The 72,089-nt window shown below is 40.4% G+C and overlaps 1 protein-coding gene across 2 annotated transcripts; it reads right to left on the bottom strand.

Moving 5' to 3' along the window:
• Window positions 1-24,329: 24,329 nt before the first annotated feature.
• FAS (Fas cell surface death receptor) lies at window positions 24,330-63,400 on the bottom strand. Of its 2 annotated transcripts, none has more exons than XM_055560231.1 (9): window positions 63,159-63,400; window positions 49,000-49,156; window positions 38,921-39,058; window positions 37,527-37,635; window positions 34,628-34,683; window positions 34,392-34,466; window positions 32,598-32,659; window positions 31,393-31,417; window positions 24,330-25,171 (listed from the first exon to the last, which is right to left on the bottom strand). In XM_055560231.1, exons 1-9 carry the CDS (start codon window positions 63,186-63,188, stop codon window positions 25,020-25,022), a joined length of 804 nt encoding a protein of 267 aa, XP_055416206.1. In that variant the 5' UTR covers window positions 63,189-63,400; the 3' UTR covers window positions 24,330-25,019. The 2 variants fall into 2 exon arrangements, with proteins under 2 accessions (XP_055416206.1, XP_055416205.1); XM_055560230.1 differs by lacking the exon at window positions 24,330-25,171 and adding an exon at window positions 28,755-30,678.
• Window positions 63,401-72,089: the final 8,689 nt, after the last annotated feature.

The following is a 72,089-nucleotide window of genomic DNA, read 5'->3' as shown; positions in this document are numbered from 1 at the left end:
TGTCTATTGTGGTTTCCTTTGTAGGTTACTGCTTTTTTTCCCTGTCTGCCTTCAAAATTCTTTCTTTGTCATCAACTTTTGATAATTTTACTATAATGTGTTTTGGAGACAGTTTTTTTGTGTTGAGGTAATTGGACGTTCTCTTAGCTTCATAGACTTGTATATGTTTCTTCCCCAAATTTGGAAAGTTCTCAGTTACTGTTTCTTTAAATAAACTCTCTGCTTCCTTCTCCCTCTCTTTTCATTCTGGGATACCCATTATCCTTATGTTTCCCTTCCTTATAGAGTCAGATAGTCCTCATAGAATTTCTTCATATTTTAGCTTCTAATTTTTTTAGATTTTTTGAATGTGGATCATTTTTTAAAAGTCTTTACTGGGATTTCTTTGGAAGGAATGATGCTAAAGCTGAAACTCCAGTACTTTGGCCACCTCATGCGAAGAGTTGACTCATTGGAAAAGACTCTGATGCTGGGAGGGATTGGGGGCAGGAGGAGAAGGGGACGACAGAGGATGAGATGGCTGGATGGCATCACTGACTCGATGGACGTGAGTCTCAGTGAACTCCGGGAGATGGTGATGGACAGGGAGGCCTGGCGTTCTGCGATTCATGGGGTCGCAAAGAGTCGGACACGACTGAGCGACTGATCTGATCTGATTGACTTTGTTACAATATTGATTCTGTTGTTTATGTTCTGATTTTTTGGCCATGAGGCATGTGGGATCTTAACTCCCTGACCAGGAATCAAACCTACACCCCCTGCATTAGAAAGCAAAGTCTTAACCATTGGACTGTCAGGAAAGCCCCATTGGTTTAGATCTTAGCTGTTTCTTCTCTTCTACTTGTATCATTTCTAAATTTTTATCTTCCAGCTCACTAATTCTTTCTTCCATATGGTCTGCTCTATTTCCAATACTTTCCAATGTTTCTTTGTCTCATTTATTAAATACTTTAGCTCCATAATTTCTATTTGGTTCTTTTTTAGAGTTTCAATCTCTTTGGCAAAGTATTCCATCTGTTTATTAATTTTATTTCTGAGTTCATTGAACTGCCTCTAAATTTTCTTGTAGCTCATTAGTTTCTTCATAGTGGCCATTTTGAATTCTCTATCAGTTATATCACAATATTCCATAACTTTAAGTATGGCTTCTGGAAAATTATTATTTTCTTTTTGTGGTACTGTGTTCCGTGATTTTACATGGTACTTGATGAATTGTTCCTCTGCTGGTGCATATGAAGTAGCAAACACCTTTCATCTTTAGGTAGAGCTCTTATTTCACTTGATTCTAAAGATTCAAGTTTAGTAATTAGAGACCTTTCTTTTGTTTTTCAGTAGCTGGCACTAGAGCACATGTTTCTGGTTTCTCTTACCTGAGCTACCTCTGAGATACAGGCATACCTCTGAGATATAGCAGATTCAGTGCTAGACCACCACGACAAAACAGATATTGCACTAAAGCAAGTCACATGAACTTTTTGGCTTCCCAGTGCATACAGAAGTTATGTTTATACTATACTTTAGTCAGTTAAGCTTGTAATAGCATTACGTCTAAAAACCATTTTCACATACCTTATTTTTTAAAATACTTTATTTCTAAAAAATGCTAAACCATCATTTGACAATGCAGGGTTACCACAAACCTTCAATTTACAAAAACAAAAAACAAAACAAAAAACACCCACACACAAAAAAGCAAAGCACAATAAACAAGGTATATCATTATTTCAGAATCAGCACTTTCCACCCTCCAGGACTGTTGTAAATTTTACTCAAAAAATGGTAAGGAATTCCAACCAATTAATGGAATGAAGAATTTGGTGCCAGCAACACATTTTCAGTATTGAGAATAAAGTATAAATAGAAGAGAGTCTTCTTAACACTACTAGTCTTACACTTTAGCTATTTATCCAACTTGAGAAAGTTTAATTGAGAATGTGTGATGTTACCTTGAATCCATTTGTAATAGTTAATTTATAAAGCAAAAATTTAGAAATCTAATTTTCTTTGTCTATATATCTTTTGTCAATCTTGTTTATTTACCAATTGAGTACATGTTATATAAAACAAGAACTATTATTTCCAGGAGAGGCTTTGATTAATGTTTGATGACCTCATTTCAAACATATCAAATTATTTACAAGCTTAAATTAAATTGTAGTTATATAAATATTTAACTGCATTTATAATTTTTATATTCAATTTTCTTGTTAAATACATCAAAATTTGCAACAAGTTTCAGTTTCTGGGTTGACAACTGATAACTTTAATGCAATTGTGTACCAGTATAAAGAACTGGAAGCTACATAATTCTAAGCTGAATCTTCTTGAGCCCTAGATAGAAGGACTAATACCCTCCCCCACATCCCCTACATACACGTTCTTTTTGAGTTTTTATGATGGCAGTGGGAGATTCCAAATTAATACTCATTTTATGAGATTAGATTTAAAATCTTGACCACTGAATTCTTTCACCTGTGTCTCATGACATGCTTAGATGGCATTCTGTAATCCTTTCCTAGGTTGTTTTATTAATTAGATTAAATCTATAAATCTATTTAATGTTTAGGCGTATTAACCACAACTCTAAAGTCATTTTAATGACAAATGTTTGCCATCTTCTCCTTTTAACTCTCAAATCACATTTTTGCCTCTGCATTCTGAGAAAATTTTTCCTTTCCTATTAAATTGATTTGATTTTTTTTTACTGGGTAATTGGAGTATCTTAAATTGAATGTAGTTTCTATACCTCCTCTGTCCCATTTGCCTTATGAAGGTTTTTTGGTGAAATAGCCACTTTTCACTAGTGTCCATGAATGGATAGTGTTACCATTGTATCACAAAAAGAACTCATAATCTCTCTTATGTGGTTAGAGCTATGTTTCTCCTGGGGGATTTGCAACTTCTGATTTAAATCTGAAAGAATTCTTCTCTGGACCATCTTTAGACTCAAAACTGCAATGTAGATTCCTGCCTCCCCGCACTGCAGATTGCAAACTTGTCAGCCCCACGTCTGCGTGAGCCAATCCCTTAAAACTCTCTCTCTCTCTCTCTCTCACCATATAGATCACCGTAGAGGCTCTGTTTCTCTGGAGAACTCTAATACAATTTTTTTGCCTTTTTTGTTTTGTTTTGTTTAGGATGTGGGGTGTGTAGTATAGATGTAGAAGTAATTCTGTGATTGCTAAGGCCAGGTTTCAAAAATGATGGGGCTTCTGCTTACTTCTTTTGGGTTGCTTGCTGGTGAGAGCCAGCGATCACTCTGGGAGGAAAGGGAATGAAAAAACTGCATGTTGGTGTTCTTACTACAGTCCAGCTCAGATCCCACATGGCAGCCAGACTTAACCACCAGACACATGAAGGAGGAAAGGAGGGAGGGAGGGAGCCATCTTGTGGTCCAGCCCTCAGCCACTGAGCTGCACTAATTTATTCTTCAGGGAACAGAAAGATGCTACTTTCAACTCTCCCCAACACCAGCTCTGCCTAAGTTGCAGGTTTGTAAGCAAACAAAATGATAATTGCCATTTTAAGCCACTAGTTTTTGGGTGGATTGTAAACAACAATCGATAACTGAAACACCTTGTAAGTAAACATATGGATCAGCTTAGACTAGGTTTAATTACAATAGCTATCAACCCGCCAAATCTCAGAGACTTAACATCAAAAGTTTATTTCTTGCTCCTATCACTTGCCCACTGTGAATCGCTGCAGTTCTACTTCAAATAATCTTTGCTCTGGACCCAAAATGAAAGGGCAGCTTCAATCTGCAGCTTAGTGATGTCACAGCAGAGGGTCAAAAGGAAAGGAGGTAACTACACTTTGGCCCTTAAAGCTTCTCCTTGGAAGATTCATACGTTTCCACTCAGGCTTCATTAGACAAATCATATGGCCAAGATGATTACATTTCAAATGGGGCAGGAAAGGATGGCCTCCTGCAAGAAACAGCAGAAGCTGGACTTCCCTGGTGGTTCAGTGGATAAGAATCTGCCTGCCAATGCAGAGGACAGGAGTTCAATCCCTGGTCCAGGAAGATTCCACACGCCACGGAACAACGAAAGCCTGTGTGCCTCAACTACTGAGCTCATGCTCTAGAGCCCACGAGCTGCAACTGCTAAAGCTCATGAGCCTAGAGATGGTGTTCTGCAACAAGAGAAGCCACCACAATGAGAAGCCTGCACATCCTCACTCACCAAACTAGAGAAAGCCCACACAAAGCAGCAGAGACCCAGCACAGCCATAAATAAAATGAAGGAGGAGAAGCAACATGATCAGCCACACTGGGACATGCATGCATCACCCTCTCACGGGGAGGAGTGGGGAACTTGCTGGACAGTGTTGTGATCTGCTGGAGGGGACATCTTTATGTAGGAGAAAGGACAGGAAAGGTCAATGGTTTGGACCCTTTCTAAATCTAGTTCCTGAAAAAAAAATTGCTCAAACATCAATACCTCTCGTAAAACATTGCCCACTCTCCCTGTTCCCTGTTCTCATAGTACTTAGCATTTCTCTCCTCAATATTTATCATACTCTTGTAATACATCATCAGATCAGATCAGTCGCTCAGTCGTGTCCGACTCTTTGCGGCCCCATGAATCGCAGCACGCCAGGCTTCCCTGTCCATCACCAACTCCTGGAGTTCACTGAGACTCACGTCCATCGAGTCAGTGATGCCATCCAGCCATCTCATCCTCTGTCGTCCCCTTCTCCTCCTGCCCCCAATCCCTCCCAGCATCAGAGTCTTTTCCAATGAGTCAACTCTTTGCATGAGGTGGCCAAAGTACTGGAGTTTCAGCTTTAGCATCATTCCTTCCAAAGAAATCCCAGGGCTGATCTCCTTCAGAATGGACTGTAGGCAAATGAATTTAACCTGAATGCTATCTCTAAAAGACAATGAGTTATTGAGGATTTGTGAGTAGAAGGGCAAAGCAATCTACCTTATGTTTTAGAAAGACTGATCTGGTAGGAGTTTGGAAAATGGGTTCAGATAGGATGAAACTGGAGACCAGTTAACCAGCAACTCAGCATTTTGTCTAGAAGTGTTGTGACTAGGGTCTGAGTAAGTTCATAATGGGACAAAGGCCAAGGACATGGGTTAAAATTGTTAATAAATTTCATTAACTAGCATGAGTGGTAAATAGGATATGGGAAGTGAGAGAGAAAGAGATGGGGATGCTTGAGTTTTCCAGTTTAAATAATTTCTCATTAAGATAGAACAACTGGCATGTTTCCTTTCTTATGTTATCATTTCTAACTTTCCAGAGAAGAGAGCCTAATTTGCAAAAAAAAAAAAAAAAAGACTTCCAGGAACACAGGAATTTTGTTTAAGACAGGAGTGTTCTACTAGTTTATCAATGTTTGTATCATAGGTCTTAGATACTTCTTACCCAAAATCTACATGAAAATTATTCTTAGACCAAGCAAAAAATAATGGCAATAAAATTTAAACTTGAACTCTGCTGAAATGTGTGTCTGGGAATTCTGGGCAAGGAAGGATGTGAAACCATCAGAAATGATGCTGTCTACTGCTCCATGATAAGTCATAAAAAGACACAGAGGGTTGCTCAGCAGAGCAGTATCTATCTACTTGGAAGTTCTCCAACTGAATGGCAAAGAGAGACTATCTTTTGAGTAAAGAGGAGGGGGAGAAGATTTATCTGCCCGGATTCCTCCCAATAGATGTTTTGCCATATTCAACATTTTTTCCCAAAAGGAGAAAATGCGCCTGGGTTGTGTCATCCAGTCTTTTCATGGGATGCTTGACCCCAAACTCTGATACATGGTGTTCTGTCTAAATCTAGAAATGATGACCAGAACTGGAAACACCAACAGGGCTGGTAGTCAAGGTTGAGTCAACACATTCAGCGCCAGTTACTAGGTGGCCTTAGACAGCAGAGCGACAGGGACAAGCAGAGTTTAGGGGACTGTACTTGACAAGTGGAGTAGTAGCTGGGGTCCTGGGAGACCTGTGGAGTTGAAGGAAGCTGAAAGGGTGTATAAGATGTGTGCCCCATACATAACCTATTCTTCTTTACTATGTCACTGCTGCGCACCAGATACTCTGTTCAGATCATCTAATCATTATAACCTTGTAGACATTTTACATGTGAGGAAAATGTGTGACAGAGGTTAATGTGTTGGCTAAGTCCACACTGCTAGAAATGCAGAACAATTTGGAAGAAATTTCTTGGCCACAGTACTAAATTGGCAGACTTGGAGGAAAGTCTCCTGCACTTGATCATCGACATCATGAAGTTGAGACCCTGGCTGTCTTATTGCCACAGAAGATATGCATTCCATTAGCACTGCTTGAATAAATTTAACAAACAAAACACTCCATTACTCGAAAAAAATATTTTATTTGCATTCTTTCTCCTTAACTTATCTATTGTGTAATTTTTCAAAACCATAGGACTCTGGGTCCCTTTGGAATGCTGAAAAATATAGTTTAGAAGAAAAAAAAGAGTCTCAATTATGTACAATATGAATTCTCATTGGTAGACATACTTTTCTCACTATGATATATTATTTATGAAAAAGTGCTCCCTGAGAGCAGAACGCAATCCCCATCTCATCATTCAGCAATAAGTCATTAAAATTTAACAATAAATCCGCTGAGTTTTTATCTCAAATGTTAGACTTTAAGCACATAAGCTTAACTGCTTGTGTAGAATAATGAGTCATCAACAATATGAAAGCCTTTGAAGCACAACACTTGGTAAATTATTAAGCTCCCATAGCTTTGAAAGACCATAATACAGATATTTTGTTTTTCCTTCTTTGACAGCCATAATTAGATTTATATTTGATGACAGTGTGGTTAAAAATGAATATGGAAACATTATTCAATAACACAGCACATTGAATAGCATACATGCCTGCCAATAACATATACATTCTGAGTTTAATATATATCAAGAAAGAAGAGGAAGATAAAGTATAAAATGTGGCTTGTAGTTACATGGATTTTTTTTTTTTTCACAAATGTACAAAACTGATCCTAAAATTTATATGGAAATGTAAGAGACCTCGAAAGCCAAAGCAATCTTTGCTTTGGCAAAAAGAATAAAGCCAGAGCACTCATATTTTCCTGTTTCAAAACAGACTGTAATCAAGACAGTGTAGTACTTCCATAAGGATAGATATATAGATTGATAGAATAGAATTAAGAGTTTGTAAATAAACCCTTACATTTATTGTCAATTGACTTTTGACAAAGGTGCCAAGGTGCCTCAATGGGGAAAGAACAACAAATGGTTCTGGGATGCCTGGGCATATCCACATACCGATAAATCAAGCTGGGCTCCTATCACACACCATATAATAAAATTATCTCAAAATAGACATAAACCTAAAGGTACAAAACTATGAAATCATTAGTGGAAAACATAAGAATAAATCTTTGCAACCTTGGGTTAAACCATAGGTTCTTAGATACAATACCAAAAGCACAAGTGACAAGAAAAGAAAATAGATAAAGTGGACTGTATTAAAATTAAAAATTTTTGGACTGCAAATGATATTAAGCAAGTGAAAGGAAAACCCAAAGAATAGGAGAAATATTGCAAATCATGTATCTGATAAGTGACTTAAGTCTAGAATTTATAAAGAACATTAATAATTCAATAATAAAAAGACAAGTCAAAAGTGGGTAATCGACATGAATAGTCATATCTCCATAGTTGTGCAAATAACCAATAGGCTCTAAATTTTGATAGACGTCATTAGTCATTATGGAGTTGAAAATCAAAACTACAGCACAATATCATTTCGCATCCCATAAGATGAATATCATCAAAAAGACAGACAGTAACAAGTATTAGGAGAACGTGGAGAAACTGGAACCCACATTGCTTGCTACTGGAAATGTAAAGTGGTGTAGTCACTTCCCAGAAAAGTTGGACAGTTCATCAAAATGTAAACCCTAGAGTTAACATAGGATCCAGCAAGTCTACCTATTTCTAGGTATATACCCAAGAGAAATGAAAACATGTCCACACAAGAGCTGGTACATGAATGTGCAAAACAGCATTATTTGTAATAGCCAAGAAGTGTAAGCCACCCAAATATCCACCAACTGATACATAAAATGTGATATATCTATACAACGTAATTGTATACAGTATTTATCCACAAAAAGGAATGAAGTACTGTACATGGTATAACATGGATGAAACTTGAAAATATTATGCTAAGTGGAAGAAAGCCAATCACAAAAGGCAACATACTGCATGACTGCATTGATATCCAATGTCCAGGATATAGGGATAGAAAGTAGATTAGTGCCTACCTAGGGTTGGACATGGGGACTCATTGCTAATGAGTCTGAATTTTTTGGTGAGGTGATGAAAATGTTATAAATTTAGATGACAGTGATGGCTGCACAATTCCTTGAATATGCCAAAAACCACTGAACTGTACACTTAATTTTTTAATTAATTACGTTTTGGCTATGCTGGTTCTTCATTGCTTCATGGGCTTTTCTCTAGTTGTGGAAGGGGGGACTACTCTCTAGTTTAGGCGTGCAGACTTCTCATTTCCGTGGCTTCTCTTATTGCAGAGCATGGGCTCTAGGGTGCATGGCTTCAGTAATTGTTCCCCAGCTCTAGAGCACAGGCTTAGTAGCTGTGGCGCATGAGCTTGGTTGCTCTGGGGCACGTGGGATCTTCCTGGCTCAGGGATGGAACCTGTGTGCCCTGCATTGGCAGGCAGATTCCTTACCACTGAGCCACCAGGAAAGTCTCCTGAACTGTACACTTTAAATAGATGAATTCATTCAGGGCTGTTGAAGCGGCGGGTGGAGGGACTATTTAACTTCTCTGAGCTTCAGTTTTATCATTTGTAAATTACTTAGTTCACCGGCTTTTGTTGAAATGAAGTGTTCAATGAGCACCTGGCCCTTAAGAAGCACACGTCAATCAATACTCTTCAAGGAGGTGATTTGTAATTCATTTCCAACCTGGATTTTAGAAAAGCTGATGAAAAGGATGGGCTGTTTCCTAGACAAATTTACACGCAAGCTCTATGTAATACATAATTCTAGAGGACTCAAGGCTCCCAGAAGCACATCTACAGGTTCCTAGGTCTGTATTTCTCAGGGGATCATCACTGGAATTCACTCATGGAGAACCATGTTAGGAATTCAGCTATTACCACTGTGCATTGGAATCTGCATAGGAGAACATCCTCTACGTTTTAAACTTACCCCACAAGGTGATTCATGTGCACTCACTACCACAGAGGTTAAATGACCCCAGTCATGTCTGGCCTGACATTCTGGGTTATTCGCAGGAGTAAGAGGATGCAGCCTAAGCACACTCAGAATGTGCTTTTACATGCTTGGCTTGCCTTTCCCTCAAGACAGCATGGAAACTCTGCCCAGGAGCCTCCTTGACAAACTCATCCAGCAAAGGTGTTCTGACCTGAGCGAGCACATCACAAAGGGAGTTCTCTGCCTGGTGTTGCAGAAAGACTAGCCTCGTGCGATGGCTTCTATTAGGGTCCAGCTTCTGCTGCTGCTAAGTTGCTTCAGTCATGTCCGACTCTGTGCGACTCCATAGATGGCAGCCCACCAGGCTCCCCCATCCCTGGGATTCTCCAGGCAAGAACACTGGAGTGGGTTGCCATTTCCTTCTCCAGCAGACACTGTCATTATTTGAGTTTGTAATAGGTATTTTGCAATCCAATTCTTGGAAAAACAAAACATCTGAGAGTTCCTAAGTGCCTCTATGGATATCAAATAGCTCCTTATTTAGTAAAAATCGGAGTCAAGGATAAAAAATCAGCAGAGATTATCTGTTTTTCATTTGATTGTATTTAAATCTAACTTTCAATAAATGTGTATGTACTTTACATAGGAAATGCCTTAAAAATAACTCATTTCATATGTGTGTGTGTGTGTGTGTGTTTGTGTGTGTGTATTGAAAGAATAATTCTACATAATTACAGTGCTCACTGTTTGGAGATAATTACATTTTAATTTTTCATGAATATCTGTTCATATCCATTAGAGATACATTTAGATATAGAAGAATACAGTTTGATATCATGTCCTTGAGAAGCTCTTCCCTAGTCTTCTACCCTCATCCCAGTCTAGAATAGTTTCCTCTGTTAAACCAGTTCATATCACCTGTACTTTTTCTTGATATTCCTTATTAGAGAAGAAATTATTTAGTTAATTACTGGAGATGTTTTCTGCTATATATTTCCACTATGAAATATAGTGAGGTAAGAACCATGTCTATCTCATTCATTGCTATATCCCCAGCATTAAACTGAGTGCTAAGTATATAGCATATGTTTCTTGAACTAACAAAGGTTAACGTTAAAAGTCTATGTGTGTGTCGTAAAGTCATTTAGCTGCCATCTCAAACATTTTGTCAAGTGCAGTCTTGAAAACATCATATAGAAACAAGAATGCTACTAAAGCTCTCATTAGGAACTGATACATTTTGTGTAGTTGAAACAGAATAGAGTTGATGACCAAGAGAAGTAAGGTATGAGAGGGGGCAGGGATGCTCAAGGACGAGGGATGGATATATATATATATATATATATATGTTTGTTTATTTATGGCTGATTCACCTTATTTGTGGCAGATGCCAACATAACATTGTAAAGCAATTATCCTCCAATTAAAAAAAAAAAAAAAACAGAACAGGGAACTCATATACATGTACACAGAGTTTGTGAGGAGCAGTATGAGGCATAGAGGATACTGGCAAAGTTTGAGCCTGGTCTGGTCATTTTATTGAGTGTCAAGTGAGAGAGTCTTCTCTAGGTGAGAGCAGGCACCTCTTCATCTAACTCTAAATCTCATGTCAGACCCATGTTGGTTTTCAGTGAAAGTTCATTAGGCTTCCAGTGAGATGTAGGAATGACTAAGAGTTCCTGCAAATGACACTGCTCATTATTTTAGAACTTTCTCTAGAATGTAAAAACTCAGTCTGTGTTGTCAGCTGAAAGATGTATAAATATGCATAAAGCTTTATCTTCTTAAAGCCTTGGTTTCTTCATCCTTAAAATGGGGATAATAATACCTACCTCAAAGTCTGGGAATAAAATGCATTGATGGAATTAACATTTAAAAGGATTCTTGAGTGAACCAGTAATCAGTCAGTCAGTTAGTTCAGTCGCTCAGTTATGTCTGACTCTTTGCAACCCCATGGACTGCAGCACACCAGGTCTCCCTGTCCATTGCTAACTCCTGGAGCTTGCTCAAACTCATGGCCATAAAGTCAGTGATGCCATCCAACCATCTTGTCCTCTGTCGTCCCCTTCTCCTCTTGACTTCAATCTTTCCTAGCATCAGGGTCTTTTCCAATGAGTCAGTTCTTTGCATCAGGTGGTCAAAGTACTGGAGCTTGAGCTTTGGCATTAGTCCTTCCAATGAATACTCAGGACCAGAAATATTTCTCCATAAATGAAAAAAGTAAGACTACCTCAAATCTCTCCACATGTGAGACCCTCTAGCTTCACATCTTACAGGAAACAATCTCACCACCAAAGAATTGATGCTTTTGAAGTGTGGTGTTGGAGAAGACTCTTGAGAGTCCCTTGGACTGCAAGGAGATCCAACCAGCCCATTCTGAAGGAGATCAGTCCTGGGATTTCTTTGGAAGGAATGATGCTAAAGCTGAAACTCCAGTATTTTGGCCACCTCATGCAAAGAGTTGACTCATTGGAAAAGACTCTGATGCTGGGAGGGATTGGGGGCAGGAGGAGAAGGGGACGACAGAGGATGAGATGGCTGGATGGCATCACCAACTCGATGGACGCAAGTTTGAGTGAACTCCGGGAGTTGGTGATGGACAGGGAGGCCTGGTGTGCTGTGATTCATGGGGTCGCAAAGAGTCGGACACGACTGAGCGACTGAACTGAACTGAAACCTCTATTGAAATGCTTGCTTTTATTGACAATAAGGGCAGAAACTGAGGAAAGACTATGCAAGGATCTATCAAAGCTATTATTGTTGCCACATGTATTCTGGATCTTTTTTTTTTTTTTTTAATTTTTATTTTTTTTTTTTAATTTTATTTTATTTTTAAACTTAACATAACTGTATTAGATTTGCCAAACATCAAAATGAATCCGCCACAGGCATACACGTGCTCCCCATCCTGAACCCTCCTCCCCCCTCCCCCCCCACTCCATCCCTCTGGGTCGTCCCAGTGCACCAGCCTCAAGCATCCAGCATCGTGCATCGAACCCGGACTGGCAACTCATTCCATACATGATATTTTACATGTTTCAATGCCATTCTCCCAAATCTTCCCACCCTCTCCCTCTCCCACAGAGTCCATAAGACTGTTCTATACATCGGTGTCTCTTTTGCTGTCTCGTACACAGGGTTATTGTTACCATCTTTCTAAATTCCATATATATGCGTTAGTATACTGTATTGGTGTTTTTCTTTCTGGCTTACTTCACTCTGGATAATAGGCTCCAGTTTCATCCACCTCATTAGAACTGATTCAAATGTATTCTTTTTAATGGCTGAATAATACTCCATTGTGTATATGTACCACAGCTTTCTTATCCATTCATCTGCTGATGGACATCTAGGTTGCTTCCATGTCCTGGCTATTATAAACAGTGCTGCGATGAACATTGGGGTACTCGTGTCTCTTTCCCTTCTGGTTTTCTCAGTGTGTATGCCCAGCAGTGGGATTGCTGGATCATAAGGCATGTCTATTTCCAGTTTTTTAAGGAATCTCCACACTGTTCTCCATAGTGGCTGTATTAGTTTGCATTCCCACCAACAGTGTAAGAGGGTTCCCTTTTCTCCACACCCTCTCCAGCATTTATTACTTGTAGACTTTTGGATCGCAGCCATTCTGACTGGTGTGAAATGGTATCTCATAGTGGTTTTGATTTGCATTTCTCTGATAATGAGTGATGTTGAGCATCTTTTCATGTGTTTGTTAGCCATCTGTAGGTCTTCTTTGGAGAAATGTCTATTTAGTTCTTTGGCCCATTTTTTGATTGGGTCATTTATTTTTCTGGATCTTTTTTTTTTATTGGCGTATAGTTGATTTTCAATGTTGTGTTAGTTTCAGGTGTTATTATGTATCTTTATCCAAAGAAAACTTGCCCTAGGAAATATAAATCCAACAAGCATTGTATGTGTCACCTGAAGCTGAAGAAATCAGAAAAATCTTTGATTATAACTATCAGATAAGAACTAGCAGGTATTGCATTTCCTTTTTTTCACTGCAGAATTAAAATCTGCTGCTTCACTTGAATATTCTTAGACATACAGTTCCATGAGAGAAAGCAGACACAAAAGACCACATATTATGTGATTTCATTTATATGAAATGTCCAGAAGAGTTAAACCCTTAGAGATAGAAAGCAAATTGGTGGTTTCCAGGGACTGGAGTTGGGGAGGGGGAGAAATGACCCCTACATGGATACAGCATTTTCTCTAGGAATGATGGAAATGTTTTGGAACTAGAGAGAGATGGAGATTGCACAACTTTGTGAATATACTAAATGCCGCTGAACTGTACACTTTCAAGTGGATAATCTTATGTGAATTTCATCTCAGTTGAAAACAAAAAAAGAGAGGTGCAAAAAGGGACTTTCCAAATTCGATGTTCTTAAGAAAGTCCTTTCTCAGTGAAAAGATGACTAAGGTGTGAGGCATAGGTCATCCCTAGAAAAAAGTAGTGGAGTCAGGAAAATGCCCAAGGGCAGAGTGTGCTTTGCACAAGAACTTGGCAGGATGGGGTGCAAAAAGTGCTGCATTAATGAGTCACATTTTAGGTCAAGCAAAAACAGAATCACATTCCTTTATTTGCTATACTACATTTAAATCAGATTTAGTTCTTCCATGCTCCTCACATTTCTGTATTCAATCTTTTTTCCTAAGCAACTGCTAAGAGCAAGAGCTGGATGAATAAAACCACCGAAATAAAAAAAGTAAGTGCTGCATTGAGATCACCTCTCATTTACTGATTCAGGTTTCCACCAATTCAACAAATGGTCTTTACAAAGATCAACTGCAATCAAGTCCATTTATTATGTAGTGTGTCTCCTGCTGCTAGAATCTTAGCGCCACAAAGAGTAAGCAAGTAAGTAAAGTCGCTCAGTCGTGTCCGACTCTTTGCGACCCCATGGACTGTAGCCTACCAGGCTCCTCAGTCCATGGAATTTTCTAGACAAGAGTACTGGAGTCTTTGGGTATTTTATTAACATTTTAGTGAAAGGTTTAAAATGGTGCCTGGCTCAAAAAGAATAGTTCAACAGGGATTTTCTCAAAGACTAAAAATTCTGTGATTCCATTTAAGCACCTTCCTTGCCATATTAGTGTGAAGTCTGAACATAGCCCCAGCAAAGCAAGTTTCTGCAGCCCCTTTGGGAAGCTTTGTTGTCTCCTGTTGCCTAAGATGAGAGTAGAAATACTAATGTCCAGGTGCTGGGGTTGTCACATCGAGCTATTCTACTCCAGCCCCACTCCCCAGGGGCCAGACTGCATAACGCTTGTGCACGCTTTGAACTGGACTGTCTCTGCTGGGGCAACAACGCAGTGGATGAGCACACTCTGAAGAGTAGGGGGGCCGAATCCTTTGCTTTGATATTGTGAAAATCCTGCCAGTACTGGTTGGAAAGACCTGGAAGTCTGTGATAGACACAGTGACGGAGAACTTAAGGAGATTCCTGAAACTTCGTTGCTAAACTTCCTGCACATCTACCTCTTTCTGCAGGGTGAAGCCATTATCAGAAGGCACTGGGTCACTTATTTGTAAGCAAAGAGCAGCCCATGGGAATCCAGAGGCAGAGCTCAAGATGATTCTGCCAAGTCCTGTTACCCAAATATACCCGTAAATGAGGTAAAACCTTCAAGGATGCTTTATAGACTGTCCTAGATCTGATTGCATGTGTGCTAAGTCACTTCAGTCATGTCTAACTCTTTGTGACCCTATGAACCGTAGCCTGCCAGGCTCCATTGTCCATGGAATTCTCCAGGCAAGAATATTGGAGTGGGTTGTCATGCCCTCCTCCAGGCGATCTTCCCCCCTCCCCCAGATCTGATTACCATACAGTAAATATTTATAAATATTTGCTGTGAACACCAAAGGATGAACAAAATACAATTCTCTGATTTAATTAATCTATGAGTAAAGGGACTTCATAAAACTTTTATTCAAAATAGAAAATAATTAGTGTTATTACAAAGGAAGTTAATAACTTCTGTGCCTTAATCTCTCTTTCAATTGGTATATATTTGCATAACGCAGTTTTTAAAATTGTGGTCCAAGAGCCTTCAGCATCATGATTATTTATCAAAGATGCTTGGTAATATACACCTTTCCAGGCACAGCCCTGTACTTCCTGAACATCTCTGGGAGAAAGACCTGGGGAATATGCATTTAAAGAATTTTCTCAGGTGATTCTATGCACGTTAATGGTTAAGAAGCTGTTCCATAGTGCATTATAATTTATTACACTTGCCCATGTATTTTCTTCTTGTTCTTCTCCATCATAAGAAGGGCAAGCCAGACGTGTCTTTCATTTTATAGCTGAGGAAACGGAAACTTGGAGATGTTAAATTCAAGATTGTAAGTTAGTTAGTGGCAGAACTAGAATCTGAACTTGGATTTGTCTGATTTCAGATTGAGTCCTTGACCTACTACTCCAGTCTGTGCTGTGCCTGTCCTAGGAAAAATTAAAAAGAAAAAAGAAGAATTAAAAACACAAAATGACCACTTTGTTTCTGTAGGCATGTCTTTTATACAAGCAGGGCAGTTAGTACTAGGAGAAACACTGCCATCTTCTGGCCATCTGAAAGCAAAGTGTAACCTTGTTATTTTACTGATCATTTTCTCTTGCTGACCTTGATGCTCCTTTCAATGATGGATATGTTCTGAGCCATCCTCACTCGCCACAGATGCATTTGAAGGACCAGTGGACCAGTCCTTTAGTCTTTAATTTTGTAGCTGCGATTTTTTTCCCTCGTAGCTGAAGTTAGCTTACTCGTCTAGGAGGGCAGATGCCACAAGATTATTAGTGCCATACACACAGTAGATCCAAGGTACATTGATGAAAATGTTTTCTGGGGCCGACATATCCTGAATCTCTAGACTCTTAGTCTTTGTTTTTAATTAAAAAATATTTTTTGCTATGGTTACACACTTTCCTGATGAATCCAATGTGCAAGTTAGAGAAGTAAAGGGAAAGAATATAGCAAACGTGTGAGATGGAGGGAAAGAAGAAGGATGGGGAAGAGGGAGGGGCAAGAGAGAGGTGATTTCAAGTCGTTGCTAGAGAAGAAGGGGAAGAGGAGAAAGCTGAGAAAATGAGGCGAGCAGGAAGGAAAGGCAAGGCTCTCCCTTCCTGGTTCGGTGGCCACTGGTGGCGCCCAGTCTCTGTGTTCTGGGTTTGTGTCTCCAATAGGAGCTGATGGCTGATGACTGCACATGTCTCACAAGGTGGTTAATGTTACCACTAGATTAGTCCCCTCTCATTAAAAAATTAAAAAAAAATATTACTGTTGGTGTCAGCAAGCGAACCCCTCTCTTCAAACATTTTTTTAACACTATTTATTTATTTGACTGTGCCAGGTCTTGAGTTGTGGCATGTGGGATCTTCAGTCTTCATTGTAGCATGCAAACTCTTAATTGTGGCATGTGGGATCTAATTCCCTGACCAGGGGTTGAACCTGGGCTCCCTGCACTGGGAGCACAGACTCTCAACCACTGGACCACCAGGAAAGTCCCCTTCAAACATGCTCATGGAAGAGAAGAAGATAGAGCTTCTCTCTGCTCTGCTTAGTCTCTCCGACGTGTCCCACTCTTTAGCTTGATCCTATCTTTATCAGTGTGAGCGTTACCAGACAAATGCTTGGAATGGTGGCTAGAAATTAAATGTAGGACTTTTAAGCAAAACTTGCAAGTCTCCTGACATTCACTGGGTTTCATAGTAGACTGGTCTCTTCTACCTAAAAAGCAAAGTAATTACTCCCACCACAGTAATATAAAGTGAAGCGAAGTCGCTCATTCATGCCCAACTCTTTGCAACCCCATGGACAGTAGCCTGCACCAAGCTCCTCCATCCATGGGATTTTCTAGGCAAGAGTACTGGAGTGTGTTGCCATTTCCTTCTCCAGGGAATCTTCCCGACCCAGGGATCAAACCCAGGTCAGTAAGCTGCCAACAATTTAACAGTTGGCTTACAAAATTCCTGAGTATTGAACAATTAATGCCTGTGAGCTGGTCCAAGCAGTCTTCATGGTATCGCTGAGCCATGCCTTTGGACTGCCTGTCCTGTAATGTATTGGGTTGGCCAAAAAGTTCATAGCATTTTATGGAAAACCCAAATGAACTTTTTGGCCAACCTGATACTGTATTTTTCTATTGTCAGTTTGAGTTGGGTACCCAAAACATCCTAGCACTCCTACTGGGAACCCCCCTTTTACCCTCTTAGCAAGGGTCCTCCTCCCAACACATCTTTGGCAACTCGGGGAAACCTGATCCTACCCGAGGCTCAAGATCGAGCCACATGGATTTAGCCAACCAGAACGTCTTGCCCCCTTACATAACTGTTGTCCTTCCTGGATGTTGTGATACACAGATAGGTCCAAGTAGCTTGTCGCTATCAGCCTGACAAGTAGATCCATATGAAGATGGTAAATCCAAGAGAATCATAGGAAATCATGACTGGAGGCCCTGTAATAGGTTAGTGCTTAAACCCACCCTGTCTCTGAACTGCTAGTAAAATATGCCAGTCAATTTACATTTTGCTTACGCATCTCAGTTGGATTTTTTTTATTACTATCTGCCAAGGTATAGAGTCAGGCACCATTGGCATATACTTCATACATGTTCAATTTATTCATCATAAAACTCCTAAATGCTGAAACAATTTCCCCATTTTATAGATGGGGAAACTAAGTCTCAAAGACATTAAAATATGCATTTCTACCCTTATGGAGAAAATAAACATTTAATCCCAGATCTGTAGGTCTCTAGATGTATCACAATAATAAAACTCAGGTCCACTTGGGAAATCCTACAGTCCCTATTCTTCTATTCTTATCAAAGGACTCTGTGTAACTGAAAACAACTTGAGTGTTAGTTGTAGCTTAAAAATGTAAAACAAAGCATTGTTTCTGATCACCTAATGACAAAACTGGGGCCTTAGGGTTAGACTAGAATTGTAGGTGCGCTTCTGGAGGGCCAGCCCCTCCCAATCTGAACAAATAGCAATGATCCACAACACACTTTAAAAGGAAAATGAAAAGGCACAGCCAGGCTAAAGAAGAAGAAACCCTTCCTTGCTAGAAGAATGGAAAACAACTGCAAGATAATTAATGACCTGGATACAAGCCAAAGCCCTGTGAGATCAATGCCTGGAAGGAAAGCAGGGCTTGTTCACGGGTTTAGTCAACAATAAATATGTCCCACTTGAGGCTGAGGACGAGAGCCAGCCTCCCTTCTTAAAATCGGGGAATGAGGCAGAGCTTTCTGACTGATGAAAGAAAGCTAAACAGAACTTCTGCCAAATATGGCCCGGGACTATGGCTTATATGGAGTTGTGGAGTTTAAGAGCTAGGAAGTCCTAGGTACAACAGCCACATGACATGGAGCTGAGCCAAGCTGTCCCTACATGCATGACTGAATATTGTTGTTCAGTCGCTAAGCTGTGTCCGACTCTTTGTGACCTCATGGACTGCTGCACACCAGGCTCCTCTGTCTGAATATGCGACAGTTCTAATGTCTCCAAGGACTGTGAGCTGCATAGCACATCTATAAATCCAGTCTCAGAACTGAGGACTCTGGAAGCCCTGGTAAAAGAGGCCATGAAACTACTAGACAGATGAGACTGCAGAGAAAAGGGGTTGGGGCGGGGGAGGGGGGGGGTGTGGATCTGATATTATAGAGCTCAAAACTACAAGAAGAAAATCCTTCCAGAAGAGCCACACTTCAAAATCAGTATGAAATTGCTTCAGTTAAAGTTAACAAAGCAATTCTAAAAAAGACTTAAAAATAACTATAAGATCCTCTTCTCTACAAGGAGATAGATGGTGGAATAAAATCTATTAAACTCTAATACATTGCCAATGAAAAACAAGCATAAATGAGATAAGTACAAGAGAAAATGTGAAAGAAGCACTTAGAAATGTTAAGAACGAAAAAGGTAGAGAATAAAATATATACCTAAGTGGATAGAATACTCCAACCTGATTAGTAAGAAAAAATAGTTAATTTAAAGAGAATAATGAGGAATTTCCCCCAAATGCAACATTTAGAGACAAATTATATTAAAAATAAAAAAGTAAAAATTAGATACTCAAGAAACTTCACCAGATAATACTAAGAGTTTCAAAAGAAACTCTTATGAAAGAGAAAATAGCTGAGAATTTTCCAGACAGAACAAAAACCACAGCCCTATCTTTCTGATAAAAATTCTACACTTATTACATAGGTTAAGTAAAAATAAATCTTCACTGAAGCTTATTATAGTGAAACAGCAGAATACCAAGGACAAGGTAGGGGAAACTTTAAAACTTATCAGAGTTAAAAAATAAATATTATCTTTGAGGGAATGATATTTAGACCAACAGTAGACATTCCTTTGGCAGCAATAAATGTAAGAAGACAATAGATTAACATTTTCAAAGAGATGAGGGAAACTTGCAAGTATCCTAACATTAAATTCTATACTCAGATAAAATACATTTCAGGAGTGAGTGTGGAAAATTTTTTAAATTTTATTGATTCTATAACTTATCTAGACAGCTGTGCAGAAACTGATTCGATAGCTAAAAATTTCTGATCAAATCAGAGTCAGGAGAGCTCCAGAGTGCAAGCCAATGAGGAAGACCAAGCTGTTTGTGTAAGCAAGTCTCACTGTGTGATCTATGACCTCCTTCTGCAAATGACCTTTTCCTTCCGGCTCACAGGTGATACTCTTCCCCGTGATGTCTGCCACCAAGAAGACCAGATCATGTTCACCACAGTAAGGGTGATCTTGAACCAAGGGCCACCTCAGACTCTGGAACATGGTTGTAACTATTCGGAACAGTCACACTCAAGTGAAACTATGAAGGCAAGAGCCATGCCACCAAGTCCAAAGACCTTCTCAACTTCCCTCGTCCTCCCAAAGGAACCTGAAATTCTTGGATTGGAGCTCACCAGAGAGGGTACAGGGTGTTCTATGACTCAAGTTCACCTTGCAAAGTACAAGGCATACCTCAGAGATATCGTGGACTCTGTTTTAGATTACTGCAATAAAGCAAATATTGCAAAAAAAGGCAAGTCGCACAAATTATGGGGTCACCCAGTGCATGTAACAGCTATGTTTATACTATACTTTAGTCTATTTAGTGTGCATTAGCATTATGTCTAAAAAAATTTACAAACACTAATTTTTAAATGTTTTATTGCTAAAAAAATGCTAACTATCATCTGAACCTCCAGCAAGTTATATATATACATATATATATGTATATATATTGGCAGCAGATGGCTCAGATGGTAAAGAATCTGCTTGCAATGCAGGAGTGGTAGTGGTTTAGTTGCTAAGTTATGTCTGACTTTTGCAAACCCATGAACTGTAGCCTGCTAGGCTCCTTTGTCCATGGGATCCTCCAGGCAAGAATGCTGGAGTGGGCTGCAATTTCCTTCTCCAGAGGATCTTCCCGACCCAGGAATCGAACCCGGGTCTCCTGCATTTCAGGCAGATTCTTTACTGACTGAGCTATCAGGGAAGACCGGCAATGCAGGAGACCCAAGTTCAATCCCTTGGGTCAGGAAGATCCCCTGGAAAAGGGAATGGCAACATATTCTGTAGTATTCTTGCCTGGAAAATTCCATGGACAGAGAAGCCTGGCAGGCTTTATAGTCCATGAGGTCACAAAGAGTTGGACATGACTGAGCAACTAACACTTTCAGTTTCACTCTTCACAACATCAGAGATCACTGATCACAGTTCAGTTCAGTTCACATGCTCAGTCATGTCTGACTCTTTGTGACCACATGGACTGCAGCACACCAGGCCTCCCTGTCCATCACCAACTCCTGGAGTTTACTCAAACTCATGTCTATTGAGTCAGTGATGCCATCCAACCATCTCATCCTCCGTCATCCCCTTCTTCTCCCACCTTCAATCTTTCCCAGCATCAGGATCTCTTCAAATGAGTCAGTTTTTCGCATGAGGTGGCCAAAGAATTTGAGTTTCAGCTTCAGCATCAGTCCTTCCAATGAATATTCAGAACTGATTTCCTTTAGGATGGACTGGTTGGATCTCCTTGCTGTCCAAGGGACTCTCAAGAGTCTTCTCCAACACCACAGTTCAAAAGCATCAATTCTTTGGTGCTCAGCTTTCTTCACAGTCCAGCTCTCACAACCATACATGACTATGGGAAAACCATAGCTTTGACTAGACAGACCTTTGTTGGCAAAGTAATGTCTCTGCTTTTTAATAAGCTGTCTAGGTTGGTCATAACTTTTCTTCCAAGGTGCAAGCATTTTTTAATTTCATGGCTGTCACCATCTGTAGTGATTTTGGAGCCCAGAAGAATAAAGTCGATCACTGTTTTCCCATCTATTTGCCATGAAGTGATGGGACCAGATGTCATGATCTTAGTTTTCTGAATGTTGAGTTTTAAGCTAACTTTTTCACTCTCCTATTTCACTTTCATCAAGAGGCTCTTTGGTTCTTCTTCGCTTTCTGCCATAAGGTGTCATCTGCATAACTGAGGTTATTGATATTCTCCTGGCAATCTTTATTCCAGGTTGTCCACCCTTTCTCATGATGTACTCTGCATATGAATTAAATAAACAGGGTGACAATATACAGCCTTGAGGTATCCCTTTCCCTATTTGGAACCAGTCGTTGTTCCATGTTCAGTTCTAACTGTTGCTTCCTGACTGGCACACAGATTTCTCAAGAGGAAGGTCAGGTGGTCTGCTATTCCCATCTCTTGAAGAATTTTCCAGTGTGTTCCATTGTGTTTATTGTGATCCACACAGTCAAAGGCTTTGGCATAGTCAATAAAGTAGAAATAGATGTTTTTCTGGAACGCTCTTGCTTTTTTGATGATCCAGCGGATGTTGGCAATTTGATCTCTGGTTCCTCTGCCTTTTCTAAAACCAGCTTGAACATCTGGAGGTTCACAGTTCACGCACTGTTGAAACCTGGTTTGGAGAATTTTGAGCATTACTTTGCTAGCGTGTGAGATGAGTGCAATTGTGTGGTAGTTTGAGCATTCTTTGGCATTGCCTTTCTTTGGGATTGGAATGAAAACTGACCTTTTCCAGTCCTGTGGCCTCTGATGAGTTTTCCAAATTTGCTGGCATATTGAGTGCAGCACTTTCACAGCATCATCTTTTAGCATTTGAAAGAGCTCCACTGGAATTCCATCACCTCCACTAGCTTTGTTCATAGTGATGCTTCCTAAGGCCCACTTGACTTTGTATTCCAGGATGTCTAGCTCTAGGTGATTGATCGCACCATCGTGATTATCTGGGTTGTGAAGATCTTTTTTGTACAGCTCTTCTATGTATTCCTGCCACCTCTTCTTAATATCTTCTGCTTCTGTTAGGTCCATACCATTTTGTCCTTTATTGTGCTCATCTTTGCATGAAATGTTCCCTTGGTATCTCTAATTTTCTTGAAGAGATCTCTAGTCTTTCCCATTCTATTGTTTTCCTCTATTTCTTTGCATTTATCACCAAGGAAGGCTTTCTTATCTCTCCTTGCTATTCTTTGGAACTCTGCATTCAAATGGGTATATCTTTCCTTTTCTCCTTTGTCTTTGTTTTTCTCTTCTCTTCTTTTCATAGCTGTTTGTAAGGCCTTCTTTGACAACCATTTGCCCTTTGCATTTCTTTTTCTTAGGGATAGTCTTGATCACTGCCTCCTATACAATGTCACGAACCTCCATCCATAGCTCTTCAAGCACTCTATCAGATCTAATCCCTTGAATCTATTTCTCACTTCCACTGTATAGTCGTAATGGATTTGATTTAGATCATACCTGAATGGTCTAGTGGTTTTCCCTACTTTCTTCAATTTAAGTCTGAATTTGGGAATAAGGAGTTCATGATCTTAGCCACAATCAGCTCTTGGTCTTGTTTTTGCTGACTGTATAGAGCTTCTCCATCTTTGGCTGCAAAGAATATAATCAATCTGATTTCAGTGTTGACCATCTGGTAATGTCCATGTGTAGAGTCTTCTCTTGTGCTGTTGGAAGAGGGTGCTTGCTATGACCAGTATGTTCTCTTGGCAAAACTCTATTAGCCTTTGCCCTGCTTCATTCCATACTCCAAGGCCAAATTTTCCTGTTTCTCCAGGTGTTTCTTGACTTCCTACTTTTGCATTCCAGTCCCCTATAATGAAAAGGACATCTTTTTTGGGTGTTAGTTCTAGAAGGTCTTGTAAGTCTCCATAGACTGATTCAACTTCAACTTCTTCAGCATTACTGGTCAGGGCGTAGTCTTGGATTACTGTGATACTGAATGGTTTGCCTTGTAAATGAACAGAGATCATTCTGTTGTTTTTGTGATTGCATCCAAGTACTGCATTTGGACTTTTTTGTTGACTATGATGGCTACTCCATTTCTTCCAAGGGATTCCTGCCCACAGTAGTAGATATAATGGTCCTCTGAGTTAAATTCACCCATTCCATTCCGTTTTAGTTAGCTGATTCCTAGAATGTTGACATTCACTCTTACCATCTCCCATTTGACCACTTCCAATTTGCCTTGATTCATGGAACTAACATTCCAGGTTCCTATGTAGTACTGCTCTTTACAGCATCGGACTTTACTTCCATCACCAGTCACATCCACAACTCTGTGTTGTTTTTGCTTTGGCTCCATCTCTTCATTCTTTATGTAGTTAGTTCTCCACTGATCTTCAGTAGCATATTGGGCACCTACTGACCTGGGGAATTCATCTTTCAGTGTCCTATCTTTTTGCCTTTTCATACTGTTCATGGGGTTCTCAAGGCAAGAATGCTGAAGTGGTTTGCCATTTTCTTTTCCAGTGGACCACATTTTGTCAGAACTCTCCACCATGGCCAATCCATCTTGGATGGCCCTACATGGCATCGTTCATAGTTTCATTGAGTTAGACAAGGCTGTGGTCCATGTGATCAGATTGGTTAGTTTTCTTGGATTGTGGTTTTCAGTCTGTCTGCCCTCTGATGGAGAAGGATAAATGGCTTATGGGAGCTTCCTGATGGGAGAGACTGAGGGAACAAAATCCGGAGGCCTTGGAGTATGGAATGAAGCAGGGCAAAGGCTAATAGAGTTTTGCCAAGAGAACACACTGGTCATAGCAAGCACCCTCTTCCAACAACACAAGAGAAGACTCTACACATGGACATCACCCGATGGTCAACACTGAAATCAGATTGATTATATTCTTTGCAGCCAAAGATGGAGAAGCTCTACACAGTCAGCAAAAACAAAAACCCAGAGGGGGAAACCGGGTCTTGCTCCAATGGGCGAGGCCATGCTCAGTAAATCTTTAATCCAATTTTTTGTTGAAGGGTGGGGCTGTGTTCCCTCCCTGTTATTTGACCTAAGACCAAACTATGGTGGAGGTAATGAAGATAATAGTGACCTCCTTCAAAAGATCCCATGCACACACTGCTACACTCAGTGCCCTGACTCTGCAGTAGGCCACTGCTGACCCACGGCTCCACCAGAGACACATGGACACTCATGGGCAAGACTGGGTCAGTCTCTTGTGGGGTCATTGCTCTTTTCTCCTGGGTCCTGATGCATACAAGCTTCTCTTTGTGCCCTCCCAGAGTCTGTTTCCCCAGTCCTGTGTAAGTTCTGTTGGCTCTATGGTGGGGTTAATGGCGACCTCCACCAAGAGGGCTTATGCCATACCCTGGTCTACTGCACCCAGAGCCCCTGCCCCTGCAGCAGTCCACTGGTGACTGTCCCTCCTCAGGAGACACCCAAAAACAGTTCTGTCTCAGTCTCTGTGGGGTCTCTGGGTCCTGGTGCGCACAAGGTTTGTTTGAGCCCTCTGAGCATCTCTGGTTGGTATGGGATCTGATTCTAATCACAGATCACCATAGTAAATATAATCATCATGAGAAAGTCCAAGATATTGATACTGCAAGAATTACCAAGATGAGCACGAAGTGAGCAAATACTGTTAGAAAAATATGACACCAATAGTCTTGCTCGATGCAGGGTTGCCACAAAACCTGTTGGGAAAAATCACAATATCTGTAAAATGCAATAAAGTGAAGTACAACATACTGAGATGTGGCCGTAGGACTTCTGCTTCTGGCCATGAAGATGAACTAGTTGCCCCACTGTTGTCTAGAACTAGAAAACCAGTTAATAGAGTACAGATTGTCCCTTAGAGGATAGAAACTAATGACGTGACCCCTATGATCACTCAGACCTTCTGCCCACAGGCTCTTTACAGACCTTGGTACAGGAGGAACTCTAAGCAGAGAATAGTCTTCTTATCAAGTTGAGGGGCAGAGGGTAGTATTTAGGAGGTTGAGGCTGCCAGACTTTTCAGAACAGAGTACTGAAAAGAAGGAAGTTACACAGAAAAAAAGTTCCAGAAATCTGTGCAGAGATTCTTTGAAATCTTTGGCTGTTACTATGTGCAGAGATAAGACTCTGAGAGCCAGCAAAGAACAGCTATGGGTGCTGTAAGCAGAACAATTCCCAGCAATGACATGGGGGTGGGAGATGTTGACACTCCAACCAACCAGAGTGAAGAGAACCCCTTGAAAAGATGGTGAAAGTACTGGACTTTAGTAGTAGGGCTAAACCAGCCATAGAGTTAAATTTGCAGACCTGCCCTAATAAAGATAGAGACCTGAACTATCAATACCATAGCCACTAGCCACCAGCTGTTGAATCTTTGAAATGCAGCCAGTCCAAACTAGAGATGTGTTTAAAACTGTAACTAAAATACAAACCAGATTTTGAAGGCTTTACTAGGAAAAAAAGAAAGAATGCAAATGACCTCATTAATAGTTTTTATATTGCATACATGTTGAAATGATAACATGCCAGAGTCCAGCTCCAGCAGCCAGGGAATCAGCCTGAAGGGGTGAGCGGTGTTGGCGGACGATGATGTAGCCTCTGACTCATAGTACGGAACTACATGTTTATTTCAAGCTTCAGGTTTTCTTTTATACTTTGACAAAAGCATTAGGTCAGAGGTTTGACATTTTTAGTTTTCCCCACCCAGATTTATTGCCTCCAGAAATCACTGTTGTCCTACAAACCGAGTTCCTGCTTCAGTGATTCTCTCAGAATCGGCTTTACTATCTATTATCTGGAGAAGGCAATGGCAACCCATTCCAGCACTCTTGCCTGGAAAATCCCATGGATGGAGGAGCCTGGTAGGCTGCAGTCCATGGGGTCGCTAGGAGTCGGACACGACTGAGCAACTTCACTTTCACTTTTCACTTTTATGCATTGGAGAAGGAAATGGCAGCCCACTCCAGTGTTCTTGCCTGGAGAATCCCAGGGACAGGGAGCCTGGTGGGCTGCCGTCTATGGGGTCGCACAGAGTTGGACACGACTGAAGCAACGCAGCAGCAGCAGCAGCAGCAGCATCTATTACCTACTTTCTCTTATGTGTCCTATACTTAACTTGTGATTACATTGTAACTCATGCCACATTCCTCCGTTTATTTCTTATCTTTCTAAATCCTGTTTGCCCCTAGCATCTTAAGATCACTATCTCCTAAAAAGGCTTCTAGTTATTCTTAATTATTCCTAAACCCTAAACTCAGCAAACTTCTTTTGCCATAAATATTTCCCTCACAAGCAGGTCTCAGATAACAATCCTTCTCATGGCTTCAAGCTGCGGGCTATGTGCTCATCCTGGAACATTCTTTGTAAAGATCCTTGAACAAATGTCAATGGTTACTTTATTTTCTGGGCATAACTGCAGAAGGCTTTGTGCTTTCTCATGCTTCTCTCAAACACCTTAACATTCTTTCCAGCCAACTCAACCAAAGAAAGGAAAAAACAAGTCAGAATCACAAGGCCTAATTCCTTCATCCCGGGACTGTGCCTGCGAGATGAGGTGAGGGGGTTGGGGCCGTGCCTCCATTTTGTCAGTAATGCGTAACCCAGCTCCCAACAATAACATTTGGGAAATAATGGGCTAAAGAAAATGTATTATTAAAATTAAATTTTAAAAAAGAGAGATAGTCCAGTGGTCGTTATGGAGCCAGAAATAAAAATATGCAGGAAGGAATATTTCAAAAATCCCCATTTAGCTTTCTTACCAATAAAACCAATCCTTTGAACTATTTACTTTTTTCTTTTTCTTATATATTTCCAGTTATACATATTTTTAAGAAATTTTATTATTGAAATATAATTGTTTTACAATGTTGTGTTAGTTTCTGCTATGCTAAGCTATGCTAAGTCACTTCAGTCGTGTCCGACTCTGTGTGACCCCATAGACGGTAGCCTACCAGGCTCCCCCGTCCCTGGGATTCTCCAGGCAAGAACACTGGAGTGGGTTGCCATTTCCTTCTCCAATGCATGAAAGTGAAAAGTGAAAGTGAAGTCGCTCAGTTGTGTCTGACTCCCAGCGACCCCATGGACTGCAGCCAATCAGGCTCCTCCATCCATGGGATTTTCCAGGCAAGAGTACTGGAGAGGGGTGCCATTGCCTTCTCCATAGTTTCTGCTATATAACAAAGTAAATCAGTTATACATACGCATATATCCCCTCCCTCGTAAGCCTCCCTCCCACCCATCTAGGTCATCTCAGAGCACTCAGCTGAGCTACCTGTGCTATACAGCAGGTTCCTACTAGCTATCTATTTTACATATGGTACTGTAATACAGGATACTACCCAGGTAGTGCTAGTGGTAAAGAACCCGCCTGTCAATGCAAGAGACATAAGAGATGCAGCTTCGCTCCCTGGGTTGGGAAGATACCCTGGAGGAGGAAATGGCAACCCACTCCAGTATTCTTGCCTGAAGAATTCATGGACAGAGGAGCCTAGAAGGCAAGAGTCCACAGGGTTGCAAAGAGTCAGACGTAACTGAAGTGACGCAGCATGCACGCACCGTATATATATCAGTGCTGCTGCTGCTGCTGCTAAGTCACTTCAGTCGTGTCTGACTCTGTGTGACCCCATAGACTGCAGCCCACCAGGCTCCCCCATCCCTGGGATTCTCCAGGCAAGAACACTGGAGTGGGTTGCCATTTCCTTCTCCAATGCAGGAAAGTGAAAAGTGAAAGTGAAGTTGCTCAGTCGTGTCGGACTCATTGCAACCCCATGGACTGCAGCCCACCAGGCTCCTCCATCCATGGGATTCTCCAGGCAAGAGTACTGGAGTGGGGTGCCAGTGCCTTCTCGGTATATCAATGCTACTCTCCCAATTTGTCTCACCCTCCTTTCCCTGCCTATGTCTACACGTCTGTTCTCTACGTCTGCATCTCTATTTCTGCTCTGCAAACGCGTTCATCGGTACCATTTTTCTAGATTTCATTTACATGTGTCAGTATACAACACTTCTAGTGCCTAATATATAATCTTGTCATGGTAAGTCCTCACATGATAAGTGATTATGTGTTGTTTAGGAGATATATTCTTAGAGTAGCAGCCTATGGAGGAAATGATTTAACCACTAAAAGCCTTTAAAAAGGAAATACCTCCTGAGAGATCAGAGAATGGATGAACGATTAATGAACAGGTTATAGTTAGTAATAAATAGAAAAAAGGAAAATAAAAAGCAAGGTCCCACCAAAAAAGAGATAACCAGAAATACCAAAAACATGATTTTAATAAAATATTTTTACTTATATTTTGTATTTCCAGACATAAAGAGAAAACATCTTCCATCAATGGAAGCTCTTTAGGTAGTTCTGAGCATCTGCTTCAGCTTATAACTTACAACTATATAAATATAAATAGTATTTATTAACATTCACAGTTAATACAAACTTTCAAAAGTGTTTAAATGTAAAAGCAAGGAAATGATAGTGGGGAGAGGGGCTTGTCTAAGAAGCTACAGAAAACAACAGAAGCAATTCTTAACACCTAGTATGATTTCTGGAGAAGGCAATGGCACCCCACTCCAGTACTCTTGCCTGGAAAATCCCATGGATGGAGGAGCCCTGCAGTCCATGGGATTGCTGAGTTGCACATGACTCAGCGACTTCATTTTCACTTTTCACTTTCATGCCTTGGAGAAGGAAATGGCAACCCATTCCAGTGTTCTTGCCTGGAGAATGCCAGGGACGGGGGAGCCTAGTGGGCTGCCGCCTGTGAGGTCCCACAGAGTCGGACACGACTGAAGCGACTTAGCAGCAGCAGCAGCAGCAGTATGATTTCACTTCTGCTGTGTATAAGCTGACTTTACACCAACAGAGAACACATGGCAAGTTACTGAGTACTTTGTGGGGGATGGAACAAAATAGCTTTGATGATAGACATGGCTTCATGATATGCCACAAAGCTACCTTCCATAAGAGCAGCTGGTCTCTCCAAACCAAGCTAGATGTTTCTAAGGGCAGCCCCAGTTTTTCACGAATCATTCAGTGTTTCTTAGAAAGTCCTTTCAAGTCTGGGGATACACAGTCTACCAGGATGCACATCAAGGCGAAAACAGAGAGATGACAGTGATCTAATAATTCTTTCCTGATCAAAATGTTTGACACCTGAGAAAGAAGTGGGTTATTTCATCCAAGTGACAAATATAAAATATTCAAGCATTATAACTGAGTCTGCATTTTGTATGTGAATCCAAAATGGAAATATTTCACTATGAAAGGCCAATAATCTGTGCAAAGATCTTTGAGGTAGAACCTTATTAAATTTTACGTTCAGAGGATATGCGCAGGTTTTCCCTGAATATACTCCTCTCAAAGATGTAAACAAAATTTATAAATATGGCAAAATCTCTAGAATTACCAGTGGAGCTGGGGAGGTAATTTAGTGGCAGTTGAGTGTCACATGGCAACAATGATCACATCTACTAATTCATGGAATGGGGTCAACCTGTGGATAGGCATTTGTGTTCACATACATTAATTACATTCACAGTGACAGAATCATATGTTACAGACTTGAGCATGATCTCAATCTTTGAATTCACACTTTTTTACCCACTTAACAGGCAAGAAGATGAACATGGGTATTTACTCTCACCAGCATTCATCTCCTCAACTAGACTTTAAAAATCCTTGAAGGCAGAATCATGAAATGCTCAAAGCTATTAGCCCCACAAATAGCTTTGAGCAAATGTATTAGCTCTACAAATCTAATAAATGAAAAAAGAAAACACACCCAGTAAAAAGCCAAGCCAAGCAATATCTATAGCTACTCAGAACTTATTTGAACATATTTAGAATATTTAGTATATTCTCAGAACTGAGTTAGTTGTTTTTCACTTTAAACCAAGTTTTCATTTTCATTTTGCAAGTTTGCATTTTCACGTTCATTAGTAATGTCCTTCATGACTATGTCACAAATTTTCTCTGCAAGAGCTTTTGGGAGACTTTTAGTCAAAGTGCAATATGCATTTTTCTTCCCATGACTTTGATACCAATTGCGGAGCAGTTGGACCTTCTGTTCAGCTGTTTCATGGACATTGTCATGCATGATATCATCTATTTTGGCTTCCTCCATACCGTTCTTCCGAACAAACTCTTTAACTTCAGTTATTCTCATTTGTTCAGCAATACTAGGGATATATTTACCCAAGTCAACATCTAAAAAATAGAGAACAGTCTCTGAAAATTTGTTTTTCTTAACAAAATTCCCACTTTTGAAAAACCATAGTTATTTCTCTTCTTACTGTACTTAAGAATATGGGGAAGTCCTAGAGATCTAAAGAGCCAATTGGGGAAAAATAAAAACAGAAACAACCTTGAGTTCTTATCCCAGCTCCTCCTATGTCCCCAGTAATTTGCTCTGTACCCTGGACAAGACACATAACATCTCTGCATCTTCTTTTCTCATCTATATAATAAGAGGGCTGGAAGAGCTCATTTCTAATGCCTTCATGGATCTGATGATCAATGATCCACAAATATAAAAGGCAGGCCAAGGGTTTATGACCATCTTATCACTGACTCCCTGGAACTAGGATACACCAAGAGTAAGTATACAACTGAGTCTACAATTCAGATTACCTAGGAGTTTAGGCAGAGTTCTTCTATACTATACCCAACTGCTTGTGAAGGAAAACAAAGCTTTAAGAATATAGCATCTTATGTTACCTGACTTATTTTTAATAATGAGCATTAGTTATAAATTTAAACACACTGCCTAAGAAACCCTGTTAGTAAGCAGGAAGAAACGCAGCCTCAAGGAATAGCAAGACCCCACAATGTGCCACTGAAATTTACATTATTTTAACTGCAAAATTAGCCTGTTACTCCCAAGGAAGCCATCTCTATCAAACAAAATGATAAAAATCTTACCTGTTAAATTCAGCTGCCTCCCTTCCTGGGGAGAAAAAAAAAAAAAAAACAAAAAACAGAGGGAAGAAGAGAGGGAAATAAAAATATATTTAGAATACTCTAAAATGCAATCTTCCAATTCTTCCTTAATACTCAAGGAAGTACACTTACTTGATGTATAAAATGAGACTAAATGACTAAGGAGGATTCTTTCACCATTCAAATTTTTATTCTGAAATGTTCCAGCCTAACCAGAAACGAAGGGAATAATGGTTCATTTTTTACAGAGGCAAGAAACCTAAGGGATTTGTGAAATGTGCTGAGATTATTCTTTGTACAGACACATGAAAATAAACATGGTAAACATCATTCTAACATTTTCTTTACTGTAACGATTTGAATTTTTGACACAAGAGCATGGTTTAAGTTGAAATGATTTTGTACTACATTGATTTAAAGAACCCTAAATCCCACTGGCCCCAAATGAGAAAAATCAATATTCATCAGGTGAGCTGGTTACTCTCCCCAGTGTACCTTTGGCTGTTTTTTTTTTTTTTTTTTTTTTTTTTTTTCTCCTTTGAGCATGGCTTGCAGGATCTCAGTTCCCTGACAGGGACTGAACCCAGGCTATGGCACTGAAAGCCACTAGGCCACCAGGGAACTCATTTTTTTAGCGATGTGACAGGCTTTGATTCCATGTTGGAAAAAGATATGGTGACAGATAAGGTAACAAGTGACTGGAGAGAGCTGAGTTGTGCCTTTAGTGTGGGCTTCCAGAGTAATCTCTTTGCTTGGGCAGGTTGAATCCGTGCTCTGGGAAAGGATATCTCTCTGCATTTCTGTTCATGAATAAAATCAACATGGAACATGGAAGCTTGGCCACATCCTTTTGTCAGCTCCCTTTGTGTAAGTGAGAACTTATTAATAAGAATTTAATTGTATGTTATTTGTATAGAAGTTTCTTATAAACTGGGCACCATATCTTAATTCATTTTTGATGCCCCTCTAATCCATGCACACACAAGCACCATAAAGGTTTGCTTTTTAAAAAGTAACAAGTAGGGGGACACATGTACACCCATGGCTGATTCAGGTCAATGTATGGCAAAACCCACCACAATATTGCAATTAGCCTCCAATTAAAATAAATTAATTTTTAAAAAGTAACAAGTAAAAAGCTGAATGACTATTTTTTTAGGATAGCTGATGCACATTTCAACACTTACATCATTTGAGGCTGCAGAGTTGCAATAACCATTTTTTTTATTCCTCTCTCGACTTTTCACCACTGAAAGATCCAAGAAATATCTATCAGACTCAGGTCTCAGCCTTGTAGGAAGCATGACAGAACAAAGTCTCATACTAAGAGAAGCATGAGAAGAAAGGAGAAATTCATTCACTAAAATTTACAGCAACCAAGCACCAAAAGAAGCCTATTTGTCCTGATTTTGAAAATTCCATCCCACTGAGTCAAGTGGTACAGAGATATGCCACATCTTTCTTTAAAATTTTTTTTCTATGTGGACCATTTTAAAAGTCTTTTATTGAGTTTGTTAAGGCTTCCCTGGTGGCTCAGATGGTAAAGAACCTGCCTGCATTGTGGGATACTGAGTTCGATCCCTGGGTCAGGAAGATGCCCTGGAGAAGAGAATGGCAACCCACTCCAGTATTCTTGCCTGGAGAATTCCATGGACAGAAGAGCCCAGTGAGCTACGGTCCATTCGGGTCGCAAAGAGTTAGACACGACTGAGCAACTAACACACACACTGAATTTGTTCTAGTATTGCTTCTGTTTTATGTTTGGTTTTCTGGACATAAGGCATGTAGGATCTTAGCTCCCCAACCAGGAATCGAACCTACACCCCCAGCACTGGAAGGTGAAATCTTAACCACTGGACCGTTAGGAATGTCCTGATATGCCACTTCTTAATGGAGCCATCCAGTGACCACGCACTAGCCTGAAGCTGGCTTTTGACTTACTGTGTGGCCATCGCCACTCTGTCTCGCTGGCTTGAAGCTGGGTGACATGGCTACAGCAGGGTACAGAAGCCATAGGTTACAGAAAGTTGACTTCAGTTTGCTGGGAAGTGGCATTGTTTAAACATTGAGTTTATATTTTCAGCTAAACCTCGCAAGGCAAGACAATTTTTTTATCTTCAGCTGACCTGGAGAAACAGTGATTTGTTCCAACAGAAAGGAAAAATTGGATGTATCAGTGTTATCAAAAGTTGGCTCTGCCATGTGTTGTATGAATGATCTAATGGGAGTTTTCTAGAATAATTATTGTTGTTGCTTTAGTTGCTAAGTTGTGTCCGACTCTTTTGTGACCCCATGGACTGTAGCCCACCAGGCTCCTCTGACTATGGGGTTTCCCAGGCAAGAATGCCGGAGTAAATTGCCACTTCCTTCTCCAGGGAATCTTCCTGACCCAGGGATCAAACCCGTGTCTTCTGCATTGGCAAACAAATTCTTTACCACTGAGCCACCTGGGAAGCCCAGGGTAATTACAAGTATTTCAAATTTTGGTTTACCTGATGATTTGACTAAGTAACTCTTGCATAAAAGTATGCCACAGTCTTTCAAGTGGATAAATAAGCAAAAAACATGGGGTCTTGACAAGGGAGAAGAGGCACAGAGAGGGATGAATTTATCAAGTGTCTATTGCAATCCCTTTGCTCTTGGAGTTCTCTTTATGCAGGGGATGATCTCAATGTAGAGTGAAGGACTACTTCTAATTCTTGGCCAACTTGGCTGCTGTGTAAATGAAAATACCCTTGTTCATGGGGAGGATGGGAATACCCAATCAGTGCCCCAGAATGGTTGCTCAGAAACAGTAGCTGAAGGATAATATCATCTATTCTTATCAGCTCTCAGGGGTGCATTTAGAAGTAGGAATTTAACTATACTAGAGTTGCTACCTGGTAGGAGCTTTCTTACAAGTAGAAGACAGAAGGGAATTCTTGTGAACAATGACTTCCCAAGTCACTTCAACCTGCCATTTGAATGAAGTAAGAGCTTACCTTTGTATATTATTAGAACTATTGGGATGAGGAGGATCAGGAGGGCCCATAAACTGTTTGCGTGAGATCTGGATCCTGTAGATAGGAACATTGTACATGATATATGAAAGTACATATTTCTTAAGATTATTAAAAAAAAGATGAAAACAAAGTACTCCTAGAGTCAAAATGGATTGCCTTTTCTTCATATTTTACAGTGAGTTTGGGAGAAAATAATCATAAAAAGAAATAATAACCTTTGCATTTGGTGTTGCTAGTTGGTGTGCATTTCTCAATGATTCCATGTTCACACCTAGAAAAAAATACAGAGGGAATTCAAAAATTCTGATGGACTGATTCCTTGATCATTTTCAATAACATACTATAAATCCAGGGACATTTTATCCATTTTTGCATCTCTGGCAAACATATTCCCTCAAATATTTCTAGATTAGCATTTTGTTGTTGTTGTACAGTCACTCAGTTGTGTCTGACTCTTTGCGACCCCATGGACTGCAGCACGCTAGGCTTCCCTGTCCTTCACCATCTCCCAGAGTTTGCTCAAACTCATGTTCATTGAGTCGGTGATGCCAACCAACCATCTAATCCTCTGTCATCCCTGTCTCCTCCTGCAATCAATCTTTCCCAGCATCAGGGTCTTTTGCAATGAGTTGGCTCTTCACATCAGGTGGCCCAAGTATCGGAGCTTCAGCTTTAGCATCAGTCCTTCCAATGAATATTCAGGGTTGATTTCCTTTAGGATTGACTGGTTTGATCTCCTTGCTGTCTAAGGGGCTCTCAAGAGTCTTCTCCAATACCACAGTTCGAAAGCATCTATTCTTTGGCACTCAGCCTTCTTTATGGTCCAACTCTCACATCCATACATAACTAATGGAACAACCATAGCTTTGACTATATGGTCCTTTATCAGCCAAGTAATGTCTCTGTTTTTTAATACACTGTCTAGGTTTGTCTTAGCTTTTTTCCCAAGGAGCAAGTGTCTTTTAATTTCATGGCTGCAGTTACCATCCACAATGATTTTTGGAGTCCGAGAAAATAAAGTCTGTCACTGTTTCCATTTTTTGCCCATCTATTTGCCATGAAGTGATAGGACCAGATTGGAGAAGGAAATGGCAACCCAATCCAGTATTCTTGCCTGGAGAATCCCATGGACAGAGAAGTCTGGTGGGCTACAGTCCATAGGGTCGCAAAGAGACAGACACGACTGAGCAACTAAGCACGCATGCCTAATGGGATCAGACGACACGATCTTAGTGTTTTTTAGCATCTACTTGGTGCAAATTCATGACATAATTTGGGTGTTTGGATGAAAAATATCCTAAAGAATGACTATGGGTTAAAAATACCTTGAGGTTAAAAAAAAAGGCATTAAAATATCAACATGTGAGAAAAAAGATGGAATAGACATAAAAATAAAGTTTAATTAGCTAATAAACGTAAAATCATAAATTGCCAAAAGCAATTTTAAAACAGTCATAGAGCAATTAAACAGTCAGACAATAGCCTGCTGCCCAGGCTGCTGCTTATGGAGTCTACCTAGCTAGCCCCTAAAGGCCTCCTCTTTTATATCAACTAGTGATTAGGGCACTCAAGAAGTCCCTGTAGGATTTTCTTCAGACAACCAAATACCGACAAATTGTCTGAATTATAACCTGGCTCTGCCCATTCCCTAACTAGGTGAGCTTGGACAAATTTTTACAGCACATACTACCCAATCTATTTGTCACAGAAATGATGTTGATAAGACAAGTGAGTATTATTTGCATCCACACGGAAAAAACTAAGAGCATGGCATCCAGTCCCATCACTTCATGGCAAATAATAGATGGGGAAAAAAATGGAAAGTGACAGACTTTTATTTCCTTGGGCCACAAAATCACTGTGGATGGTGACTGCAGCCATGAAATTAAAAGACGCTTGCTCCTTGGAAGAAAAGCTATGACAAACCTAGACAATGTATTAAGAAGCAGAGACAATACTTTGCTGACAAAGGACCATATAGTCAAAGCTATGGTTTTTCCATTAGTTATGTATGGATGTGAGATTTGGACCATAAAGAAGGATGAGTGCCAAAGAATTGATGCTTTTGAGCCCTGGTGCTGGATAAGACTTTTGAAAGCTTAGACAGCAAGGAGATCAAACCAGTCAATCCTAAAGGAAATCAACCCTGAATATTCATTGGAAGGGCTGATGCTGAAAATAAAGCTCCAGTAGTTTGCCCACCTGATACAAACAGCCAACTCATTAGAAAGGACCCTGATGCTGGGAAAGATTGAGGGCAGGAGGAGAAAAGGGCGACAGAGGATGAGATGGTTAGATGGCATCATCAATTCAATGGACATGAGTTTGAACAAACTCTGGGAGATAGTAAAGGACAGGGAAGCCTGGCATGCTGCAGTCCATGGGGTCGCAAACGGACATGACTTAGCGACTGAACAACAACAAAATGAGTGAGGAAACCAAAGTGCAAAGAGGTTCAGTGATCTGTTCAAAATCACCCGATTAATCGGAAGAAAAGTGAAACCTACAATCAGGTGTCCTATCTTTGGGTTAAAATCAAGCACTTTAGCATGAAAGACAGGTCCTTCATGATCTGACCTGGTTCCTTCTCAGTCTTTCCTAAACTCCAGCCAGGTCTTTTGTTCTCCAGAGCTTCCTTTTGCCTGTTGCACTTGCTGTTCCCCTGCTTGAAATGTCCTTTCTGTTTACACCAGGTAAGTGTCTTTCCTTCCTTTTTTCAAGACTCAAGCCATGTGTCCTATCTTTACCCATCTCCCAGAGTTGAAAGGTTTTCCTATATAACTCAAAATCTGGAACACAAGTCTTACCATATGGTCTGGACATAATAACCATCATCTTCCTTGACACTCTCTGCCTCTAGCCTTAGATCTTCAAGACCAGGCATGCGTCTGCATACATCAATGGCTTGAGCAGCCAGCACAGAATCAAGCACTCAGAAAGTGTTCAATAAATGTTTAGACACAGGATGTTTGGGTGAAAAAATGGTTGTTTAGTTTCTTGGAGTCAAAGCAAGATTAAAACCCAAATTCTCCACTCTCAGCTAGTGTTGCTCCCCTTTCAGGAAATCATTTTCTCTCAAGATACACCTACTGTTTTAATCAGAGAAAAACTTACCTGGTGCAAGGGTTACAGTGTTCACACTGAGAACTGTTACAAAAAAAGTTTGATTTGCATCTGCACTTGGTATTCCGGGTCCGAGTACAGTTTTGTTCCACTTCTAGCCCTAGAACACCAATTTGATGAATGAACAATGAAAAGGATGGGCAGGAGCAGCATGGGTTTTTGAGATCCAGCGCTGACATCAGCAGTCAAACCATCAAACCTTTAGTAACATAACTAGCGTTTAAATGCCAAATAGACAACCCCAGGTTGAAAGAGCTGAAATCATCTAGCAGTGTTTTAAGCAGACAGACAATCCAGCAACCTAGACAATCCCACCTGTACTTAAAATGGCTCCCCTGTTCTCATCTAGAGCCTGGCTATTCAAAGTATGGCTTATAGATCAGCAACATCAGCATCACCCAGGAGCTTGTTAGAAATGCAGAACGTCAGGCCCTGCCCCAGACCTACTCCATCAGACCAATGCCAAAACCCTGACTTAGAGATTCTGATTTAATTGCTCTGAGATGGGACCTGAGTGAGAGAGTAAGTGAAAGTCGCCCAGTGGTGTCCAACTCTTTGTGACCCAGTGGACTGTAGCCTGCCAGGCTCCTCTGCCCAAGGAATTCTCCAGGCAACAATACTGTGGTGGGTAGCCATTCTTTTCTCCAGGGAATCTTCCCGGCCCAGGGATCAAACCTGAGTCTCCTGCATTGCAGGCAAATTCTTTACCATCTGAGCCACTAGGAAGCCCTTGAAATTGGACCTAAATGTTGGCAATATTCATAGCTTACTGTTTGATTCTACTATACAGTTAGGGTTGAGAAACACTGCTTTAGAGCCTGCATAGGGACAAGAAAAGCTTTATGTCCAGAGAGTTCTTGATGTTCTTCTTAACAAAACTGGGAGTACTTCTGCTTTATTTTAATCTGAACCCTCAAGATAGACTTGAATATCCATGAAAATTCAGGTCCTCAACAGTAATTATCAGGACAAGCCAGATCCTCAGAGAAACGGGGAGCAGTCCACCCACCTCTTGGGTTTCTGTGTCCTTGTATCTGCAGGCTTCTGAGCTCTTTCTGGCTAAGAACAAAAGCCATTTTACAAGCATAAATCAAGGCAGGAAAGAAAGTCCCTGCAATTCTGGTTAGAGCTGATGGGTCCTGTTCACCATGCTTACATTTAGTCATTCTCTTACATCTAGAAGAACTGCCTAGAGTTGACCTATAAATGTCCAGACTACTCATTCACTCGGTACCTGATCCTGCTTCTTCCCCATCAGCCCCACCTTCTCCCTCCTGTATGCTGACATAGCACCAGCATAGGTCCCAGTTTCTGACTGTATTATACATGGTGCTACATGCAGTACCATGATTTGTCCCTTTTGAATGTTTTTTTAAGACACTTACCATGTTCTTCATCACAGATACTACATCTTATGCATTTGTCAGAATGATGGCTCTTGTCTGTGTACTCATTCCCCTCTGAGCAGAGCACACATTCTGGTATACCTCCGTCGTGTTTGCAATCACCGTTTTTCCGTTTGCCTGCCCATGGGGAACAAATGGAACAAGTGTTTAAACACAAGGTGGTCATGCAACAGCAAGGGAATTCTGCAGGGATGATAATAAAACACTGCTGAAACAGGAGTGGAAGGGCTAAGCTAATGAAATATAAATATAGTAGTGGAGAAGGTTGTTGAAAAATCATATCAAGAGACAGAATTTCTCCCAAGACAAAACCTAAAAGAGTTACTGAGAACCAGAGATCAAATTGCCAACATCCGCTGGATCATGGAAAATGCAAGAGAGTTCCAGAAAAACATCTATTTCTGCTTTATTGACTATGCCAAAGCCTTTGACTGTGTGGATCACAATAAAACTGGGGAAAATTCTGAATGAGATGGGAATACTAGACCACCTGACCTGCCTCTTGAGAAACCTATATGCAGGTCAGGAAGCAACAGTTAGAACTGGACATGGAACAACAAACTGGTTCAAAACAGGAAAAGGAGTACGTCAAGGCTGTATATTGTCACCCTGCTTATTTAACTTCTATGCAGAGTACATCATGAGAACCGCTGGCCTGGAAGAAGCACAAGCTGGAATCAAGATCGCTGGGAGAAATATCAATAACCTCAGATATGCAGATGACACCACCCTTATGGCAGAAAGTGAAGAGGAACTAAAAAGCCTCTTGATGAAAGTGAAAGAGGAAAGTGAAAAAGTTGGCTTAAAGCTCAACATTCAGAAAACGAAAATCATGGCATCTGGTCCCATCACTTTAATGGAAATAGATGGGGAAACAGTGGAAACAGTGTCAGACTTTATTTTGGGAGGCTTCAAAAAATCACTGCAGATGGTGCTTGCAGCCATGAAATTAAAAGACGCTTACTCCTTAGAAGGAAAAGTTATGACCAACCTAGATAGCATATTCAAAAGCAGAGACATTACTTTGCCAGCAAAGGTCTGTCTAGTCAAGGCTATGGTTTTTCCTGTGGTCGTGTATGGATGTGAGTTGGACTGTGAAGAAAACTGAGCGCCGAAGAACTGATGCTTTGAACTGTGGTGTTGGAGAAGACTCTTGAGAGTCCCTTGGACTGCAAGGAGATCCAACCAGTCCATTCTAAAGGAGATAAGTCCTGGGTGTTCATTGGAAGCACTGATGCTAAAGCTGAAACTCCAATACTTTGGCCACCTCATGTGAAGAGTTGACTCAATGGAAAAGACTCTGATGCTGGGAGGGATTGGGGGCAGGAGGAAAAGAGGACGAGAGAGGATGAGATGGCTGGATGGCATCACTGACTCGATGGATGTGAGTTTGGGTGAACTCCAGGAGCTGGTGATGGACAGGGAGGCCTGGTGTGCTGCGATTCATGGGGTTGCAAAGAGTCGGACACGACTGAGCGACTGAACTGAACTGATGCCTACTTTATTTTTTATTTTATTTTATTTATTGACTGATCGATTTTTGGCTGTGCTGGATCTTCGCTGCTGCACAGGGGCTTTCTCAGGTTGCAGCGAGGAGGTGCTACTCTCAGGCTGTGGAGTGCAGGCCTCTCGTTGCGGTGGCTTCTCTCGGGGTAGTGCACAGGCTCCAGGGCACTCAGGCTTCAGTGGTTGTGGCACATGGGCTTAGTTGCCCAACAGCATGTGGAATCTTCCTGGACCAAGGATTGAACTCACGTTCCTTGCATTGGCAGGCAGATTTCTAACCACTGGCCCACCAGGGAAGTTCCTATGCCTACTTCTATAGGATGATTAGCAATAGGAACATATGAAAAAGAGGTCAGAATGACCAAAAGCACCGGAAGAGATGCCTTTACCAGCTTTGGGGGAGGAGGGAAGAAGGTTGCTAAGTATATATTCATATTAAGAGATGACTGCCACTGGCCACTGAGATGACCCAATTCTTGCTCTGACTTCTCATTTGACTTTCCAAAGTCCACAAATCCTGGTAAGAATAGTACTGTTTGAGGAAAAGAACATTTGAAGTTCTAAAGACTCTGGCTATATTTTTAACAGCAATAACATCTTTAACAAGCTGCTTAATCTCTCTGAGCCGAATTTCTTCATGCATGTGATGGAGATAATCGCACTTCATTTGCACAGCTAAAAGAACTGCGAGGGACCTGCCCAGTAAGTGCTCACAGTTTCCTTTTCACGCCTCTTTCTTTCTATTCCTTTGCCACTAAGTGGCAGAGTATGTTATGATGTGTCGGCATGAGCTTTATTACCAGGCTTGCTATCTTAATACACAAAACTTTAAATCATATTCCTGTTTGCTTTCCTTTACTTTAAAAATAAAATGAATCACTGGATTGCTATTAGTAAGTATTATACAACAATGGCCTTCCCTGAGAGCTTAGTTGGTAAAGAATCTGCCTGCAATGCAGGAGACCCTGGTTTAATTCCTGGGTCGAGAAGATCCCCTTGAGAAGGGAAAGGCTATCCCCTCCAGTATTCTGGCCTGGAGAATACCATGGACTGTAGAGTCCATGGGGTTGCAAAGAGTCGGACACGACTGAGAGAGTTTCACTTTCTTTTTTCATACAACACTATCTTCTGGAAAATTCATTTCCTTAAGACGTGTTTATGAATACCTATTGTGTGCCAGGCACTTTCTGGGAACTGGAGATACCCTTGGAAGACAAGTCCTTGGTCTCCAAAGACTTCACATTTTCAAGGTATAAGCAGGCCATGCACAAATAAATACAGGATGGCAAGTGGTGATAATTGCTGTGGGGGAAGCTAAGTTATAGCAAAGGAACAGAGAAAGAAGAGAAAATATAAAGGGAACAGCAAGGGAACAGAGAAAGATGAAAGAAAAAATATAAAGGGATGTTTAAGAGAAAAGCCTAAGTAGTGACTAAACTTGTTATAACTAAACAAAAAGAATAGGCAAAATCTAATCTGTCCCCCTCGTATGAACAGCAAACATAATTTATTCTGTTTTTCTCAGGTATATGACTTTTTTTAATAACTTTATAGCATTCTTTTTTGTCTATTTCTTAGTTTTTTAAAAAATTTATTATTGGAATATAATTGCTTTACAATGTTGTGTTAGATTCTTCTGTACAACAAAGCAAATCAGCTTTATGTATACATAAGAATCTGCCTCCCAATGCAGGAGATGTGAGAGACACAGGTTAAATCCCTGGCTCAGGAAGATCCCCTGGAGGAGAAAACGGCAAGCCACTCCAAATATTGCCTGGAGAATCCCATGGACAGAAGAGCCTGGTGGGCTACAGTCCGTGGAGTTGCAAAGAGTCGTACACCACTGGGCGACTTTCACTCACTCTCTCACTCAGGTCCCATCTCAGAGCAATTAAATCAGAATTTCTAAGTGAGGGTTTTGGCATTGGTCTGATTGAGTAGGTCTGGGGCAGGGCCTGACACTCAGCATTTCTAACAAACTCCTGGCTAATGTGGATTTTGCTGACTTATAAACCATACTTGGACTAGACAGGCTCTTGGACTAGCATCTTGGACTAGACTAGATGAGAACAGGGGAGCCATTTTAAGTAAAGGTGGGATTGTCCCAGTTGCTGGCTTGTCTGTCTACTTAAAATTCCACTAGGTGATTTCAGTACTTTCAACCTAGGGCTCAGAACCAGGGTGTACATATGACAGTTCAGTTCAGTTCAGTCACTCAGTCATGTCGGACTCTTTGCGACCCCATGAATTGCAGCACACCAGGCCTCCCTGTCCATCACCAACTCCTGGAGTTCACTCAAACTCACATCCATGGAGTCGGTGATGCCATCCAGCCATCTAATCCTCTGTCATCCCCTTCTCCTCCTGCCCCAAATCCCTCCCAGCATCAGAGTCTCTTCCAATGAGTCAACTCTTCGCATGAGGTGGCCAAAGTATTGGAGTTTCAGCTTTAGCATCAGTCCTTCCAAAGAACACCCAGGGCTGATCTCCTTGCAGTCCAAGGGACTCTCAAGAGTCTTCTCCAACACCACAGTTCAAAAGCATCAATTCTTCAGCACTCAGCTTTCTTCACAGTCCAACTCTCACATCCATACATGACTACTGGAAAAACCATAGCCTTGACTAGACAGACCTTTGCTGGCAAAGTAATGTCTCTGCTTTTGAATATGCTATCTAGGTTGGTCATAACTTTCCTTCCAAGGAGTAAGCATCTTTTAATTTCATGGCTGCAATCACCATCTGCAGTGACTTTGGAGCCCCAAAAAATAAAGTCTGACACTGTTTCCTCTGTTTCCCCATCTATTTCCATTAAAGTGATGGGACCAGATGCCATGATTTTCGTTTTCTGAATGTTGAGCTTTAAGCCAACTTTTTCACTCTCCTCTTTCACTTTCATCAAGAGGCTTTTTAGTTCCTCTTCACTTTCTGCCATAAGGGTGGTGTCATCTGCATATCTGAGGTTATTGATATTTCTCCCGGCAATCTTGATTCCAGCTTGTGCTTCCTCCAGCCCAGCATGTCTCATGATGTACTCTGCATATAAGTTAAATGAACAGGGTGACAATATACAGCCTTGACGTACTCCTTTTCCTATTTTGAACCAGTCTGTTGTTCCATGTCCAGTGCTACTCTAATTTATTGTAATATTTCAGACAATTACTTTACATGACTGTTCAGAAAATATTCTCATTTCAGATTCCATGGTGGAACAACAAAAGATTAGTGGATTACTATACAGAGAAAATGAGAGAAGGAACATTTGAGATTTATGTTAAATTTTAAAAGAAAATTCCTCACTTATAGTAGCTTATTGTCATTCATGAGAAATATAAGACCATCACAAATTCTCAGTTTCACTTTTTCCAATATAGCATGTCATTCCATCCAGAAGAATGCAGGTAAAATGTATACGAACTCATCAGATCCATTCAAATGAACCCATTCAAATGTATATGAACCTGTTATAATTCTTACATGGTAACAATACATGATAATATTAACACTTGTTGAGCCAAGCACTCTGCTACACACTATTAACACATTCCATTTATTGTTCACAATAATCACAAAAGGTCAGAACTATTACTACTTCCATTTTACAATTAAAGAACCAGACTCAAAGAAATCAAGTATCTTGCCCAATGAAGCTTGTAAATAGCTAGGAGAATCAATCATCCCTGTTTGCTCAGGATGTGAGACTGTTAGTGCTAAAATTGGGGAAGTCTCGGGCAAACCAGAATACGCTGGTCATCCTGTTAAGTGTCAGAGGGAGGATCTGAAAGCAGTGTCTGATGCCAGTACTTAAACTATGAAACACAATTCAATATCTGCTTGGTAAAGATTTCAGCTATCATATTACAAACTATTAATATGACAAAACTTTTCAGGGGCTCTGTCCTATTTCTCTGCCTTCATCTCACAGTCCCAGTGGCTTATCCGCTGCACTGGAGAATGAGTGTACCAGAGCATGATTCTTCACTTGCTTTCCTTTTCCTTTCTAACATTGTCCCATAACTCTCTCAGAAGTCAGTTTGCCTTCCTGGGATCGCTTTACTGGGGAACTATTTACTTGGTATGCCCACTATGGGTGCCAAAAACCTAACTGCAAATGGTGATTACTACATAGATCAACACATTACAATGTCTTTACATTTTTCTTAATTTAGAACTTTGTAAAAGATCAGTCAATGTTGCAGAGATCCCTGATTCACCTAATATCCATTTTTCCTTCTCTCATAAGAAGAGAATATTTACTAGGAGACATGGCTGCCCTGAGTCAAGACTACATCTCCCAGCCTCCTTTGCATGGCCATATAATTAAATTCTAGCCAATGGGATGTTAGCAAAGTGTCCAGTACTATCTTACAGGATGTTTCCTGAAGAGAGCTGGAATGCACTTTAAAGTTTAATCTGCCCTATTCGCATGCAGAGCAAAAATTATGTATACTATCTTTCCTAGGAACATAGAAATTGTTCCTAGGAAATCTAGGAACTTAGAAATTGTTCCTAGGAAATCTAGGAACATAGAAATTCTTAATAATTTCTTTTCACAGCATTCCTTTTGATAAAACAAAATACTACTCAATACCTAAACAAGTCATGAAATTTAAACATATACAATACTTTAGTAAACAAAGACAACGGTATGTCAATAGAAAAAATAAACAAATGGTGGAAACTCGGAACCAATTTAAATACAGGGCATCAGGGTTCTATATCATTGCAGCAGTATGTTTAAGAAAACCAAGTCAAAGTACAACTTTAATTGCTTGCCAGTAGAATAATACTGCTTTCTAAATGGACTGACCTCTTTAATGAATTACCTTGCAGAATGCCTATGGCATGACAGAGATATAATATCACAAGTTCTTTCTTTCTTCCAATGGATAAAACCTAAATTTATCAAAATATTAAAAAAGGAGTTGTTTTCTTGAAAATAATATTTTAAAATATATTTGTTTCTGAGTATACTACTATATATGCTCACTGTATAAATTTTAGGAAAGTGTAAAAAGCACCTATATATCAACCACTCTGAGACATTATTTTGGTGCATTCCTACACATATAAATACACGTATATACATGTTAGTATATGTATGCATACACACATATGTGTATATGTATGTGTGTGTGTATATATATATATATATATACACACACATAGGTATGTATGTGATCCCCTATGTGAAGTGACATTTTTTTACTCAAAAAAGTCCTTATCACATCACCATATTCAATAAGAAGGATTCTATGGTACACTGCATACATTGCATATATATTTTTTGATTAAAAAATGTCAATTCAAATAGGGGATCACAGAAAAATTACTATAAATAATTCAGTTTATAAAGTATAACTGTATAATTATTTGCCACTCTTGTGATATAGAAACAACTTATTAGAATTCCAGCTTCTTTCTCACTTGTCACATCCAAAATGTATCACTCACAATTTCTTTTTTCTTTCTCCTTCTTCCTTTGTTTTTGACGGAAAGAAAAGTTAAAGACTTCAATAATCTGTATGAAAGGCTTTCATAGTTTCATTATTTTCCCCATGTATTTTGCCTCCACCTAATTCATTAATAATTTTTTTTAGTAACTCGACTTTACTGAAATTCTCCAAAGCATTAAAAATAATTTTCGTAGAAATTAAATGTTTTTTCTGTGTATTTGTTTACTGATTTATGTAATGTTAAATTATATATTACTATTGCAAAAATTTTTGGAAGCAATTTGGATACTGATAAGCTTAAATTTCTTTTCAAAAAAGAATAGAAGTGGGAAGATTTTTAGTACATATTGGACACCATCTAGGATGTTTTAGAGATGGAGCAGAGAGAATCAGTTAATCCAGCCAGCAGATTAGTTAGAAATCTCTTAAGGAAATTTATATACATTGAGGTTTATATCAGAAATATATCAGAAAACATGATTTTGATTGATACATAGTATTCCAATCTTTGAATACTTTGAAATTTACTTAACCTCACATCATTGGATATCACAGTGAAATGTTATGCATATATTTCTTTTATTTTTTACTATTTTTTAAGACATTTTTCCATAAATCTATTATAGTATCAGTAGATTTTCAAATTTTTGACCCACATATCCAAATTTCTTTCTTAAAATGTTTTAACAATTGACATTCCAAGAGTGATGTAGGAGAGTCTGCTTATCTCATAAGTAAACTCACTAAGACTGAGATCACTTCGAAAATGAAAATAAAACCAAGCAAAACAAAAAGAGCAAGCAAACAAAAGTCCTTAACAGCTTGATATACAAAGCATATTATCTTCATTTTAATTTGCATTTTAGCGTTTAAAAATATGAGTAAAGATCTCAATTCATAAGACAAATAGATGGTGTTTGTGAGTGAGCATGAAGTCGCTCAGTCATGTCCAACTCTTTGCGACCCCATGGACTGTAGCCTACCAGGCTCCTCTGTCCATGGGATTTTCCAGGCAAGAGTACTGGAGTGGATTGCCATTTCCTTCTCCTCTCCAGGGGATCTTTCCAACACAGAGGTCAAACCCAGGTATCCCACATTGCAGGCGGATTCTTTACCAGCAGATTACAAAAAGCCAGGAAGCCAGTCTTTATTCTCATTTGGAGGAGACTAAATATAAACAGGCTTAAATATAGTTGGATTATGACAGATTTTCCATAAGGGTTGTTAAAACCTGGAGAGAAGGCCAAGTAAGACTGTTAGAATCTTTTCATAAACAGGGCCCACATCTGTTTAGCAGCTTAAGTACTGGAGGCCCGGAAAGCCAAACACGAAACCTACTACCATCCTTTGCTGCTGCTGCTGCTGCTGCTGCTGCGTCACTTCAGTTGTGTCCGACTCTGTGCGACCCCATAGACGGCAGCCCACCAGGCTTCCCCGTCCCTGGGATTCTCCAGGCAAGGACACTGGAGTGGGTTGCCATTTCCTTCTCCTATGCATGAAAGTGAAAAGTGAAAGTGAAGTCGCTCAGTCGTGACTGACTCTTAGCGACCCCATGGACTGCAGCCTACCAGGCTCCTCATTCCATGGAATTTTCCAGGAAGAGTACTGGAGTGGGGTGCCATTGCCTTCTCCAACTACCATCCTTTATGGTTCTCTTAATCTATTATATATGCCCATGTGCTGTTTTTCTTTATCTTCCTGTCTTCCTTCATGATGCAGCTGGGAAATGCTTATCTGTATAACATAGTAGTCAACTCTACTCCGTGTTGAAAATGAAAGTCTGCACAATTGCATTTTGCTTAGCTTTTAATTTGCTAGTGTTCAGAGGATTTCCGATCTGAAATTGGTTTTCATTTCAAAAATACTGATTTAAAAAAAAAATGGTTGGTTTTTATTCGTTGCTTTTCTAGCTCATCTACTTAATCGGTTGCAAAATGCAAATGTATTTTTCAGGCTTCAGTGCTAGGACAAACATTCTTCTTAGAGACTTTCTGATTGAAGGGAAGTGTTGAGACATATCTCTTAAGGGTAGAAGTTTCTTGCATTTAGAGCTCCACAATTATTATGATACATTCTAACCAGTTCTGATGTGGCAAGTTTTAATATCCACAAATTAGTCTTTTTTGGCTATTGAAAAATGGAGCTAAGCAAATAAGTCCTCTCACTTGTGAGTTACATGTGATTTACAAATTATATTTACTCATGTTCACATCAAACCAGTGTGATAAAGATAAAATAAGCTAGTCTTGGAGGAATAAAACCACTGTATGACCCAGCAGTCCCACTCCTAGGCATATACCCTGAGGAAACCAAAATTGAAAAAGACACATGTACCCCAACGTTCGTTGCAGCACTATTTACGATAGCTGGAACATGGAAGCAACGTAGATGTCCATCGACAGATGAATGAATTAAGAAGTTGTGGTATATATACACGATAAATATTACTCAGTCATAAAAAGGAACACATTTGAGTCAATTCTAATGAGGTGGATGAACCTAGAACCTATTATACAGAGTGAAGTAAGTCAAAAAGGGAACGATAAATATCATATACTAATTCATATATATGGAATCTAGAAAGATGGTACTGATGAATTTATTAGCAAGACAGCAATGGAGAAACAGACATAAAGACTAGATTTACGGACATGGGGAGAGGAGAGGAGAAGGTGAGATGTATGGAGAGAGTAACATGGAAACTTACATTACCATATAAAATGGACAGCCAACAGGAATTTGCTGTGTATCTCAGGGAACTCAAACAGGGGCTCTGTGACAACCTAGAGGGGTGGGATGGGGAGGAGATTCAAGAGGGAGGGGACATATGTACACCCATGGCTGATTAGTGTTGATGTTTGGCAGAAAACAACAAAATTCTGTAAAGCAATTATCCTTCAATTAAAAAGTAAACAAATTTAAAAATTAAGCCAGTCTTGGGAAAATAATGTCATAGTTGTTTTTTCTTTTCAGTCATGCCATAATGCAGGAGAACTAAATGCTGTAAAAACACTCTCTTCATTATTACCACATGCTAGTCCTCACACGGATTTTCACTCTGATTACTGGATTTTTTTTGTTTGTGTGTGTATAACATACCAGGAGGACAAGGCTGACAACAAAACTGATGCTCACGATACAGGCCTTCTTGGCAGGAGTTCGCTTCAGTAATATTCAATTTCAGCCCCTCAGAGTTGATACCAGCCATGTGGGCATTTTCACCTTTAGACAATGGTCCAGAAACAGAGATAAATATCTGTAAAAGAAAAGCATGAAGAGAATTTTACTGACTTCTGAACTAAGCAACTGGGTAAAAAGGTGTTAACTCACCCCAAACGTATGTATTTTATTTGCTGCACACAGATCAACATAGGCTCCATTCTTCCACTGACCCATCTCCAAAAAAGGAGCAGGTCAAGTGCATAACAGTCCAAACCTCGGGTTCTCCAAACCACCTGAGAAACAGCATCACAGATGGTAGCTCAAGGGACAACGAAGCAGACTGGGAAAATACATGAAATTTCAAAACAACTGTGGTTTGAATCCTAGCTCTGCAGTCGACATTGACTTTAGGCAAGTTAGATAACCTCAGGGATCCTCAAGGTCCTGATCTGTAAGCGACAACAGTACTTTCTGTCTCGAAGCGCTGTGAGGATAAAAAGTGGTCATTTCTCCCAAACCTGCTACTTCACTTACAGCATGTTCGATTTCTTCCTTTTTTATATATAGTGACAGAATATTCAGTGCTGATGAACTCCTTCCTGGTTAACCAGCACTAATAGGTGGCTCAGACAGTAAATAATCTGCCAACGGTGCAGAAGACTCAAGTTCAAGCCCCGGGTGGGGAAGATCTGCTGGAGAAGGAAATGGCAACCCACTCCAGTACTCTTGCCTGGAGAATCATGGACATAAGAGCCTGGTGGCTTTCACAATAAATCCAACAGGATTTTTTTCACTTTTATTCAGGAAAAATGAACTTCTTTTAATATTGGTTCCTTTGTTTGGGAGACAAAATCCATAAGGGACACTGTGTCAAATTTATCTTAGTCAGTTGTAGGCTTGAGTTCCTCAGAAAAATGAGCTCCTAAAATGTATAGAAACATTTGGGGTTAATGTCCGTTTGATCCCTTTCTCAGGTTTTCTGAACATTTATTGTTTGTCTCTCTAAACACAAATTTAAATAATCTTTCCTTCTGTGTGGAATATGTAAATTCATTGCCAAGCGTCAAAATTTTTTAAACTACTAGTTCTGAGGGTTTTTTCCCTCAAGGTCATTTTTCACATTTTTCATGGCATACATTATTTTTTCTACTTCATGGCATGTTCTGGGTTAAGGGAACTGAATATTCTTTGTGTATAAATCACTGTCACAAGAGTCCCCAAATCTTCCCTTTTAGCCCTTCCCCCTTTGTCACCAAAGCCTGCATTCCCAAGTCACAAGATACCATGGGACCTCCAAGGAAGGAAGGATGAAGGAGCTGTGGTTGCCATCTTTTCCTTCTGGGATGGCTGATTTAAAAATGCATTTCCAGGGACTTCCTGGTAGTCCAGTGCTTAAGAATCCACCTTGCAATGCAGAAGACATGGATTTGATCCCTGGTTGGAGAAACTAAGATCCCACATGCCATGGAAAAACTAAGCCCATGTGCCACAATTACTGAAGCCCACAAGCTCTGGAGCCCACATGTTATAACTAGAGAGAGTCTGTGTGCAGCAACAAAGATTCACATGTTGCAACTAAGACCCAGCCCAGTCAAAGAAAGAAAGGAAGAAAAATATTTTAAAAATAAATAAAAAAGCAAAAATCTATTACTAACATCCAGACTCCAGGAGAAAAAAATCACACCAAAATATCAAGAGAATACCTGACTTATCCAGGGTCACTCATGAGCAAAAAAGCAGAGAGCTAGGACTTGTCTAAGTCATATTACTCAGATTACAGTGTTTTTCCTGCTACACCCAACTCACCATAAAATGTAGCTTACTTTTTCTATGTCAACAATTCTATTTAAAGAATAACTGGAGCTGGTAAACAGATCAGAGGAATTATGCCTCAGTGTACTGGCTTCACTATCAAACCACTGCCTTTACAACCCAACAGACATTTCTTTAGCACCTACTCTGTGAATACAGAGATGCGTAACACTGATTATAATTGAAATTATATTATATATAATATATAAATTATAATTATATGCGTAACACTGTTTATAATCAAAAATGAATTTTAAGTTTCCAAAAGCAGACTTGCACGGGGCATGTTATTTGTAATATATTAATCATTTGGGAATTTTTTGATTTTTTAACATTATATTTGCCTGACTTTTACTTTTTAAAACACATTTGAATCTATGGTCTTTGTCTAAAGCAGCTCTGAACTAAAGATATTCATCAGTATCAATTTCTCTTTTCAAGATGACAGTTCCCCAACCAATTCTTACCTTCTCTACAGAAGATCATCTTAATATTAGTCCCTCTTCTAAATCATAGAATCAATAGCTAATGAACAGTAACTGAATTGGACACTTTAGGAAATAATGTGATTGAAATCACACCAAAGCATTCACTGTTAAGATGGGAAGGGCTTTCAAACGAAAATCACCCATGTTTTAGGATCCTTATTCTATCACAAACTTTGCTCTATGTGACAGTCAGGAATTAAACATACTAACCATATAACATTCCAGACATTGGCAGCACATGAAAATTCTTGCACAAATGTTCAAGTCTCTGTAGCTAGAAGAAATCAGTAAGCCCCTTCTACAACAGATAATGGAAAACTGAATCTAAGCAACCAAACTGAGTAGGAGCAATTCTTTCTGTTATCAGCCACCTCAAGGCCTGGAAAGAGGGAGTTAACAGTGAGATACTACTTGCTCTCCTCTTTCAATTCTGGTTTCTCATCTCACCAGAAACTGAACAAAATGCCACACATTTAAACTCAAAGAGATTTGAGTCAAAATTGGACTAGTCAAAACTGACAATTTAAAGGTGTTCAAAGTTGATACACAGTAGAGTGTGTGTGTGTGTGTGTGTGTGTGTACCCTACAGATATAGGACCCATCTTCCTTGGTATGCTAATTTCATTCAGTAATCATGTGACAATATTATAAGCAGGTCCACAATTCCTGGTTTAAATGATCGAGTGTTCAGAGGAGCAGCACATTTTATATTTATGAATTGTTACATTAGTGTTATTTCTAAAAACACTGTGCATATACTCAACTTTCTGGAACTGTCTGAAAGAAATGTACTTGCTAATACATTTCGTTTTAGTGTTGAAGTTTTTGACTGGAAATCAAAAGTCAATGTCCAAAATACATTCAGAATTTGAGAAATGTGAATCTTGGAGTAGAACAGTGAAAGACATAAATATCATTGCCCATGAAGCAGACACCGGCACCAAATTCACTTAATATCTGATCACACCAGCTTCAGAGAGTTCAATTTCTGGAAACATTTCCTACTTACTTCAGCATCAAAGAATTATGTCAAGTATTAAAAAAAGAAAGATGTGTCTAAAGAGCATATTCTGTTACATGATTCGATGTAAACAGTTTCCACACAGCTTGCATTTTTTAAAGTTTTTATATTAGCTCAAGTTTGCAGTATGCAAAGATTTAACCCAAACTTTCCTGGCAGAAACTGGGGTGTTTTTAATTGTGACAAGGCAGGAAACCCACAAAGAACTAAATGATCAGAAATCTCAAAAATTGTTTTTCAAAAAAGCTGAAAAGGCCAGAAAATTAAAGATTTGAAAAGCAGATAAACTAAGGAAAATGATAACCAAATGGGGAAAAAAAGGAATAAAATTAACCATCATAACAAAGATTAAAAAGTCAAAAGGACCTCAGTTTTAGATTCTGCTCGGAATAATCTTAGCTGATACATTAATCAATTATTTAAATGAGCAAATACTTTGCTGAGTACCTTTGCTGCTGTTTAGTCACTCAGCCATGTCCAGTTGTTTGTGACCCCATGGACTATGGCCTACCAGGATCCTCTGTCCATGGGATTTCCCAGGCAAAAATACTGCAGTGGGCTGCCATTTCCATCTCCAGTTGAGTGCCTGCTACGCGCCAGACAGACTCCGGGAACAGAGCATTATACAGATAAAGACTCAGCTCTTATAGCATTTATATGTAAATGAAGTTATTGGTCAGGTTTCTCAAGAAAAACAGGCCCAGTACTGAGTGTGTGTGTGTGTGTGTGTGTGTGTGTGTATGAAGAAAGAGAGACTGATTGATTTTCAGGAATTGGCTCACACAACTGTAAAGGCTTGGCAAGTCCAGATTCTGCTGGTGGGGTAGGTCAGTATGTTGGAGAGTCGGAGGAGAGTAGCAGCTGAACTTCAAAGGCAGTCTGGCAGAATTCTTTCTTCCTTGGGGTGGGGGGGGTTCTCAGTCTTCGTTCTACTAAGGCCTTCAACTGATTGAATGAGACCCACACACATTACAGAAGGTATCTAATTTACTCAAAGTTTAGCACTTTAAATGTTCAACTCATACAAAGCAAACAAACAAAACCTTCACAGAAATAGCCAGAGTACTGTTTGAACAAATATCTGGGTGCCATGGTCCAGTCATGTAGACAAATAATATTAGGCATCACACGGAGGGAAATGATGAAGAAACAAAGAAATAGGCAACATAACCAAGAGGAATGAGGACTATTTAAAGGAATAAGGCAAGCTTAGGGGGCATGGAGAATTTGAGGTGTGAGGCAGTGCTCTTTTAGGAAGAGTTGTCTGTGAAGGCCACTGAATAAGAAAACTGACTTGTTGCAAGTAGATGATTAGCTGAAAAGGGCTTTCCAAGCAAGTCACACCCAGAGCAACCTGGCTTAGCCCAAATGGGGACATACCTGAGGTCCTCAGCAAAAATATTATTAACAGTTAGCTATTAACAGAGATAAAGATCAATGTCTCCTGAACCACACAGGCACATATTCAAAAGCAGAGACATTACTTTGCCAACAAAGGTCCGTCTAGTCAAGGCTATGGTTTTTCCTGTGGTCATGTATGAATGTGAGAGTTGGACTGTGAAGAAGGCTGAGCGCCGAAGAATTGATGCTTTTGAACTGTGGTGTTGGAGAAGACTCTTGAGAGTCTCTTGGATTGCAAGGACATCCAACCAGTCCATTCTGAAGGAGATCAGCCCTGGGATTTCTTTGGAAGGAATGATGCTTAAAGCTGAGACTCCAGTACTTTGGCCACCTCATGCCAAGAGTTGACTCATTGGCAAAGACTCTGATGCTGGGAGGGATTGGGGGCAAGAGGAGAAGATGACGACAGAGGATGAGATGGCTGGATGGCATCACCGACTCGATGGACGTGAGTCTGGGTGAACTCCGGGAGTTGGTGATGGACAGGGAGGCCTGGTGTGCTGCGATTCATGGGGTCACAAAGAGTCGCACACGACTGAGCGACTGATCTGATCTGATCTGATCTGATTAACAGAGATAAAGATCAATGTCTCCTGAACCACACAGGTAATTAACATATTGACTATTAAAGACACAGTGCAGTGGGATCATATAGCCAATCATAACCACAGATGTGCAATCTTGTAGAATCCTGAAACATCAGAGCAGAAGGGGACCATGTAACCATCTGCTCCACTTCCACATAGATTTAAAAACTGGATCTTCTTGAGTCTTTCCTTATCTACAAGATTTTAATATTTTATGCAAATCAGAAAATTTCTTATGAAATGATGAAGAAAGGTAAGATTTGTTATTTAGCATGCCCAGTAGATGCTTTAACAGCATAAAGCCTAAAACCTGGTGAAATTCATTTTGAGAAATGGCACATAAAAATATTACAATCTCTTAAATTCAGAATTTTAAGAGTTCTGTTAATGAAGTGGCAATTCATATCTAGCATCCTAAGTGAGGAGAATATTATGACCAAAATGTCATTCGGTCGAATGGATAGAGTCCTTCTGAATCATTCATAAAAGTGTTGTCAGGAAACCAAACCCTAGAGTCATTTACCTATTCTCCCTTGACATTTGCCTGGCGTTTTATGAAGTTCATTTATATACATCACCTCAGTTCAGTTCAGTTCAGTTGCTCGGTTGTGTCCAACTCTTTGCAACCCCATGAATCGCAGCACGCCAGGCTTCCCTGTCCATCACCAACTCCCGGAGTTCACTCAGACTCACATCCCTCGAGTCAGTGATGCCATCTAGCCATCTCATCCTCTGTTGTCCCCTTCTCCTCCTGCCCCCAATCCCTCCCAGCATCAGAGTCTTTTCCAATGAGTCAACTCTTTGCATGAGGTGGCCACAGCACTGGAGTTTCAGCTTTAGCATCATTCCTTCCAAAAATCACCTCACGGTCACCACAATAAACCTAGACATGAGGAATTATTACTTTCTTATTTTATAGCTGAGGAAGCTGAACAGAGTATGTGAAATGACTCATTGGATAACCCCCGTTAGGACAGGCTAAGGGAAGACTCGGCACCTCCGGTGCAAATCTGGACTCTGGTTCTGGTTTATAAATCAGTTTCTTAATCGCTTTCTCCATTTATGCATGCAAACAATGCAGTCTGTTTTCAGACAATTGTGGGCAAGATGGCTGAGTGTTAATTTTACAATGAACCTTCAAAGCAAATGCGTGTTGAGGGTGGAGGAAGTTAGCAGGAACTTTCTGAAAACCAGAAGTCCGTCCCAAGCCCTCTAGTCTGGGAAAACTGTGGCAGGGCTATCCAGGCTGGGATTCTGGCTGGCAGGGAAGGGGAAACTTCCTAGCCCTGATCTGCATCTTGAAAAGAAGGGGAGTTTGGGTTTCCCTTCCTCCCATCTGGGTGCGGAGTTTCTGAGCACAGCCATCGAAGGCACTGTGAGTCCCTTGTGGGTGCGGGGATTTGCAATGAATAGCTGGGAACCAGGAGTCCTCCTAGCCTATCATTGATCTTTGCATTTGCTCCCTTTGAAACTCTCAAAAACAGGCTGACATGAGAGTCTGTCCCTTGTATCAGATGACGGTTGACTTTATATTAATGAATTGTATCATATGATGGATCACTTTTCATAGCCAACTGGGTTACTACATAGAAGAAACAAAGCAGGAAGGGCCAGATCCAGAAATTGACGACCACCCTTGAGGCTTATCACTCCCCTTTGACAAGCTCACCATGCTTTCCCAGGAATTGTAAACATTCAAGGTCTAACATGGCAATCACAAATAGAGTAGCCTCACAGTGACTGCATTAAACAAACTACTGGAAGAAACGGAGAATCCTATTAGGGTTACTTCAAAGAATCAGTGTGGCAATAGCCCTAAGAGATGAGCCAGGGTTTGAAAAGGAAGTTTAAAAAAAAAAAAATCATCTTTTTTTCAGTTCTCAGTGAAGTTCAAAGCAACAGGAAAAGAATTTATAAAAGCAGAGGAGAAAAAAAAAAAGGTGTCGGAAGGTGAAAAATGGCAGTCCTTCAAATGACAAGAGTAAGAAGACAGATGCTTAGTATGGTCACTGAGAATTTTTGATACTTACCACATACTTCCGACTGACTACAAGCTCTCCAGTAATCACTGGGAAGAGTTTTAGAACCCAAGCCCTTCATCTGTTAGAAGAAGCTATGCCCCAAACTGGCGGCCGGGTCTGGATCAAGAGAGTCAGGCTCTTACAGGCTGAGTTGTCTCTCCCTCACCTCCAAATTCTTCTGTTGAAGTCTTAACCCCAGTAACCCAGAATGTCACCACATTTAGAGACAGGGTCTTTAAAGAGGAAATCCAAATGAGGTCATTGGGTGCACCCTAATCCAATATGACTGGTGTCCCTCTCAGAGGAGGAAATTTGGGCACAGAGACAAGGGGAAGAGGATATGAGGACACAGGGAGAAGGGCATTCACGAGCCAAGTAGAGAAGCATGGAACAGATCATTATCTCGGGGTTTTCAGGAGAAGCCAAACTTGTCAACATCTTGATCTCAGACGTCTAGCCTCCAGAACTGAGAGAAAATACATTTCTGTTGTTTAAGCCACCCACTTACAGCAGCCACAGGAAATGAGTACCTATTGGCCCACACCACCATCTCTTGATTCCCTCAGAGTCTGGATTTGAGGGAGGTCTGTGGTGCACACACATTTGGGAATCCCTCGCAGCTGAGCATTAGGATATCCCATCTTCAACCATCACTGTGCTAAACAGACTAGAGACTGAAAATGGTCTTCAGAACTGGAATCCTCAGGGGCCAGGAGGAACCTGAACTTCCCAGTCTTACAGACCTCCACTAGAAAGTTGAAATCTCACTGGCCCCTACTGTCCAGGACACAATTGTAACAACACACGAGTACTGGTCATTCCCTTTTCAGACTTTTAGTTACTGGTCAACACTTTAGGAAAAAGAACTTCTAAAAAACCATTAATAGTCCACCATTTCTGACTGTTCAATGCATCTCTATTTGTATAGAAAGTGAGATAATATTAATAGTGATGGTATTTTGTAGTAGGTACATTATTGAAAAACTGAAATAAAAACAAGTATTCTAAATTTTCTAAACACAGAAACATTTCAGTATTAAAGAGATAAGTGAAGATTTCTTTTGCTCTTATTTTTTGTGTGTAAATAAAAACACACAAGGTAATCTTATTCCAGTAAGGTCTTCATTCTTTCTTAAGGCTGGTTTCTGGGAAGACCAGGAGAGAGATAGCAAAGTCAGTAGAGTAAGTGATTGGTTAGACTCCTGACTGAATCAAGTCATAAATAAAGTAAAATGAAACCTAGAGAATTCCATTTGGGATTAGATTTGGGGTTTTGTGCTAGAGTTAGAAAAACTGTCCTTAAAACCCTGAAAAACATTAGAATCACGTAGTGATGGTTTCCCCAATGGCTCAGCGGGTAAAGAATCCGCCTGAAATGCAGGAGACACAGACATACGGGTTCGATCCCTGGGTCAGGAAGATCCCCTGTAGAAGGATATGGCAACCCACTCCAGTATTCTTGCCTGGGAAATCCCAAGGACAGAGGAGCCTGGTGGGCTACAGTCAATGGGGTCACAAAGAGTTAGACAAAACTGAGCACACACATACACAGTGATACATTAAAAATAAGAAATGCTTCGGTCCCAGGACAGACCTACAGAATCAGGATCTCTGAGAATGGGGCCTCCTCATGATTATGCTCAACCTTGTTTTTTAGTATCTAATAACCCTGGTTATTTTGCTGCTCCTCGCAGCTGAAGACCTGGGAAGGTCTTCAGGGCTGGAGGAAGCGAAATCTGAGGTTAGCAGATGAGTACATTTACATGTGAGAAGAGTATTACAGACCAACAGCCTCTGTGCTCTGCACTTGCCAATTAGAATTTGACTTTTCATGGAGAAATAATTACCCTTCTAAAACTAAGCCTGAAAGGAAGAGAAGTCATCTTTGGTGGAGGAAATGGGAGGATTACCGAGTCCTAAACTAGAGCCCAAGAATTCTCAAATGCCCAGAAGGGTCACAGGAGTAAAGCATCCAGGTGGAACAGACAACAAAGTGTAGGCAGGGCTGTCAAAATGGAGAGGCACACCTGGACCCAAGGGGCAGCCTTCTGATCCAGGAGGGTGGGGACCAGGTGGCATGTGGGTCCAGACCTTTCATTTTTCAAGAGAAACCAAAATCCTCCAACGTTTAAATGCCACAACTAATATTAAAAATACATACTTGCCTATATACATTCTGTATGTGTCAAGACAGTGCAGCATAGACATAATACAGTCTGGGGCAGGGACTTCCCTTGTGGTCCAGTGGCTAAGACTCCATGCTCCCAATGCAAGGGGCCTGGGTTGGATCCTCAGTTCGATCCTTGGTCAGGGAACTAGATCCCACATGCTCCAAATAAAGATCTTGCATGCTGCAGCTAAGACCCAGTGCAGCCAAATAAATAAATATTAAAAAACAAAAACATAGTCTGGGGCAATGTAAGCCCAATTTTTGAAATCACGCCCAAGACAGACATTCATATGAAAAAACAGTCCATTAGGTATAAGGATCCTTTTGTGAAGATGGCTAAAAACCAAAGCTCAAACCTCAGCAAGGGGTGGGAACCTGATACCACATGTTCTGAGTTTATTCTCTCTCTCTCTCTCTCTCTTTTTTCCAAGATCTTTGATCTCAGAAATCAAAAGTATTGACGTTTCTCACAGGTTATATTTATGGTGTCCCAGAACACAGAAGTGACTAAATCTACTATGCAGCATCACTCGACTATAAGACAGCCTGACATTAATGACTTCAAAAAAAGTTTATTCTAATTTCCCAAGTTTATCCCAGTTCACAGCTTAACAATACCTACATATAGTAGGTTTGCTTGCTTTGCTGGGCAGAGTACATCGGCTGAATGAGTTTGTAGTCAGATTGCTAATTTGTAAGACTAGCCTTAATCAGAATGCATAATTTCATACAAAAGTTACTATCACCCCTCACTTAGTGGGTCTCTAGCCAGGTGTCCAGTAGAGCAATGGCTGCTGTTTCTAACTGGTCCATAGATGGGGATGGCTCAGTTGCGCAAAAGCTCATTCCAAATCAAGAAGGGAACTGTGATCAAAGAGGAGAACCAGCCTATTTCCTTCTGAGGAAGGTGAAGTTAACAGTCTTACAATGATCAACTTTCTAATTCGAGTCTTACTACTCATACTCTCACATCAAAGAAAATAAAAGTAGGCAAGTACATTTGAATTATTTGTTTCTGTTTAAGACTGAATGGAAGATACTCAATTGGCGCTAGGGATCCAATTACATACAAAGCAAAAGATACACTACTTTATTTCATTTTTGTTTATTTATTTACTCATTTTATCTATTTCATTTAAAAGCAAAGGTCTTCTGGGAAATGAAAGGACTTATTAAGTAGTTAAATGCTGTTTTCCCACTTTTGTAAATAGATATACACACATAGCAAAAAGAATACACTACTGTCCATTAAGGTACTTACAATGATTCTGCAAATAATTTTTTGGTAACAAGCTATACATGTTATTACCTTTATATTATTACTTTTCATCATAAGTCAATAAATCTTTAGTACCTATTACAAAACATGTGCTCATTTAAGGGACTTTTGGAACCCAAGATAATTTACCAAAATGTACTTAACTCATTAGGGGTTTTCAAGTTGGGGATTTCCTTATTCAGGTTTTTGATCATCTCTTAGAAAGTGATTACTCCTTGGCAGTTGTGGCATAGTGCTAGTAGCCTTCAGAGAGGTTCCTTTGAAATGCTGACACTTCCACTCTTAACTATTTAGAAGTCAATTACTTGTTTAGTATTCCAAAGAAACTTACTTAGAGACAACATCAAAATCTTGAGTCCTCTTTGCCTCTATCTCACTTTTCTCCTTCTATAAACTCAGTGCTAGAATAAAAACTGCTTTGCTAAATTAAACTCTAGTTTTGCCACTAAGGGTGGTTAACTGTATTATGGAGATAGACAATAGAAGAGTTTTCATTCAGCTAATTGAAGCTAGCAGTGAAGGCCCTGAGGATCTTCACATATCAATTTCATTTTTGCCTCCCAATCTTGCCATCTTTTATCAATGTGTGTTTTTACATGCTGTGTTTTAAATTACATTTCATAATATTATTTTATTCAAAAGAATTTTCAAGTCCGCCATGAGATAAGGAAAACCTGCTAAAAACAGCAATAAACAGAAACACACCACAACCTATTTCTTGCTTCTTAGCCTTGTTTATGGAAAAATTATAAATTACAAATTAAACAACTGTCCTTTATTTTCTCCTCAAAGCTCTCCTGTATGGTTACTTTAAATACACTTTTTCAGCTGCCCTCTCCTTTCCCTTGCCCATAATTTTGAAAACTCCAAGAAATAAAGGACAGGAAAATGGCTATCTAGTAATTGCCTAACCATAGACCTAAATAGTATAAAACAAAAGCTATCAAAACTATGTGCTATTAAAAGCAGCAGCAGCAGTGCTCACAGCTATTTCTCACACAAATTTCTAAAGTAACTATGCCTTTCCTTCTGTATCCAAACAACACCCAGAATCTAAGAGAGAGAAAACTAACTTCAACAGGGAAGAAAGAAGGAAAGAGGTAAAGGATGGGATGTTTGCTGATAGATCACACTCGAGATGAACGAACTAGAGAAAGAAAGAGGAAAAAAGACAGCATGGTCGCTCCCTCCCATCCGCGTCCAGTCCACTGACATGACTGAACCAAATTTGCTTCTGTGTTCCACGTAGTTAGCACTCACGCGCCGGTTTAACTGGTTTAATTTATTTGCGACTAGTAAGTAAGCCCCACTAAGTGCAAGGTCATAAAAGCAAGCATTTTCTGGAGACACACAAGCTGACATAATGGTGTGGAAACTTCTTTAAGAACAGAGGTGTGATGCTTGGCCCGTGATGGGGGCAGGGCAGGATTCTGGGTAACTAAACTGAAGAGCCATATTAGAAAGCGGAAATAGAGGATATACTACAAATGTAAACAGCACTATCTAGCTGATACAGTTATATCAGATTTTTTTCTTTCTACACATCTGTATTAACACTTTTTATCCAATAAACATTCACTTCTGAGGTTCTATATCATATAACAATAATAAATGTTTAATATATATCATAGCTATTATAATCTGCATATACAAATAAATGTAAATAAATCTGTATTTGCACATATGTGTGTATGAATACGTGTGCATTCTTTCAGAAAAGCAGTTTCCTTGGTGTTTTAAACAGGCACCCCTGGTAGAGACACTTTTTATTATAAAAGTAAAGTGTAGGTCTGGGCTTTGATAATTTTGCTATACTAGCTGGAATTGTTGTTCCTAGAACGAAGAGATTGTCAAAGCAACCAAGACTGCAATAAGGCAGTGGTTCATGATAAGGAAGAATGTGATTTGAGGTTGTATAAATGGTTTCCCAACTTTGAATCTCAAATTTTCTCAAAGAAAATTTCTAAAGGAGCCCAAATATCGTACATTACTTCCAAAAGGACCAGGGAGAATTTTTTTTCCAACCATAAGACGGTTCCAGACATCGATTTTTTATCTTTTTTTTTTCTTAAAACTCTTGTTGGTGTCCTCTGGACATAGTTGCGGTCGACACCCCCACGCCCACCCCCCAGGCTTTGGAATGGGATCTAAATTGGATTTAAATTCAGTCCTGCCTCTTACTGTTTGGATTCGACTTACGTAAGCTGTCTGAACCTCATTTTGCCATCTGTAAGATGGAGATACTGCGCAGCTGCTGCGAGAACTGACTGAGATCATACTCATAAACATTCCTATCACACTGCCTGGCACGTCGATGAGGCCCAGCAAATAAGAATCCACTGGTTTTCAGAGTTTGGAACTCAAATGAACCCCTTGAGGCCAAAATCTTCCATCAGCCATCACCAAGCCGGGATATCTGAGGCAGGGACTCTCCAAGAGAGGTGGATGCGGCTTAGGCGTCTAGGCCAAGTACAGACTACTTAGCGCATGCGCGGTGGCAGCAGGTACCACCGCCTGAGCAATGGGGCCAGGGTTACCTCCCGCCTCCGAGTCCGGCAAGCAATGAAAGATTAAAAAAAAAAAAAAAAAAAAAAAACGGAAGAGAGAGAGAGAGAGGGAAAAAAAGGGGCGGGGGGCAAACCTGAGATAGTGACTCACACTCTCAAGGAGAGGGATTCCCGGAAGGGAAACAAAACAGTTTCTTTTTCTGTGTAGCGGCAAAAAGGTAAACAAGTCTCTTTAAGGAGCATTCAGCCCCAAGATAACGTTTTCAAGAAAGAAACGGTACGCTCCAAAGCCTCTGGTGTAACCACTGCCTCGAGGCTGATTTATTCCCAAAGTTGGAAAGTGTTGGAAAAACTTGTGTTATCAATTTCGAGAGAGCAAGTTCTCACCGCCCCGGGGCGCCCACGTTCATAGCACAGCCTTAGAGAGACATGCAAGGACTTATCCAGAAGACCCTTTCCTGCCTCAGACGGGGGTCTCCCTGCAGCGACCCCCAAACATCCTCGGCACCGGCCAGCCCCCCGCGCCCACCCACTCGGCGCCGCAAACCGCGTTCCCAGGGGGCACCCAGAGATGTTCCGCCTGCCTCGAGGGCTCGCAGCTTCGCATCCAGCCCCAAGAAAAACGAGTAGCCTGGTTTCCTGAGACCTCGCCCTCAAGAGAAGTCCTAGCAGTCATGCGGAGCTAGCCGGGCAAAGGCCGGCCAAGTCCGCCGGCCACGCGCGCATCTCCCCCGCCGCCCCCAGAGCGCGTCCCGCGCCAGCCCAGTGGCCGAGCTGGGAGAGGCCCTCGCCGGGGCAGAGACGACTCACCAGTGACAAGTGAACCCAAATCCCGGACATGGCTGTGGAACAATCTCCGAAGTGAAGGAGCCTTACAACTGGCACCAGGGCGAGTTAGGCACCCGGTGAGTAGTGAGCCCCGACTGGCCCCTCCCCGCGCTCCAGCCGGCCTGGGAGAGTGCTCCCCTCCCGGGCCCGCCCCGGGCGCTCACGCACAGTTACTCTCGGGACGCTTTCAACCCTTTCTCCAGCAGCGTGAACACCTGTTGGTAGCTTATTTGAAAAGACCAAAAGAAATGTCCCCGGAGCCAGGGGGTGGGGGTTGGAGGAGGAAGCTTAGCTGGGGAACGCCCGAGTAGGGGAGGGCGCCTTTGATTCTGCAACCCTGCGCCTTGAGTTGGGGGTGGGGTGGGGGAACGGGTGTTGAACGGGGAGCGGGGAAGGCGCCAGCTTTGTTGCACAAGCGGGCATTCCCCGTTGGGAGCGTTTCCGCAGTCGACTGGCATGCTCGGGTTCAGGTGAGGATCCTGAGAACGGGCCCCATGTCCTTTCTAAACTCTTCTGCAGTTTCATCTGGGGAGGCTGGGGAGGACTGAAGTGCAGAGCGCACGCGTCTTGCTCGGAGCAGGAGCCTCGGCTGACTGCTGGGATTCCCAGAGCAGACCCAGCCTTGGCTCAGCTCCGTGTGCCGTGGTGGCGACGTTAGAGGCTCACAGGAACCCCGGACTAGTGTCTGTAGTGGCCAGTGCTGTGGGGATTCCGAAGAGGAAGGACCCTCTATATTTTATTCTCACGAGGAGTACAAAGCTAACTCCTAGGACAAATCACACACCTCCAGCTATATGATTAAAAGCGTACAATTACTTCCCCTCCTTTATTACTCATTTCCTGGCCAATTTTCTTTATATATATATATATATATATATATATATGTATACTTTAGTGCTTTGGTTAACAGCTCGAAGTCATTACTGTTTTGGAAAAGTTGATCCGTCTGGTTAGCCAGTTTGCGACAGTTTTACAGAAGGTTTGTATAATGACATCCTTCGTGAGCGTGATTCTGAAAGTAGTTGGTAAGTTGCGACCCCCCTCCTCCACTAAGCTCTGCACCTGCACTCCGTTGTCCATCTTCCCTGTTGGCTGTATCCCATTAGGAACACTCTCCTTTCCCTCCCTTTGCCTGGCTCATTCCTCATCCATCTGGATCCCTCTCTGAAGACATTTTCAAGACATTTTCGTCTGGGAGATCTTCCTGTCTCCCAACTCAAGGTTAGGAGCTTTGCTTTGCTTCTAATGCTTTGCTTCTAAATGCTTTCACTCTCCCTGTTTTCTGCTCTGCACTCGTGGCCCTGTCTTACAGGTGTGGATTTACCTGTCCCCTGCTTCACTGCCCAGCAGATTGTTAGTGCTGTGAAGAAGATCCTAGCGGGCCAGTCCTGCTCCTGCAGTTCCCAACCCAAAACAGACACAAAAAGAAGTGAATGGTGGGAGGTTGGGGAGAGGGGTGTAGAGGGGCTGGCATATGGAGACTCTGTATTATCTTTGCAACTTTTCTGTAAGTCTAAAACAATTCTGAAATTAGAAGTTTATTGAAATAAAAAAAGCATAAGAAAGGTGGGAGGAAGGAAGGGAGGAGAGCAAGACAGCTGACAAAATCAGCATCTCTTGAGAGTGAATCATAAGTCAACAACTTTCACAAATGGTTCTTCCTTACCTAATATTTGCCATTTTAGCCCAGTGAGGTGTCTAATTATTATATTTATTTTATAAAGAATTGTAGCCAAAAAAGTTTAAGCAACACTGACAATTTGATTAGTTAGTAAATAGTAGATTCAGGAATTAAACTTAGATATTCTTGCTCCTGAGTCCTTGCTCTTTCTAACTCCCCTCAAACCTCCTCCACTCCACACACAAACCTAACCCTTAAGTTTAATGAAATAGTAATAGGTACTTTGTGGGAAGAAATGTGTTACATGATCAAATGATTTTAGAAAATTCTGGGTTAAACAGGTCTCCTAATCTAAGAGTTCTCTGAGCCCTCAATATGCTAATATGCATTCTGACTAAGATGGGACGGTGATCTATACTGTTTCCCAGTCTTCTTTGTCTTTATGGAGTTCTTTGAAGAACACCTACTGAATAACACCTTATGAATGCTGGTGTTCTGGAAGAAACAGTTCAGACATCTTTAACAGTTAATTTTAACAACACATTTTTACAGGCCTTCAAGGGCCAAGAAATACAATTTTAATAATAGAGTTTCAGGCACTCTACCAGATGTGGGAGACACTTCGGACAACCACCCTGATTTTACTCAAACCATGCCATGTAAGTTAAAGCCTGCTGCTTCTACTCTAAAGAAATCCTTGCCATTGAACATTTCATTCCTGAATAACATTTAAACGTATGTCTACTTATTTTAAAAAGCTGGGAGGAAGAAAACCCCCAATACCCTTTTACCACCAAAACTTTTTATTTCTTATCCCCTAATGTTTTAAAATTTTTGTCAACAAAATTTCTCTTACTAAATAGCAGCAAATTGATTTTAATAATCTCCATCTGTAGTGCACATTCATGATTGTTTATCCTATATCTTCTCCCCTTCTTCCTGGTAACATCTTCCAAGTTGTCTTTGTTCCTCTTCCGTCTTCCTAGCTATTGACATGGTTGCGTTAGTCAGGGTTCTCTAGAAAAACAAAGCCAACAGGATACATACAGATTAGCCATAGATACCAAGATTTATATAGCTATATCTATCTATTTTTACATAGACCTATATATAAACAGGGAGAGAGACAAAGATGTGTTGTAAGGGATTGTTTTATGTGATTTTGTAGGCTGACAAGTCCAAAATGTGCCAGGTAGGCTAGCAGGCTGGCGACCCAAGGAAGAATTGCAAAGGCCATCTGCTGGCAAAATTCCCTGTCTTTCAAGAGAGGTCAGTCCTTTACTCAGGGCCTTCAACTGGTAGGACGAGGCCCACCCATACTATGGAGGGCAACTGCTTTACTCAAAGTCTCCTGATTTAAATATCAATCCCATCTAAAAAATACATCTAAAAAATACACCATCTAAAAGAAACACCTAGAAAAGTACCAAGTCTTTGGATCCTGTGGCCTAGTCAAGGTGACACGTAAGATTAATCACTACAGCGGTCGTGACACCGATCCCAGACTCTGTGTGTGTGTGTAAAGCGGGGGAGAGGAGGACAAGGAACCCCACGTGGTTAATGCAACCAGCACATCACATTCTGTCGTGAGCTTTCCAGGAAACAGTGGGACACAAGCTCTTCTTTTTCTTTTTTTCCACTGTATTTGAAGTGGAAATATTTGCGGTACAGAACTGATGAGGTTGCTCCTGCCAGAGCTGAAGGCAGAGTCAACCCAGGATGAAAAGAAACCACACCGAAGGGCCAAGCCTGATAGTGTTGCCTGAGTCTGGAATCGACTTAATCCTGAAATTTAAAGTTAGACTACCCACAGTTACCCAGCCCAGTACAGTCTCAACGTTTGCTTAAGCCACAGTCTTACAGCTAAAAAGAGCCTTAACAAGTAGGTCATCAGAGCTTATAATCGGCATAAGAAATTCTCTGTTATCAAAATTAGTTGTTACAAATAGACTGTTACAGTTTCAATAAGGATGATGGTCTTAAACAAGCCTGTAGAGATGGCTGAAGATCTAGGAACATCACTTCTACCAAAGAATCTTTCTGTCACTAGAGGGTGCCAGATACCACATCAGCCAAACGAAGCAACTTGAACAAGGTTTCGATTCGTGAATAAAAATATATTTGGGTTCTTGGGAAATGGAAGAAAGAAGAGAGAGAATCTGTGAACTGATTATCTAGACATTTTCATCTATATGAGAACGTTCTTCCAGGATTAAAGACATGATGTATACAAAGCACCTAGCACATTCAATAAATACTATTTTATCATTGCTCCTCCTAAATGAGGTGTGTTCACAGGACAGGTTGCTAATTGGGGTCACAGTTCAGGTGGAAAGAAAGACAAGAGTAGTAGCTTACAACCGCTTTCCTGTGCTACTTCCTGTATGAGTGTGATCATGGCCTGAAGGTACAGCCCAAGGGAAATACTTGGAGCCTGGTAGAAAGAGGCTGGAAAGCTTGGCCACTGGGATATGGAGCAAGTTCCTCAATCTCCCAATGTCTTCTGCCTTGAAACCTGATGTATCAGCCTACCTCTTGAGCAAGAACTTGAAAAAGACAATGGATTAAAGAGCATTTATTTGTTTAATATTTATTGACTGATTTGATAGAGTCAGATCTTCATTTGCGGCCCACAGGGTGTTTGTTGCCACATGCAGGCTTCTCCAGTCGCGGCACACGGACTCCAGAGAGTGCTTAGCACTTACGGCACGCAGACTCAGTAAACCTAAAGCGTGTAGGATCTTAGTTCCCTGTGTGCATGCTCAGTTGCTCAGTTGTGTCTGACTGTTTGTGACCCCATGGACTATAGCCCACCAGGTTCCTCTGTCCATGGGATTTCCTAGGCAAGAATACTGGAGTGGGATGCCACATCTTTCTTCAGGGGATCTTCCCAACCCAGGGATTTAACTCTCATCTCGTGCGTTGGCAGATGGATTCTTAACCACTGAGCCAACAGGGAAGTCCCTAAAGACTGTAGTGGTTAAGATGCAGAGTGCACTCTGAGCAGCAGGTAGTTGAAGAAAATGGTTCTTGTGTAGGTCCTGGTTTTGTAATCCAGTTGGACACTCCTTCCCTGAGTGCCCTGAAAGCACAGATTTTCTATGAATCCACACACCAGAAGTGGGCCCATCCAAGGTGTTCTGAACCACACGTGAAAAGATAGGGGCCACTTTTCAAGAAGAGCTGATCTGGGGCAGATGAGATTTAAGGCTTATCTTGAGGCAATATTTCTTAAGCCTTAGTCTACCTTTTGCTATTTCTGTGGTCCACTTGTACTTTCATTTAACTAATATATATATATATATAATATATAACTAATATATATATAATAACTTAGTTATATATTATATTATATTATATATAACTAATATATATATAATATAAAGTCAACTTGCATTATTTCTTAAGTAATTTATTTTTAAATAACATATTACAATTGTATTCCTGCCCTACAGGTAGATTCATCAGTACCAATTTTTCTACCTTCCATATATATGTGTCAATGCATGGTATTCGTTTTTCTCTTTCTGACTTGCTTCTCTCTGTACAAAGATGATGTAGAGAATGGACTTCTGGACACAGCGAGGGTGTGTATGTGTGTGTGATGAATTAGGAGATTGGGATTGAGATATGTATACTACCATGTGTAAAATAGACAGCTACTGGGAGGTTGCTGTATAGCACAGGGAGCTTAGCTGGGTGCTCCAAGAGGGGTGGGATGGGGGTGGGGTGGGAGGAATGCTCAAGAAGGAGGGGATCTATGTGTACATATAGCTGATTCATGTTGTACAGCAGAAACTAACACAACATTGTAAAGCAATTATACTCCAATTAAAAGATAAATTTAAAAAGATGTTATAGAAATAGAAAAAAAAAAAAAAGCATTACATTGTAACCATAAATGGAAAATCAGCGTTCATTACCAAAGATAGAAGGTATCTGTAAAAATAACCATTGAAACAAAATAGTTGCCTTCCTACCACTAAAAATGTTTCCCAAACCACCAGTGGTAAGGGTACTGAAAAGGTTGACATAAGGCATGAAAATCTTCTGTTTTAGCCTTTCTCTGCCTCCAAAATGACCACCAGAAAAAGGACCAGCAAACCTGGGTAATATCAACATCAAGAGATGTCAGAGCAGCATGGAGTTAGGGGCAGTCATTGCCTCTTAAGCCCCACCTAGTGCTGGAGGGATGAGGTTGGGGGAAACCCTGTACCAAGGCCCAAGCCTTTCCCATTAGAAGAGGCTAAGTGACAGCTCAAGGGACATGACGGATAAGAGATAAAGGAGGGTTACAGAGAGTCTTGTAAAGCTAGAGAGAGAATGCAGAGTAAGGTATTAGAAAAGAGAGGATGGGGAACAGTAGGCTAATCTAGAGCACAGAGCACAGGAAGAGAAGGACGTAGATGGTTTTCTGCAGAAGATGGCCTTCATCAACTAATACAGAAGAGTGAGGAGGATAGGCCCATGGATTTAAATCCTAGGTCAGTTCCTTCACTAGCTGTAGGAAGCTTTGCATAATATTTAACCTCTTTCAGTCTCAATTTTCTCACCTGGTAAACCTAAGCACTTTCAGCATAATGCTTTGCTTGGGAGCCGGTCTTGTACTCTGCAACTTTATTTTTTTTGCGGTGTGCAAATGTCCTCTCAAAACCTCTTGGATTGCTAGCACCTTTTAATGGGTGACAACATACATGGGCTGGTCCCAAAGTTATCACTATCAGTGTCCTTCTTCTTACCTGTAGTGCTTTTCCTTCTTCACTAGGTTGGAGAGTATAAGCATGGCCTGCAGCCCCTCATCTTGGCTTCTCCACAAAGGAAGGTATATTTTAAACTTTCTGGAAAAGAACTAAAAAGAAATCATTGTCTCAGATTTTTTGATTCCATGATCATCTGTTGTTGGCTCTGATCAGATCTCTTCATATGTGACTTTACTACTTAGGCTGGCCCAAAGGTTTCATTAAGAACCAAATGCAAATTATATGCCCAGTTCGTGCCATGTCCATAGTTCATTTGCTGGTTCAAGTCTATCAAATGGGTATTGACGAAAAACAAAGATCTTAGTAACTTGCTTTGTGTGTGCCTCAGTGATTATGATCAAGTTGTTCAAACCCATAATGAGACATGCCCCAAAAGGCAGAATGTCATAGATAAACTATTTAAAATAGTTTTAAATTTCTAAGCATCCTGTCCTCCTATACACACACCACCCTCTGGGAAGGATGGTTCTTTAGAAGACTCTTTCCCATGTTGTAGTGGTTATGAGTCAGCTGGGGTTTGGAGAGGTTGGGACTGAGCAAAGACCCAAAGCAGGCATCTTCTACTCACCTGGATGTGAAGTCTTGGAAATTCTAAGTCATCCAAGGGGCTTATCAATACTCTTTTAAGATTTTTCTTCAAATTTGTTTTTATTTAAACCATGGAAATATGTTGGAAAGAATTGTTTAAAGAGAAGGGAACTGTGAAATCCAACAAACCTAAGGCATTATTCATAATAATATCTAATAATATTAAAACGTCTAATGCTTAATAATAACTAATCTTGGCACAGACATTTATGTGTTCTTTGCATTCATACTAACTCATTTAAGCCTTGTAACTTAAAGTAGATCCCTTAGGTTCATGAAATAGGTTCTGTTAGCCTCTTGTTTCAGATATAAGAAATTTGTTGCAGCAACTTACCCAAAGTCATCTGGTTATAAAGTGGCTGAGGTGAAGTTCTAAAGTCCAGGCTGAATCTACTCTAAGGAAGTACAGAACCTGATTGTTTTGTGGTTCTGTTGAGCACTTGGTTTCTGGTTGATTACTGTCATACTTTCATCATTTTATTTTCTTAAATTTTAGGTTTATTTCCTAAGATTTCATGAGCTAAGGGAACTCTTTATTGCACCAAGCAAATCAAGTATGAAATGTTGCTGTTTATATCCACTCACTCCTAATTATCAGAGCTCTTGTCCATGTTAATTGGATTGAAGTGATGACTGTAATGATTAAGATTATGTGGCCACAACTCCACATTCTCAGTGCTTTCCAAATCTTAATATGGAGATAAATGACCTGGTGATTTTATTAAAATTCAGGGTTTGATGCAGTAGGTCTGAAGAGAAGCATGAGCTTCTGCATTTCTCATATGCATACTCCTGATGTGGATGGCACATCTGGAGAGGAGCCTTGGGTTGTCAAGGTAACCAGCTCAGAGAAACTAGCCATTGATCCAGCTCATACAGATACAGACAAGCTGACCCCACTTGTAACAGTTTGACCAACTGTATTGTTATTTGAGAACCTCTTTCATGGTATTAGGTAGGGAATGTAGGGATATCAACAAATTAAATAATGTCATAATGAACATATTTTTATCCAGTTTCCATTTAGCTTATTATTATACTCCCTAGGCCAAATTTTCACTTAGCAGAAACAAGCCTTCTCTGACTACATAAATAAATCCTATCGAGAAAAATAAGGGGGAATAAACTTAGTTCATTTTCAAACACACTGAACTTTTATTTCCGTGAACGGAAAGAAAACTGGCCAGAAGCCTGCTGATCCCCTCAGCCAATCAGAATAACGTGACCATAAATGTCCATGAATTCCCCCCTCAGTGAATCTCTGCCTTCTTTATTTCTGTCTTGGGGACATGTATCTTACAGTTCTGTGCACATACTCTGCCTTTTATGTCTTACTTTCCCCTTCTCCAAAATAATAAATAAATAAATAACCCACAGTGGATCTCTCGTGTAGAAATTTTTTTTTTATGTTACATTTAGTGCATGTACAGCTTTTGATTATCTTTCAATGATAATATTTAACACATTTATTTAGAGCACTTAATATGAGCCAGGTACTATGCTAAGGGTTATAAATATCATGTCATTTAATGCCCATAAAAATCCTGAGAGATAGATCTTCTTATACCCATTATATGGATGCAGTAAGGTGAGGCCCCAAGTGGTTAAAAATCTTGCTCTAGTCACACAACAAGTAAATTGTAGGGCTGGGATGTGAACCAAACAATTGTTTCTTGCATTTAACCATGTGCTGCCTTCTTCCTGAACCAGCATAGATTAGTTAATTGAGCATTCACTATGCATTAGATCCTTCTACATATATTATCTCATTTAATTTTCCTACCCACATCTATGAGGAAAGACTAACTTTTCTTATTCACATAAACAGGTACCTTGATCAAGTTCCTGAGGTAAGTAAGGAACTCAAGTCTGTTGTTCAATTGCTAAATCATGTCTGACTCTCTGTGATCCCTTGGATTGCAGCATGCTAAGCTTCCTTGTCCT

Source organism: Bubalus kerabau, chromosome 22 (genome assembly GCF_029407905.1).
Source record: "Bubalus kerabau isolate K-KA32 ecotype Philippines breed swamp buffalo chromosome 22, PCC_UOA_SB_1v2, whole genome shotgun sequence".
Lineage (NCBI taxonomy): Eukaryota > Metazoa > Chordata > Mammalia > Artiodactyla > Bovidae > Bubalus > Bubalus kerabau.
This window is presented reverse-complemented; position numbering and strand designations above follow the sequence as displayed.

Bases quoted from the DNA above. Each gene is read 5' to 3' on its own strand.
- FAS (XM_055560230.1), bottom strand. From the start codon at position 63,188: ATGTCCGGGATTTGGGTTCACTTGTCACTG. The intron at 49,157-63,158 runs GTGAGTCGTCTC...TTTCTTTTACAG, and splicing joins TTTGGGTTCACTTGTCACTG to ATATTTATCTCTGTTTCTGG. The intron at 31,418-32,597 runs GTAAGTGTTGAA...TTTTCTCCCCAG, and splicing joins ACTCTGCAGCCTCAAATGAT to GAAGGGAGGCAGCTGAATTT.